General features: G+C 40.2%; 1 protein-coding gene across 1 annotated transcript; it reads right to left on the reverse strand.

The window, feature by feature from the left end:
- Positions 1–2,107: 2,107 nt before the first annotated feature.
- On the reverse strand, positions 2,108–51,866 carry tmem178a (transmembrane protein 178A). Its single transcript, XM_002933866.5, has 4 exons — positions 51,101–51,866; positions 8,732–8,845; positions 4,725–4,862; positions 2,108–3,197 (listed from the first exon to the last, which is right to left on the reverse strand). Exons 1-4 carry the CDS (start codon positions 51,519–51,521, stop codon positions 2,956–2,958), a joined length of 915 nt encoding a protein of 304 aa, XP_002933912.1. The 5' UTR covers positions 51,522–51,866; the 3' UTR covers positions 2,108–2,955.
- Between the last annotated feature and the right edge of the window lie 20,223 nt (positions 51,867–72,089).

Here is a 72,089-nt window from a genome sequence, read left to right on the forward strand (position 1 = left end):
TAGCTCATCACTGTAAGTGTCTTCTAAAGGAGCTTCACCAAAGCATCTCTGATATATTTATTTAGAACTAGGTTTCACTCCTAATTATCCATAGCCCATTTAAAAAAAAAAAAAAAACATACCAAAAATAAAAGCATATCCTTTATTCACAGGTAAATCTAGGAGAACTTTAGCTTTTAGACATAGTTGGACAGTGGTGGACTGTGGGATCTGGGGCTCACCGGAGCTGCCATGTTTGGGGCCCACTCAGTGTTTTGTCCCCCGCCCCAGTTGTGACGTCCTGCACACAGATAACGATGTTGCAATCGCCAACCCCCCCCCCCCGGACCTTTTACTTTCCACTAGCAGCCTCGATTGGAGCTCACATACTTTTAGGTGGGAGTGGGTCTTGGTTGGTGGTCTGGATTTTTTCCCAGTACCAAGCCAGCACAGTCCGACCCTGTGGTTGGACTACAACAAATAACACAGCTCCTTTCAACCTTAAAACTCATGTAGGGTTTGGATTAACACTATTTTACCACTATTATGCTCAATCTTTCAGGGCACTGTGTCAACGTAAGCAAGCAGAATGGTGGCACAATGATGCCACACCCCAAATACACACAGGCAGTAATACTGGACACTGGTAGAATTTGCCATAGTGTGTGCAAATGTAATAATGCCTACACAATTTTATAATTCAGGGTAATTAGCCCTGAACTTAGGACACTTAAAAGGCTCACTAGACCTAAGGACTCATTTTAAACACAGGTGTAAAACACAATATTGTACACATTTACAAAATTATCTGCAAAAGTACTTGTGTTTATTCATGGCACAAGTACAGGGTGCAGGGACCCAAGGGAGCCCTGGAATTATTACTTGCCTTCACCAAGTGTTATGTATTCCTACACATGCATCTTATTTGATCCTGATTAATCAAATAACGTCTCTGGCACAGCAATGGATGATACCATTCAAACGCACATTGACTAATAGATAATTTACCAACACTGATGCTAATTGGCATATTCATCAGTAAAACGCTTATAACCTGTGGCATTGCTGGTATTCTAGGGAAACCTACTGCTTGGTTCTAAATGAACCCTATACTTTCTTACACTGACTTAAATGAATCCATAAGTATATATATATATATATATAAATATATACACATATTCAAGCAGCATGGCACTGTAGGGATTAGCATTGCTGCCTGCCAGCACTAGAGTCCTAGGTTCCGTTCCAGTTGGGACATATGTGCAAGGAGTTTCCCATGGGTTTCCTGCCGCCCTTGACAAACATACTGGAAGATTAATTAGCTACAGTGTGTTAATATAATAGGAATTCCTCCGGAGAGAATCCGCCCTCAGTCTCTTCAGAAATAAACTCAAAGACTTCTTCTTGGAGCACTCACATAGCACCGACCCAGTTGTGGCACATATATCGCGGTGTCAACCACTGTAACCTGCAGCCCGTAATATCCTCCTATTTGTATCTGTTCAGTTACCCTCCCAGATTGTAAGCTTTATGGGGAAATGATCTCCTTCCTCTTGTCTCTATGACACTCACATTACTGTCTTATCTTTATTATTGTAATTACCCTCTGTTCTATTAATTTATTGTTGTGCTATATAAATAATATTACGTTCTTTTAATGAAAATTTAAAACTCAAAAGTTTTCTTACTTCAGTTTTATTTTACTCCACTGTTGTGAAATCCCCCCCAAGGGAGGCACAACGTGGCCTCAGCTCCACTGTATATTATTGAAACCAACCAATGCTTAGGCATTTTTACCACATGTAGATAATGTGGCCAGCAACTATGATATCAGATTAAATCTACTCCTCTAATATGTTACCACTCTGTATTCACTCCATACACTCATGCCCATATTATGCCCACATTCATACTCATGATGGCATACTTCAGTATTAATACATGGCTTGCAAAATGGTGGGGACTGATTTGTGCCACATGCAAAGCTGATTTGGCTAAAGCGCAGCATTGTGGCCAAACAGCACAGAGAAGCACCATTATTTGCTCAGTGCCCAAAATCTTTAGCCAGTCTTTTTGTTCTTTTGGCTTTTTTTAATATTTAATAAGAGGGTAATATTGAATGTAGCCATTTATGGGGCAGAAAACCAGTTTATTTTTAATGCAAAGTTGTACTCTGAGCAAGTAAAAATGGTATAAATCAGCAATGACTTGGTTAAAACAATCACTTTGCTATATGCTGAATAACGGAAACCAGTTAATATGCACAGAAACCTCAGTTTTTTTAGCTGAACTATAATGATGATGATTGTAATGGCACAACAGGGATAACAGGATTGGCAGGGAAAGGCAAAAAAGCTGTTATAATGGAACAAGAAGTCAAGTGATTTCAAAAGGGTTTGCAAAGTCTGATGAATCAGGTTTCGGATTAACAACATATTGATTTTATTTCCACCAGCTTCATCTCACAAATGAGGAATACGTCTATTTTTTTTTTTGTCTGTTGCAAGGTGACAACAAGCAAAGGTATCGAAAAATGAAGAGAGGGTTGGAAACGAACACTGTTCCTTTACAGGCATTTTTCTTCCTCTTACACTGAGACATAAACATGTTGCATAAATAATGATTGGTTAAAGCACTTGAACTTGCACAGTATTTCCATGCTTGGAGGAGTTTATCCCCGTGAAAGTAGAGTCACTTTTTCTTGTGCGAGATCCCAGGGTCTTGTTTGCTGAGGAACGCACGTGGGCTAGAAGAGCACAGAAAAGGTCCTACGGTGGTACAATGCAAGGCCACCGCATGATACACAGTTATCTTTACATATCAGGATGCTATGTTACCATTCCAGTAATGATTTGTTAGAGTTTAATATTTGTGCTTAAGAAATGGATTTATAGAATCTATTTATCCACACAGCAACTGTAGTGCGCAAAAACAGCTTGTCGTTGGCAACAAAGTCCTGAACCCTGCAGTCCTTAATCATACACAGGAATCTCTGGCAAACTTTAGATGCAAAATCTTGGTCCTGCTGATAAAGGGGTAGGCCGTACACAGGCACCCCGCTGCCACGATCAAGCCCAGACTGCACCAGGCACAAAACAAAGACCAGCTGTATCCATGTTCGACATCACTGGGAAGCCCATAAATAAATTTTGGCAGACGATTCAGATCATAAGCGACGCTCGCCGCATAAGTACACAAGGAAATTGTACAAAAAATTCCTGAAAATAAACCAGAGAGAGTGGAAGGTATTAATGTGAGTGAATAAAAAGAACTAATATTGTTTTTTTAACAGCCAGTTACTTTATTTCCAGATAATTGGTCCCACCAGGCAACAGATGGTTGGAAAAAATAAAAATAACTGTCAGAAATCCCTGCTGTTGCTATGTAATGATCTGTCTGAATGAGAAAGGCATCGTTTCTGTTATTCATGTATAAAGGACACACCACATTCTTTGGAACAATTTTATTTGAGGTTAATATTTTAAATGTAAATGTTCATATTTTGTCTGGTCTTTCAATAGTGGCACTTGAAAGGGTGACCTAGTGGCAGGGCTTCTATGAAGTGGGGGGTACAGGGGATTTGGGCTTGTATAGGTTAAACCAGGGCTTTTCACCATTACAAAGAGATAAATAATGGATTATGGGGCATATTTATAATAGTTTGTAAGCCTACATCACATAATGTTGATCATTGCAACTTGGGATGCACCAAATCCACTTTTTTGGATTTGGCCGAACCCCCAAATCCTTTGTAAATGATTCGGCCGAATACCGAACCGAATCTGAATCCTATTTAGCATATGCTAATTAGGTTTTGGAAGGGATAAATGTCGGAAAATTTTGGAAAAATTTTCAACTTCCATGTTTATGTGACAAAAAGTCATGTGATTTTTTGGATTCGGATTCGAAAAACCCCGAATCTTGGTCGTATCCTGAACCGAATCCTGGATTCGGTGCATCCCTAACTTGTAAGTGACTGTTCAAATGTAATTGATTGGTTGATATAGGCAACATCACCGATTATGTTGGCTTACACGCTATAATAAATATGACACAGTTGTTAGAGTGATTAAATGAGTAGGAAAGGTAAAAACTAAGTAAGCTTTATCAGAAAGGTCTATGTAAATACAGCCATAAGCACTCACAGAAACACTGCACTGACTTCTCTGTCAAAAGAAACAGGATTTGTTGTCTCTTTGTTATCTTGTGCCAGAGACACACAGCTCTTTCCTTCTCCCCCCTCCCTCAAGAATGCTAAGAACTCCCTCCCCCCTTAGGAATGTGTGATCTGAGCCAATCAGCAGGAAACATCCTCATAGTCTTACAAACTGAGCATGTACACTGGTCTTGGTGCAGGAGTGAGGCATTATGGGAACTTTCTTTACAGAGCTCAGTATTTTTTTTTCCTATGAGACTTCTGAACTGGAGAAGTATGGGGAGACTTAAGGGCACTATTGAGAGAACTAAAGGTATGCCTGCAGCTTGAGATTAACTCTTTATTAGCCTTTCCTTCTCCTTTAAAATGGTGAAAAGCCCTATCAGAAAGGGGGATTTAATACGTCCAGTTTATGGAAGGCTTTTTGGATTTTTACACTCCTTTTTTGCACCTGTATACCAGGGGGAAGCTACATCATATTTGCTTTGTACAGATGTCAAATTTGTTACCTATTTCGGTCCCTACAAATAGGGTCCATTTGTTTATTTACGGCAAGTGTCCAGAGCATATAAATACTCTTTCATGCTACCTGTCATGAGAAAGAGAAGTCCAGCCACATGCTGCGTAAGGCTCTCTTCCCAGAAAAAACTGATTGCTGCCACAATGCATCCACACAGGAGAACAGCTGCCGCCATGCCCAGGAATCCTGCAGTAATTCTTCTTAGATCTGTGTAGGAAGAGAGATGAATTAAAAATAATAAATAAATATAAATGCTTTTACTGAAAGTAACACCATACTTGCCAACAATTTCAAAGAGAAATTCAGGGCATTCTTGGCCATGGTCTTCTCTGCCCAGCCCTGTACTGATGATATACAGTATCTGACAGCGGAAAGTTTAAAGCAACTGGTATTCTTCAAAACATTTATGTATGTGAGTGTACAGATTGGTAAGTATAGGTTGTGTGTGCTGGGTTTACTTGGAAGGGTTGAACTTGATGGACTCTGGTCTTTTTTCAACCCTATGTAACTATGTAACATTTGTGCATCACCATTCTAGGCTATAAGCCTTGAATGGAACAATATGCCATTAGTACAGGCTAGGGTTGCCACCTCTGTCGGCTTTCTCAGCCGGGCAGGGGGAGGGGAGGACACGGTCTATGCCAGGCAGTGGGTGGGGAGGAGGCGGGTTTGTATTGCCACAGGGACGGGGCTATGACATAGCGATTGGCCGACCACCACATCAGTGTTACTGAGTCCTGTCCAGTTTTACTTATTTGGGAAACTGGGCAAAAAGTTTTGACCCGGGCAGCCCTTCCAAAAACCAGGCTGTCCAGGTCAACACCGGGCAGGTGGCAACCCTAGTACAGACCATCTGAGGTGGATTTTGTCCTGAAAACCCTGACATGCATGCTTGTTAGACTGGTGGCAGTAGGAGCTGTTACAGGCATATCTCTGCAAACATTTTTTGTCGTACATTGAATTTTCCCGCAGCTAATTTTTGCTCCCCATTTTGCAAAAAAATCCTCCAATGGCGACACTCGGAAATTTGCTATGAATCCATGCCTGCCAAAAAATCATGAAATGGCTGCATGTTTTTAATTGATGTATATTGCAAAGTTGCTTGTTGTTTGGGTGGAGTTCCCCTTTAATGAGCACTTATTTGGCCCCTGGACCAACAAAAGAATCACAAGGGGAGGGCCACACAACTTTAGAAATTTGCAATTTACTTTACACTGCTTTTTAAACCATTTTTCTGTCATAAATAATTTTTCCACCACATGATACAATAGGCCCCTAAATGTGGCACAAATCTCTTCCCATGAAGGGGCTGTAAGCATTGTGATTGTAAAAAGGAAATAATGGAAACTATGTAGTAAATCCTCCTTATAAAAAGGATACATTGAACTGAAAGTTTAAATTCTAAGATATCCCCTTTATTTACCCATTCGCCCATTATGGTACGGGAGCAGTATTTTGTTTGGAAAATGTAAGGCAAATAAAGTCACCGAATTTTGATATTGGCCACAGCAATAAAGTCAGCTGGTTGATGGCCAAAGTGGATGCTGGTGTTCCTTTTAGAGTTATTCTGATAGCTATCTAACCCCTTTACTGAGGATCAATATTATCAATCTGCCTGCACAACACTGTTTCATGCAGCTGAGCCCAGACTGGCACTATGTTCTGTGCGGCAGCAATACAATGTATGCACCCCCGGCACCTTCACTTCGACTTGCCTGTAGATCATGCTTCGATAAAGAGCTTTACTGATGAGAAAGTCTGAAAGCAAAGGATCATTTACCCTATCGACATTAAGCTGTAGTTTGATTGGCTCTTTATTCCAAAACACTCCTTTGTTGTGGGCAGTGCATCAAATCTGATATAGGAAGCTTGTTTATCTCGACAGTTATCTAATTGAAAAACCTGATTTATTTGAAATAGTCTTTCTTTTACAATGGAAACATAAATTGTCTACTACAAAATAAATGTGCCAGAGGATTGCCAGTGTAACAATTACTAAAGAATTCTGAGTAGGTGCCTATAAAATCATTACATTTCAGTATTGTTCTTCAAGCACTTTCATTAGATAATTAGATATGCTTTATTATATTAGACCCAATCCTCTGTTTCCTACAAAGGGCTTAGGCCATGGCTGAATAAATGGGTTAATCACCTCAAATGGATTCTGATTATGACTGTGAATTTTAATAACAAAAAAAATGGAAAAAATGTCTCCATTGTGCAGAGCCATAACTGTACATGATATTTAAGGAACAGTTCAGTGGAAAAAATAAACTGGGTAAAACAGATAGAATAAAAAAATAAATAAATAAATGTTTTCAATATAGTTAGGCAAAAATGTAATCTATAAGGGCTGGAGTGGGCAGATGTCTAACATAATAGTCAGAACACTACTTCCTCCTTTACGGCTCTCTAAGCTCTTAGCAGTCAGTAACTTGAGGGGGGGGGCATATGGGACATAACTGTTCAGTTAGTTTGCATTTGAATCTGACCTATGTGCTTACAAACTAACTGAACGATTATGAAATATTTTTTATTTTGCTCACATTATCTGTTTTTCCCAGTTTTATTTTTACACTGAACTGTTCCTTTAAAGGAAATGTAAAGCCTCAAATTGCTCATAGTGCTCTTCTGAGCAATGATGTTTTCTAGTTTTTAAACTGATAATAAATTTGAAACAAGAGCACCACCCACTGTTTTTCCGGCTGAAAATTAATTTAGTGAGAAAGCGTCTTATGATGTTCTTCAACTTAGAAAATGAGCTCTAATCATAGAAACACCAGGAGGAATTAGAAAGCAAAATAATTACTGTCAAAAGTGCTCTGAACAATTTCAAAGGATTACATTTTATTTAAGGGTTTTATTTAAGGGTTCAGATTGGGCTTTGATACTGCCAAGGCTTGCTGCTGATATGCAACATTTAAAAGATTAAAAACACAGCAAAATGAATGGAATGCTCATTCTGCCATATTTTTCTTCAGCCATTGTGACAAATTCCTTACACAGAACATCATCAAACAGCATCATTTCCTTCTGTCATCCTTCAAATCAAAAGAAATGTATTACCAAAGGACAATGTTCTCAGATCTTTCAGGCACATTTATGACATCACAGGTTGGCAGTTACAAGCACAGGTATTTAGAACAATGCATAAGAAGAGATCCTTGAAGGAATGGATCAAAGAGATGAGAATGGGGAGAGAATGTTTGATCTATTGCAGCATTTCCCAGGTTTGTGTTACATTTTCATAGTTATTAGGATTCCCACCAAGGCCAGGGCCGGTATTACAAATTTACCGGCAATGTAGTTGCTGGTAAATTTATACACTTTTTACACTTGAGGTTGAGCCTTTGCTTAATACAGAATAGTATAAGCTAGAATAGTATAAACCAGAATGGGTGACTCCACAGCAATGCAAGTGCTACAGTTCGATTATTGGACTCAAAGATTGTAAATTAATAACAAGGGCAACTAACTCTACTCACTCGCTGGAGCTGTTGGCTGCTTATTAAATAATACTTTTTCTCTTAAGCCAAACATATACACTTCCATGCATTTGCCTAAAGCAACAAGCCACAACCCAAACTGGGCTGCCATGAATTTTCCACCCATGGATCTATAATTGGATTATGCAGTGTGCTTGTGTCGTACAGAGCAGTCAAATAGCTTGATATAGGGGACAGCTGACCATATTTTCTGCCCATCTTTTCATGGAAGAGGCAATTATTTCATTTACCCCTAGAGTCAAACTGTTGCTATTTCCCTCAAGAAAGACTGTATCAGCATCAAATATCTCCTCCTGTATAGAAACCATCATGATAAAAATTCAACCATCACGGAAACTAATTTTTCTACTACAGCTCTATGATGCTGCAGTTTATTAAATATAACTAAATGTCTCTTTTCTGCGCCAGGCTGGACATGGATACAAATATTGTATTTTCCAGTGGCATCTAGTGATACTAGACTAGTTGTTTCATGTTACCTACCCTAGCAAGTTGGTAATTTCCCCACTTCCCAAACCATGTTTTGCCCTTCCATCGGCTCTATCATGTCATTTGATGCCTACTACTTACGTAAAAGGTGCCACTCATCTTGCTGAATTGCCCTGGTCAAGTTGAATGGGATATTCCGCAGGCGAATAGGTTGAGAGAAATGATATTTGATGGCTGTGCATTTCTGAGCAATTCCTTCAATAAAACAAAAGAGAAAGCAAGAGTCAGGCCTATATTTGCTCACAGTTAGACATGCAGCTTTGAGATCTCACAGAACTGATTGGCACTGATTAATTAATACTTCACATAAAACGAGCAAAGCAAATGGCTGTAATAACAGGATGTCAAATGCTTTTTATAGACTGGGTTCCTTAATAATCATGGCAAGATGTACAGCCCAGCAGCCAACTGTGCATTGTGCTAATGATAGAAAAGCCTCCGCTGTTATTACTGTCTGCTCAAAAATATATCTTGCATCCTAGCAATGGGATTGCACTGAAAGCACTCAGCTTATCTTGAGCATGGTTTCTAATTAATGAAAATCCAGGGTCTTTAAACATGTACATATTCTACATGGCATATTTTTAATTTTTCAAGTTGAAAGGCAACAGGCCTATGTGTTATATGTCTCCCCTTGCTTAGATAATGAGAGAAGGTAGTGTAGAATATTACTTGCATAGTTGCATCACAATGTATTTCTCAGTATTTTTGCTTGCCTCTGCCAATATGTTTTAAATATAATGATCAGTACCATCAATAAAAACAAATAAATTGTACTGTTCTGTTGGATGGAAAAGGACTATACACCTTCCATCAAAGTAGATCCAAATAGTGCTAAAGTGGAGAATTCCATATTCATCTATTTCCAACTAGTCATGCAACTTTTCTAGCCCAACTAGCCCAAGCTTGATAAAGGGCATTCTTGGGCTCAAAACGTTGCTGTAATGCCCTAGAGTGTGCAATAAAGGCATTTTAATATATGAAGAAATGCAGTGCTGTTCAAAATTGATTCTCTATTGAGTTCCAGTGGCAAGTGGCCTGTGGGGAATGTGCACTCCTGAGAAGTCATCCAGATTGTTGTGCTGACTACTCTATTTTCTAATAGCTGCTAAGGTACTCTGAAAAAAAAAACTGAAAATAGGTAAAAAGAACAAAAGCAAATTAAAAGAGAAGGAAAGCCAAGTATAAAAGGCAGTTTCCCTGGAGAGGCCTGAATAAAAAGATAAATATAGTGTTGAACTGAGATGTCAGGGGCCCACCAGAAAATCTTGAACCATAGGCCCACCTTCTAAGCTATGATTCCTCCTCTCCTCCCTCAAAGTTTTTATTATCCAAGTATCTTTTCTCTATTCGTCCATCTCTTTTTCCCATACAGAAATAACCATGCAATCAGCCAAATAATTAGAAGCAGGAGGGCCCACTGATACCTGGGCCCTCCTGGAGATTTCCTGGTACCCTGGTGGGCCAGTCTGACTCTGGATAAGTAATAAAAAGTATCAATAACAGTAAACTGTAGCAGCACAGAGCATAATTTTAAGCTGCTGGAGTCAGTGACCACCATTTAAAAGACAGAAATGGGCAAAGGAGGAAAGCAAATTCAAATACTAGATAAAAAATGGAAGACCAAATTAAAAGTTGCTAAGAACAGGACATTCTTCTATAGTGTAGTAAAAGTTAATTCTGTTTAGAACTAGGGAATAGAGTTATGTTATCGTTGTACAAGCTACAGGTATGTGTATATCCTTAATTATATTTCACTAAGCACTTCATCTATACATAATGCTGTACATTTTTTTGATACCTTAATAGTACCAATAGGAGGGCAAACACTGTAATAAATATCATATGCACACATAAGATTAACACATAGGAGTGTTGACATAAGACATAGGTGGGTTTGCAACTTATGGACACAAATAGGAAGTTAATAAACTGTACTATTGCCAGTAAAAGCAAACTTTAAGGTTACATCATACAATGATACTTTTGACTATTCCATGCTTCCTACATTGTAAAATAGCTTGGGGAAGGCCATTTCCCGTTTCCACACAATAAAGCCCCCATGCACAAAGCCACATCCATATAGAAAGGGTTTGCTGAGATAAAACAACTTAACTGAGCAAAATCTTAATCTGAACCCAAACGAACAGCCATGGAAATCCACCTATATAGTATAACTGCTAAGGTAAAGTAACCCATATCCCATGGATATTGCTAGCATCTCAGAAGTCTTGGCACATGCCTGCAGAAAGGGTTATGCATTAATAAAACAAGACCAATATGTATTTCTGTAAACAGGGCAGCTATTAGGAGTGTAAATAATGTAAAACTGTAGGACATGCCTAAATACCACTATTTAGTATTCTTCAAAAAGGGTAAAAGTAAAAACTGTACTTTTGGCTTTTATCACCATATAAAGCCGAGGTTTTTAAAACCCTGAACACAACTTTAAATATACCCTGTGCAGGAGTCTGTGGGCAGAAGCCCCATACGAGTTATTTATATGGGGCCCCCCATGAACACAAGGATGGCACTGGGTAGTGAGTGTGGCAGTGAGTGGCATAAACAAAGAGAGAGGGAATGGCACAGACTGGCACACCAAAGTGAGGGAAGGGAGAAAAAAAACCTGATGGTGCTGTAAATGACACTGAGGGGATCAGGGGTATACAGGAGGGATTGGCACATTAGAATTAACAGTATGGAATAGAGAATGGTAGATGGGGAGGGCAACTGGGAGAAAGGCAGTGCTGCACTTATGTGGATTAGCCGCCCCCCCTGCTGTCAGTGAGCTGCAGACTTGGGAAGGGAGGCGGAAGCTCTGGGGCTGCATGTTCTTTCCCCTACACAGCCTTCATTACTGCTCCTTTGTCACTAAAATTGTAGTCCAAGTTATTGAGAAAAATATGTATTGTATATACTCAGGGCCGCCATCAGGGGGGCATAGGGCCTGGACGATGGTTGCTTTAAAGGGGGCCCAGCCGTGATACAGTTTTTTAGCTCGGGCCCTGTCATTGGTTCATTGGTGGCCAGCGGGAAATTTGATTGGTTGCGCCCCGTGCATTCGTACACATGGGGCGCAACATTATAAAATGTCTAGATGCAGCGGGGAGCCGGCAAATAACAAGAGGACGCGGATGAAGGAAGTTGCCGGTGGGGGAGCTGGAGTATGTCGGAGGAAGTAGTTGGGGTGGAGGGGTGGAAGCCGCAGGGGAGCCAGAGGAAGTAGCTGGGGTGGAGGGGGGGAAGTCGCAGGGGAGCCGGAGGAAGTAGCTGGGGTGAAGGGGGGGAGCCGGAGGAAGTCACTGGGGGTGGAGCTGGAGGATACTGGGGGAGCAGCAGGAGGACGCTGGGGGGGTGCTGTGCAGATGCAGCGGGGAGCCGGATGATTCTGGTGGGAGCTGGGGGGAAGCCGGAGTACTCTTGGGGGGGGTCCTGGAGGATGCTGGGAAGGACTCTGGGGGGAGTCGGAGGATGCTTGGGTGGGGTGGGAGCTGAAGGATGCTGGGAAGGACTCTAGGGGGGAATGTATGTGTGTCCTTTGTACTGATGGGAGGGGCCATTGGGGGGCAGGGCGTGGGAGGAGGGGGGCCGAGAGAATTTTGTTGTGAGGGGCCCCCATGATTTCTGATGGCGGCCCTGTATATACTATATATATAATGATGTAATGTATATAATATACTGTATATAATGAATTTTGTAGATAGATGAGAGAATGTGTTAGTAGAAAGAAAGAGAATTGATCTTGCTCTCTCTTTAGCACTGAGCTCTGAGCAGAGCAATGTCACAACAGTTCTGTTCCTTTCTTCTGCCCAGTAGGTGGCAGCAAGTACCCAATCGTCTCATTTTTAAAACAAGATATTTCTTGTGTTTGAGTTTTACAGTCAAAATGTTTTTTTGTTTTTAATCTTAATGTCAATAACTGTCTAAATTAATGAAAATGTATATTTGGCACATTTGGGACAACACAAAAAGTGGGGCTGTGCCTATGTTGAAATTGCTCAATGTAAATAGTATAGTTAGTATAGGTTGTGTGCTGGGTTTACTCGGATGGGTTGAACTTGATGGACAATGGTCTTTTTTCAACCCTATGTAACTATGTAACTATCCACATATCCTTTTAAATATTAAAGAATCATTGCTTATTGCAGGACAATATGACAGTTGGAACTTACTCTGATATCTGGTTGATAGGGAATCTAGATATTTGTCTAATACTGTCAGCCTATCGCTGTCTAAAAGACACTTATAGGGTCAATTAAGATCTATCCACCTGCGGCAGCCAATCAAATGTTTGGTTTTAAACATGATTATATAGGATTATATACACACTGGACAGCCCTTGTGAAAACTAAGGGACAGAATGACAAGTAGTTACAAAGTCACCAGCATATACATTGCCGGTAAATGTTACAATATCAGCCCGGGCCTTGGTTGGTATTTTACTGTCATCTAAACACCAACCAGGTGGCAACCCTAGAAAGCAGACACATGCAATATATAAGATGTTCTGAATAAGGGCAAATTGAGACTCCCCAGTGGTTAATATTAAGGGACAGGGATATTCAAAGATAACATGATGTATAGAAAAAGGGTCTCAGACCAGATAGCACATCTGCCCGCCTTCCCAATTGCCACCATTACACATCCTGCTGGACACTCCCATTTCGCTGGTTACCCCCCTGCCCTGCTTGTTAAAGTCAAACCTGATTGCTCCCTTCATTTGGCCTGATATGCTCAGATTTGACAATAAGGATTTCTGGTGACCTGAGGCTTTATTTAATAGTACATATTAATGCTTATTCCACATTCAGATTCACATGCTAACACCAGACTAGTATTTACACAACTTTATTAATGTGAGAACGCTGGCAGGTAATCAGTACACAAATGTGATCTTGTGGAAACCAAAACAGTCTGTGAATTCAGCCTTAAAAGCCAAGTAAAGCCCTAGCAAAACATGCGCTTAAAAGTCTTATTTAATTCTTTGTACACTGCCAATATAATATATTTGGGCTTTATGATGAAAATTAAAATATTAAAGTGCACTGGAGCGGTGGAGTTGTTTCTGTAGACTTGTTACATAAAGACGTGAACTTTTATGGTGCTTGTGTTGCTCCCCAAGTCTTTTTACATTTGACTGTGGCTCACGAGTAAGAAAGGTTGGGGACCCCTGATATAAACTATCTGTTGGTTAACTATTCATTCTGGGGGAAGGCTAGTTTTCCTTGAAGACATATGCAGGCATAGCATGCAAACGTCTGTAGCGTACCCTGCTCCTGCAGATAAATGATCAGACCTTAACCACAACTTCACTTTTAACTTATAGCCCATAATGGTTTTTGATGAAGCAGAAACATTAAACAGAGCACAGAGGACCAAAAAGCAAATATGGATCCTTTCTAGGATCCTGCATTAACAGACATACATGGTTTAGTAAACCTTGCCATTAATCTGATAATTCATGAAAGAGCTTCTCAGACACAATAAAAATGAAGCTGACGTGATGAGATTGTTATAAATCAGGCCTCAGCCAACATTCATTACTTAATCATGATGGTGAATGAAATTAATGTTCTTGTTGCTTAAAGTTAAGTAACCGTGTTATTACCTACATCATTATCAAAGTCAGGTATTTTATTTGGAGGACAATTATTCCACATATTTACACATACATAAAGAGGTTGTTCCTCCACCAGCATATTTCAGCTGGCCAGGAAACGTCCCACACTGAGCCTCCATGATTTAAATATGAACCACCAGACATTGCAACTATCTTGGTTCTATCTTGTATTAATAAGTCAGATCAACTGGGCATGCTGTGTTTTTTTGTTTTCAAGAAAAAAACAGCATGTCTAGTTGATTTGGCTTAGTTCTACAAGATATACTATGACCTGGATGACTGAGAACCTTCACGGACATAGTTGGTTCTCAGCCTGAAAGCATTCTAGTACAGATATACTGGCTTAGAAATACCAAAATTGGAGCTCTCTGGAGTTATCTTTCATTCCCAAGGATGAAGTAGAACTATGGGATCCCTTATCCAGAAAACCCTAGGCCCTAAGCATTCCAGACAATAGATCCTATACCTGTACTAAATCAAGTGTTTGCACACAAAAAATTGTGTTTATACATTAATGTATACATTAATTTGCCACCTGTTATGGGTTTTGGGGGTATTATAAATGAAATTGCCAGTTTGTCATCCTGTTATGGGTTCTGGGGGTATTATTAATGAAATTGCCAGTTTGTCATCCTGTTATGGTTTCTGGGGGTATTATTAATTAAATTGCCAGTTTGTCATCCTGTTATGGTTTCTGGGGGTATTATTAATGAAATTGCCACTGTGTCATTCTGCTAAGAGTTCTGTGGTATTATACATGAAACTGCCACTGGGTCAATCCTGATATGGGTACTAGGTGCATTATACATGGAACTGCCATTGTGTCAAAACTCCTATAAGTTCTGGGGTTTCATACGTAAAGTCAATGTGTCAATCCTACAATGAGTATTGGGGGTATTATATATGGAATTGCCACTGTGTAAATTCTGCTGTTAGTTCTGGGGGTATTTCCACTGTGTGGATTTATATATTTATTGAATGTGTATCTGTAAAATGGTAAGTGGTTTATTGGGGGTGTGTCTTACAAAATGGATCTGGCCTAAGGTGTTTGCTGCGGTGTGCTTTGTGTGCTGCCATTCTTTCCCCTGCCCACAGGGTTTCACTCTAAAAATCTGGTCACCTTTATATAGACAAGTACCACAGGAGATCAGGGAGACCATAGGGTGGGTCACAAAGGCTCTGAGCTCCAGATTACACCCATAAATAGCACTGATTTAAACAATAACGCTCTGTAATATTTTCTTGATAAAGGAGTAAATGTGCTATAGTCTCAGTTCTGCTACAAATGACCCAAATGTGCATTTAGCAGAGATTTATCCAGCACACACTGCTTTCCTAAATGACTGTAGAAGGTAGATGTCAGCTCACAGCTGGTTTATTGCTAAGCAATAGCAGCCACTTGAACTGATATGAGCTGTGGGAGCTGAGAGGTAGATATATATCAAGTCCCACGGGAAGCTTGGCTCTGTTATTAGTCTGCTGAAGAAAACTTCTCTCTCCTGCCTCCCTGCTATTAATGTTATACTTCTCCTAAAGATAGAGATGGACAAGTAGGAATGAAGGCCCTGAGCACGGCAATAAAACAACACAGTATATGACAGTTAAACAGATAGAGGACAGGAGGTGTCACACTGGGAAACACTTCTGAAGGAGCCATAATAAGATGTCAAAAGAATTTTTATTAAGGTATATTCATTGTATAGTTAAAGGACAAGAAAAAGTTAATGCAGTTGGGAGTGGCAATACATTTGACAAACCCTATTATATCATTCAATTTTCCCTTGGCCAGTGTCCTTTGCAGGCCAGTGACATATTTGCTCAATGGAACTCTGGCCTGGTGAAAATACCATGGGAATTACGAAACATACTGCCACCTCTTCTCTAGTATAATAACCTTGCTTTGTAATTATAGGAACACCAAAAAATTAGTGTTATAAAGTAAATAAAATATAATGTGCTGTTGCCCTTCATTGGTAAACGTTTACATAAATAAGCTGGTGTGTAAGCTCAGGAGCAGCCATTCGTACTGGAAAAAAAGAAGAAAGGGCTCAGGTTTCATAGCAGATAACAGATAAGCCCTATAGAATACAATGGGGTTTTACAGAGCTTATCCGTTATCTGCTATGGAACCTGTGCCACTTAGCCCTATTTCAGTTTGAATAGTTAACCCCATGGCTGCACAAGGCTGTTCCTTGAAATAATTGCATTAAAAAGCATTGTGTCATTATTGCAAATTATTATTTGAATAGAGATTTAAAAGATAAAAGAGAGATTCATATTCACACATTTTAGTTAGTTTTAATTTTAAAAAAAGGGACAAACCACATGCACTTTATGTCACCAAACCCAAAAATACAACAAAATAAGAAGTTCATTAAATCTCTCATGCCAGGTTCCATGAATACAAAGACACCCACAAACATCTCTTGGGACCTTCCCATAGTAGAGATCAAATTTGATATAATGTAACATGTCTTCTTAACTTATCAACCAAGATGATACTAGTAGGAGGTTTTGGACCTTTAGGCCTCCACTTTCTTTCTCATTCAGACAAAAGCCAGCTAAAGGTGATGGAATATGGAGAGGTTAGTCACCCACAATAAATCTGTGTTACCACAAGCGACTCCCCAAAATGCTTTCTTACTGGTGATAATCTAAATTCCTGGTGGGAAAACATAGACCGCTAATTCAGCCAAAATTTCCTTGCAAGGAAACTTTGGGCAACTTCAGAAAAGCTAAGCAACACATATATTTTCCCTCTGGCGATTTATATTATTGCTTATGGGAAAGCATTTTCAGGAGAAATCTCCCGGTGTATCATAGCCCTAAATGCCAGTCCCAAAAGTGCCCAAATTATTATCTCCTCATGTTTAATATGTGAACCCTCACAATTCTAAAATATTATTGTGAAGGTTTGGGTGAATGGGGTGACTATAAATGGAGCAGAAACTAATATGACAACTCGTAATACTGAAGTTGTGAAGAGAATTACTGGGTCTTTGGATGAATGTATTGCTTAGGTTTTAGTAGGTTAAGGGGGTTTGGTTTTAGTGTGACAGGTTTTGGGGAAAAATGATGGCAGAACCATAATCATGCTTCTTTTCATCCTTGCCTTCCTTTTAATGATAGGATATTTAATGGAGCATCAAACTGCAAAATAAAACACAATAAAAAAACTTTCCTGTTCTTGGTACTGACTGTGCTTATACAGTTCTGTGGGATAGCGATGAATAGAAGACCAGCACAAAAAACGTGATGCAGAATGTAGAATTATGATAAAATTGGCATATGACAAAAACATGGATAATATCACTTTGCAGTGGCTATTTAAAGAGGCGAGCCAGATGTTGCTTGATCTTTAGTTCCCAGCATGCACTGGATTAGTCATTTACTAAGTGGCAGCCCCCAGTGGGGGATCAATTGGGGCTCATTTATAAACACTGAGAAAATTTCCAGCTTGACTTTAACCCTTGGTAACCAATCAAATATTTACTTTCATTACCGAAACCTGCAGCTGCCTAGAAAAAGCCAGTCATTGATTGGTTGCTAGGGGTTACTGCCCATATGCAAATTTGCCCATATAATATATTTGCCTATATAAATAAGCCCCATTTCAATGCACCCCATTTATATTTTAAGCCCTGGAACCTGTTAGGCCAAGGTAATTTTTTAAAGTAATCCCCTTCTTTACTTATTTCAATGAATAAATACAATGTGGGACTAGCTCATTTCTTTTGTGAAGGCATTCTCTTTACACTACTATCAAACAATACAATGATTTATAACCACTGTCAGCTCTGTACTATGGCAGTCTGTGGAGTATGCTTCAGAAACAGCCAATAGTGAAGCAATTTTAGTGTTTTTCACAGGTACCCAAAGCTAACTAAAGCACTGATACTGATATACATTTCCTCTTCCTCCAAAATCTTCATGCAGCCCTTACTGGTTTCTGGTTTTGTTACACTAAGTGGCACTACACGTAGGGGTAGACATGTATACACTCTGGGAACTCTTGCTCGCTTTGTGCCACACTGAGTAAGAGCTTCATTGGCATAAAATGTGGGAGCAGAATCACAAACTGAATGCCTGAAGGAGTAAGTATGGACTTACACATGCACAAACATACTATATGCAGTTAGTAGATTCACAATCAGGGTCCAGGGGTCACACCGGGAAAAAACCCACAGCCCTTATAGGCCTCACTGGCACAGGTTCACTCTGTGCCAGCACCACCGAGCAAAGTACAAGGTACAGATGAGCAGCTGGACATTGGGTGGGCAGGCTAAATGTTGAACATGCGGAGGGAAGTTTACAATGGGTATATTAGAAGTGGGTTCTTAACATTTGGGCCTAATGGACCCTGGACCCCCAGTCCAACCCTGTTCACAATATACTGCTCATTTGCTAACATTTTACAAAGTGCAAATTCAGCATAATTGTGGGCACTGCAACACTTGCACCTTCCTCTGCTTAAACCTGATGTTTCATTGCTAGGGCTAAAATTTCACCTATTTCTTAAAAGAAATGTAGGTTGTACTTGGGTCAATGTGAATGTTCCAAAGCATGCAGGGGCAAATACTAAGTATCTGAATGTGATTTGACTGGCACAACACACAAAGGAAGCACTGTACTTACCACCTGTATAGCATAGGTGTAAAGTACAGGCTCTGTTGTACCTGAACGCATTGCACCATGTGCAAACAGCCATATACCTCAAACCGGCGTAACCAGCAATCTGAGCTCAGTAGCATAGAGCAGTTTGTATAAGTACTAGAACATTTGTCAGTGATGTTTCATTAGCTGCAATTCTGTGTCCCATTTTGTACCTGTCAGTCATTAATGAGCCCTGAAGTGCATTGTACAACTGTGGGTGAGTAGTGCAGGGCTTATTTTGCCAAATGCACACTAGTCAGCTTTGAAGCACTAAAAACTTAGATCCTCATATTTATTTCAGAGAAAATATATAGAAAATTAATGTGTTTACTGCAGTGCAGATGATCTTGCCATGTAATTACATTTGCAGGATAAATGTATGAATTCCTCTCCTTACTGATTGTAAGAAAAGGTCATGAATACTGTATGGCAGTTGTAAAATTCACAAAGGAAATGCCTTTTTAAATTATTAACTTAAGACTGACATGAAAAGAAAAAGTTGCTATATTGCCTTAGATATTTTAGTTTACATATTTGAGTGTTCAGTTTATGAATATGTTTAGTTATTCAATGATTTAATAATAATGATAGACAGCCATTTAGGATGCTAAATTATTAATATGTGCCCAGCTCTATGTAACATGGGAGCCTGGGCAAAATGAATGTGGCAAATACCTCATATATGCCAGTTCTCATTATACCCTAGTCTCTTTCCTATGTAAGCGTTTATCACTATAATTTCTTGGCTGTGTTCTTGTGATTATGTCTTTCTTCTTGCTGCATTTCTTCCTTCCTGTTCTTCTCTCGTACATTTGTTTGTACTCTACCAAATCCTCTTTGTGGCCAGTCTCCTGGCCATTAGCCTGCTCTCTGACCTTGCTTCTTCCTTACAGCCTATACCTAGCATACATTTCTGCCTTCCAACTCTCAGCTATGCTCCCAATGTGAGTTAACCCTGCCTGATTTCTTAGTACAACTGCTTATTAGCTCCAGGCTGAGTATCTGCCCTTGCTGGTGCTGGATTCTTGAAATCCAATGCTGCTATCATTTTGCAGTAACCATATATGTGCCTGGGGGCTCCTCCTGACGCTAGTTTGAAAACAATTTTACTATACAGCAATAACTGGATCTGAGCATTTCCCCTAACAATGATGGGATGATTTAGGCCACGCCCAGTCATGCCCAGCCATGCCCCATCCAATTTGCAGCAAGCTCCACTTTTTGGGGACCCACAATTCAAGACTTCCCCAACTAAATGTGGATGGTGCCATGTACAGTATTTTGTTCTTCTGTTATTATGCCTTAGAATGTAAATGATCAATCATTTTTCTATATATAAATTTATAAAAAATGTAATATATAAAAGTAATAGAATGTGTTTTTCCAATCCAACCTCCATTTGAAAGAAATAGGATTTCCCATCTTGACAGCCCCTTACAAGAAAAGTTGATTATATACCTTGTTTTGCATTCCATCACTTTCCAGGATGATGAATGGCTGAGATTTACCTGTGTATGTTACCTGTCATGTTTAAAACAAAATATGCACCATTTATCATATACTACAGAGGAAGGTGACTTTCAGAAGTAAAAGCCATACTTTCACCTAATCTCTGATGAAAAACTTTTTACCACTAGCTCAGTAATATAAAGCACCCTGCTCTCACAGAGATCAATGCTTGTATATAACACCACACACTCCCTAATTACCTTCCTTTCCCAAATTATATCAGTTGTATATTTATATAAGATAATTTGACTAATTCATTTTAACAATACAAACAAAACTGACGGCTCTGTCAAATAACTGCTTAAGATCAGCACATCTCTTATCTGGAAACCCTCAGATTTCAAGCATTAAAAAGGATTACAACAAAAATGAATGCTTATGGCAAGTAATAAGCAGTGTGTGTCTAGTTACACGTAAAGACAACAGCTGCTTATTTAAGGCTAAAACTGTAAGTTAAGCCAGTAATACATTGGTAGAAGCTTGGGGATGGTAATTTTAAATGTTGACTTTAACCCTCTGTCTATTCCTGTATTCTTTTTGGCTTGGATGAAATAGCAAATAGTCTGAGTGTAATGCAGTGTTGAAAAAATTCACCAAAAGTAGTCCCCTAGAAGCCTGGCATCTTTGCATTATCAATTAAAATGATTGCTGGTGTAAATCCCTGGGGGTGCATTATATTTCCTAGTAACTGCGACATTGGATGATTAGATGGAGATATCCTCCAAGCAGAGGTCGCTTACAGGAAATATGAATGAATGCATATTGGTGAATCACAGACCTTCAAATTCTGCCAAAAATGTCTGTACTATAAGGGTTGCCTTTCTAATGATGGTAAAAGGAAGTGAATTGAATATATATATACAGGTCCTTTTCAAAAAATTAGCATATTGTGATAAAGTTCATTATTTTCTGTAATGTACTGATAAACATTAGACTTTCATATATTTTAGATTCATTACACACAACTGAAGTAGTTCAAGCCTTTTCTTGTTTTAATATTGATGATTGTGGCATACAGCTCATGAAAACCCAAAATTCCTATCTCAAAAAATTAGCATATTTCATCCGCCCAATAAAAGAAATGTGTTTTTAATACAAAAAAAGTCAACCTTCAAATAATTATGTTCAGTTATGCACTCAGTACTTGGTCGGGAATCCTTTTGCAGAAATGACTGCTTCAATGTGGCGTGGCATGGAGGCAATCAGCCTGTGGCACTGCTCAGGTGTTATGGAGGCCCAGGATGCTTCAATAGCGGCCTTAAGCTCATCCAGAGTGTTGGGTCTTGTGTCTCTCAACTTTCTCTTCACAATATCCCACAGATTCTCTATGGGGTTCAGGTCAGGAGAGTTGGCAGGCCAATTGAGCACAGTAATACCATGGTCAGTAAACCATTTACCAGTGGTTTTGGCACTGTGAGCAGGTGCCAGGTCGTGCTGAAAAATGAAATCTTCATCTCCATAAAGCTTTTCAGCAGATGGAAGCATGAAGTGCTCCAAAATCTCCTGATAGCTAGCTGCATTGACCCTGCCCTTGATAAAACACAGTGGCCCAACACCAGCAGCTGACATGGCACCCCAGACCATCACTGACTGTGGGTACTTGACACTGGACTTCAGGCATTTTGGCATTTCCCTCTCCCCAGTCTTCCTCCAGACTCTGGCACCTTGATTTCCGAATGACATACTTTGGACCACTGAGCAACAGTCCAGTGCTGCTTCTCTGTAGCCCAGGTCAGGCGCTTCTGCCGCTGTTTCTGGTTCAAAAGTGGCTTGACCTGGGGAATGCAGCACCTGTAGCCCATTTCCTGCACGCGCCTGTACACGGTGGCTCTGGATGTTTCTACTCCAGACTCAGTCCACTGCTTCCGCAGGTCCCCCAAGGTCAGGAATCGGTCCTTCTCCACAATCTTCCTCAGGGCCCAGTCACCTCTTCTCGTTGTGCAGCGTTTTCTGCCACACTTTTTCCTTCCCACAGACTTCCCACTGAGGTGCCTTGATACAGCACTCTGGGAACAGCCTATTCGTTCAGAAATTTCTTTCTGTGTCTTACCCTCTTGCTTGAGGGTGTCAATGATGGCCTTCTGGGCAGCAGTCAGGTCGGCAGTCTTACCCATGATTGCGGTTTTGAGTAATGAACCAGGCTGGGAGTTTTTAAAAGCCTCAGGAATCTTTTGCAGGTTTTTAGAGTTAATTTGTTGATTCAGATGATTAGGTTAATAGCTCGTTTAGAGAACCTTTTCATGATATGCTAATTTTTTGAGATAGGAATTTTGGGTTTTCATGAGCTGTATGCCACAATCATCAATATTAAAACAAGAAAAGGCTTGAACTACTTCAGTTGTGTGTAATGAATCTAAAATATATGAAAGTCTAATGTTTATCAGTACATTACAGAAAATAATGAACTTTATCACAATATGCTAATTTTTTGAAAAGGACCTGTATATATAATATTTGATCTTATTTACAGTTTACACAATGGTTTCTGTGTAGTAAGGCTGTATCCAAGAAAGTACAGGTGTACCTGAAAGTACAAGTGATGTTGACTGAATTCCATTACTTTTCTGTGATCATTTTCTGGAATTCTAAGAACAGCAAATCAAACAATCACTTTGGGCTTGGGCACTGGGCTGCCTCCTGCTCCTTCAATTTTCATTTAGTAAAGGCTGGAACTTTCCAGTGAATCCGGGGCCCCCATAATATCTACATCCTTGCATCTGCCCAGCTGTCCAGCTTGCACCAAAGCATAGGGCTGACACCAACCTGCAGATTTTTTCTTCATTTTATAATGTCCCAGTCTTACATCCTGAGGTAGATAATTGCTTGGCAATGGCGAGCCTCTAACAAGAGTTAGCTGAGGTTTCATTACAAGTGATACTGATAGCCCTGGATATGTCAGAGTTACATACATAACTAAGAAGAACTATAGGGCATACTAATAGGCTGACCCAGTCAGTGTTTCAGATGTGTTACATTAGCCATGACTGCATATGTTAAAATTTTGATTCCCTTCTGTATTTATTATTGAAAATATATGTCCTAAAACCATATTTATTTAATCTTAAATTGTGGTAGGCAAATACATTAAATATGCTCCTTTATTTAAGTCCCCTGAGTGCCTCTGAATCCCTCAGAAAGAGCTCAATGATTGATTGAATCTTGCAATTAGATCTAACGGTATTCATAACCTTTACCCAGATATTCAGAATCCAACACAGGAAGTGGGGCCCATACTCATTGGAATAGCTTGGTTGCTTGCACTTTGTACACAGATTATTCTGGCAAAATCTCAATCACTGGGGAAAATGTCACTTATCAGGGATGAAATGTGCTTTCACAAAAAGAGCTGGCAGCTCTCCCTGCACTCATTTTAAATAATTTAATGGTTTTCTGCAGCCAATTCAACATATTTCTCCTAATCGAAGCCTGTGGTTCAAGAAGTTCAATGCTGGTCATTGTGTCGTTCAGAGCAACTGCCTAAAAAGAGAATGTGACTGCAAGGTTGAAAGAGATACGAGAGTGAAGCAGGATGCCAAGTGAATAGATTAGACTCAAGTGCTCTTTAGGCCACAGCACAAGACTTTGTACAGTCATTGTTTGACATCATTAGCACATACACAAAGTATTGCTTGCCCTTCAGCAGAGCAATGCCTAAAATGAGTTTTTATTCAGAATATTAAAATAAGCTCCGCAATTGCATTAACCCAATTTAACTGCTTGATGGTATGAGATGTTGCCAATGCATTTTGCTCATTAGGGAGTTTTGTGGTAGAAGAGTTATGAAAGCAAACTGTATGTACCATTTGTCATATTTCCTGACACAGCTATGATCTCAAGTTTGCCACAAGGATGAATTTGTCATTTAAAAGGCATTTTTCAGAAATTGTTGTTGTTTTATTCAACTCCATCTCCAAATAATAAGTGAACATTACATACTTTTTTAGAAAAATATTTATCCTTTTTACTATGATCCCTGTGGGTGCTCCCCAGCTGTGCTCCCTCCCCCTATCTTGCCTAGAATAAGTATAACGTCCCTGCGCTCAGGGGGTAGTTTGGATGCTGCGGCAGGGGGCCCATGTGGGGGTGAGGGGGCCCCTGGGGTGGCAGCCATGGTGGCCCCGTACCCCCAGTCTGACCCAGCAATACAGGAAACCTCTTATAGAAAGGACTACAAGGGGGCATATATATATGTTAATGGTGGCAAACCAACACCATGATTGTGACTGCTTCGATTCATAAACAGGGACAATTACCTAACTTTAAACTTTACTGCTAATAAACCATCATGACAATTAATTATACCCACAGAGCTGATATATACATAGGTAATTAACTTCTCGGTACAGTGAACAAAACATGCAATATTAAGACCAATAAACCAATATATTGAACTATACACACAATTATACTAGCAGGCCAATCCAAATAATGATTATAATTCTAAAACAAGATGGATATGATACAAGGTTGATAGTAATTCATTCATATTCACATTAAATAGCAGCTGAGAATCCATTGTATTCTGCATAAGAATGTAATAATCAGCCCTGTAGCATCAGATTCTAGGACTGGCAAACGTTATCATCTGGTTGAAGATATGTAGCAAACCCTAAGCTAAACCACCCAGAGCACATCATAACAAAATCCAAGATGGTAAGCACCTGTCTGAAGGCCTGGATCATAACTGTTAGTGATATGTTGAACCTTTAAGCTGGTACTTTAAGTTCAATATATAAAATTCTGCATTTTTTACCCACAATTGTTTTTAAGCTTAAAGATCTGTTCTGTTTCTGTTTGCTTTTCTGACACAATAATAATGCGAACTATTAAATAACCTAACATACACATTTAGTAGAATGGAAAATATACATAAATATATTATGGATGTACATTAACATTAATGATCATTTGCTATGACTTGGTAGAGTGGCTGGCTGACAGAATGACACCAAATATATTTTGGTACTAACATCTCAGCTAGTGATATGCAATAAGGCAAAAGGCTCTGATTTCAGACCAAACCAGCACAAGCCGGAAAGAAGAAACAGGATATGCTGCCAATTTCCACAAAGTGCCAAGTCTACATTATGCAGCACAGATTCCTTTAGTTTGTATTTAAGGTGGAGAGGAGTTTATTAGGAAATTCATTAAGAAAACAACCAAATAAATTACTTCAAAGTAATAATATTTTTTATAAATACAGGGCAGATTCTCGGCCTGCGGATAATCAACCCAGACATGCCATTAAGATAACTGCAGAAATGAGCAATGAGCACTTCATTAGCCCCAAACATGCCAGTAAGATCAGTGCAGAAATGGCTAATAAACACTTCAATAACCCCAAAGATGCCAGTAAGATCACTTCAGAAATGGACAGATTTAAAGCATTACCTGCACTTGCACAACATGAATAACACAAACTTGTTCTTGTTTTCCAGTGTTCCCATGCTGCTTGTCTCTCACCGTCTCCCTCTAAAACTAAAAGATGACCATGTGTTCCACAGTGGAACACCCGGACCATTTTTCATTCCCTCCCCCCCATCCCCCCTGATTGGTGAGGTGGTGGGGCATTTATCTGTGAACTGTGGGTTTTGTGGTAATAAAACAGGTCCTGTACAAAGTGGTCCATTTGGGAGGTATGGGTATAAATGTCTTACTTTGTTTTCTGAATGACATCAGAAGATGAATTCATGGAAGCAGAGCCACTATTTGTACTGTCTGCCTGTCCAAACAAGAGGAAAGCAGTAATGTTTTTTTACTTTAACATAACTGCAGTGAATGGTTTTATTACCGAGAAAAAAGAAATGGCCTTCTTGTAATCTTTTTCCTGTCTTATAAAAGCAGCTGATACTACCGGTATGCAGTGATTTCATGCATGCTGGTGTCATTATAAATATGATCCCACACTTGAGGAAATATTGTGCGTATTGATATTTTTATTTTCTGTAATGCAACATTGATTGTTTCTGCACAGCATTGTCCTAGCACTGAGCTGAGAGGTACATTTTAGCCAGTAGAACATGACTTTACCAGCTGTAGGTCAGGCATCGCTGGCTGACAGGAATAAGCGGAGTGGGGGAAATGCAACATATTCACATTACATTTTGGTCAAAATATTATTGTAAAGGTTTAATTTTATTCACACCTATAAAAATGGAGAAAATACAAAAAAAGTGTAACCATGCTTTCTTTCTTTAATATATCATGAGTATTTGTCATACAGTAGTTAAGGTTAAAAAAAAAATGATAAAAAAAAGCTTCAACTTTTTCACAAGTAAATTGCTAACTTCTAGACTCTAGAAGGATCCAATCTAGAGGATTCAAAGGAAGGCAAGAAACAAACAATCTGAACTGTCCATAATATTCCTGAGAAGGAAAAAAAATTATTTTAAATATATACTCCAGAGCTGCATTTGGATCGGCCCCTGGATCTAGACTGTACTAAAAGCATTAAGATCAGCAGCCTTTTTCCTCACTTGGTAAAACGTCACATGATTCATCCATAAAACTGTCCATCATATCTGCCAGTACAACTATTTCTGGGAACGAATTCCATAATTGCTCAACAAGCAATTTTGCGTTAATTGCAGGCCGGGGTGCAATGTTCTAAAAATGGACATAACCCAGTATGTTTCTTTTCGCTATGCCCCCTGCCCTGCATAGAGATTAAGTGCTGCATACAGAACTGTATTCATGATGGGCAGGCAGGAGTGAGACTCGTAGGGTCCCTGCTTCCCACCCTACCCATTATTCAGATGCACAAATGGCCCTATACTCATTGCCTTGCCTTATGGCTATGCTTTAAGCCAGTGCTGCTCTCTGTGCCTCACATTGTATTTTGTATCCAGTGTAAGGTGGAAAGTGCAGCCAAACCCCAAACTATTTTAATGAGCATTAAGGTAGATACTTCTTATTATTTGCATGCCACCCACTAAAGCCAAATGGTATGTGGCACAACAATCATTTGGGAACTCTTCCTGGCCTCTTCTTCAGCAGTAAGTAATGAAAAACTTAAGGCAGTTCCAGCTGGGTGGTCCCAAATTCAGTCCTCCCTCAAGCAATCATGGCTGTACCCAGGGTTGCCAACTTTTAACAACAATAATACTGGCTGGGATCGTAAGGGGGCGTGGCTGTGATGTGGGGGTGGGGTTATGACACATATAGGGCAGAGTTATTGTGTTACCAACCAGACTTTCATGAAAATGGCTGGCGTCTGAGGGATGGAAAGGGAGCTGGGAGAGGGGATTGGGGGTGGATCGGAGATGTGACCAGGGAGTAGGACTAGTTATTACAAATTTACCTGCAACTACATTGCTGGTATATTTATAATACCGGCCCAAGCCATGTTTTTCATTAAGTCAGAAATTCAAATATGAACACCTACTTTGAAGCCACTGGGAACATCAGCCAAGCAGTTGATCAGCCATATGTTGCTTGTGAGCCACTGGTTGGAGACCCCTGGTTTATACTGTTCAAATCTTTAGAAGACTTTTTGTCAGAAACAAAATGGAAAAAGTGGGGAAAAGCTTTGATAGTGAGCCAAATATTATTGACTTTGCCCCAAAATAAAAATCCTGAAACATTTTTAACAATAGAAAAAAAAATTTAAGCTGACCAAAAAAATCATTTTAATGAAAAAAAATAACTGAAACTTTAAAAAAGCATATGCCCCAAATTTAAGTACAATGCAGTACAGTCACAGCGTTATCTTCATTATCATGTCTATCGTTCGCTTCTGGCTAAAAATCAATGGAACTTGCAACTACCGTCCCGTCTCTCTCTTGCCCCTAGCCTCTAAACTCCTGGAACGTCTTGTCTTTTCTCGTGTCACTAACTTCCTCTGCACCCATAATCTACTGGACCCTATGCAGTCTGGTTTTCGGCCTGCGCACTCCACTGAGACGGCCTTATGTAGAGTGGCAAATGATCTCCAGACTGCCAAGGCCAAAGGACGCTACTCGGTCCTCATTCTCCTAGACCTTTCCTCTGCTTTTGATACTGTCGACCATTCTATTCTTATGCAAATTCTCCATTCTCTGGGTATCCGGGATCAGGCTGCATCCTGGTTCTCTTCCTATCTCTCTAACCGCTCCTTCTCTGTCGCTCTTACTAACAAATCCTCTACCCCGGTTCCGCTTAGTGTGGGGGTGCCTCAGGGCTCTGTGCTTGGTCCCCTGCTGTTCTCCCTGTACACTCTCTCTCTAGGAGACCTTATTTCGTCTTTTGGTCTTAAATACCACCTATATGCAGATGACATCCAGATATATTTAGACCCCCCTGCACTAACTGCTGATGTCCAAACCCAGATTGGTAACTGCCTCCTGGCTATCTCCTCCTGGATGAACCGATGCCAGCTCAAACTTAACCTAGCTAAAACAGAGCTCATGGTCTTCCCACCCAAACCTGGCCCTCCTCCTCCTTTCACCATTACTATTGATGGCATGACCATCAACCCTGTAAATTCTGTACGCTGCCTTGGGGTTATCTTTGACCAGTCCCTCTCCTTCGCTAACCATATTAATAACACTGCCAAAACCTGCCGCTTTTTCCTCTGCAATATTGCCAAGATACGCCCCTTTCTTTCACAAGCAACAGCTAAAACACTAATCCATGCCCTTATCCTTTCCCGCTTAGATTACTGCAATCTCCTACTAACCGGCCTCCCAGACTCCCACCTCTCTCCCCTGCAATCAATCTTAAACTCTGCTGCCAGGATCCTCCTGCTCTCTCCTAAGAGGGATCCAGCTCACCCTCATTTAAGCTCACTAGCATGGCTGCCTGTCAAGCAAAGGATAGCTTACAAAATCCTTCTGCTGACATTCAAAGCCCTTCACTCCTCTGCTCCTCACTACATTTCTTCACTGGTCTCCCTACATGTTCCTGGTCGTCTCCTCTGCTCCTCTCAGAGCCTCCGTCTCTTTACACCATCCACACCCACTGCGCTCTCTCGTCTTAAACCTTTCTATCTCGCTGCTCCTTACCTCTGGAACTCTATCCCTGAATCCCTCCGTCGGGAAAACTCACCCACTCTCTTTAAGAAAAAACTCAGCTGTTACCTTCTGGAGCACTAAGACATTATTTTGCCCAGTCCTGCGCTTAAGGGCAAATGCCCATACCTGATGCACTCTTACCTTCCAGTTTGTGCCTGTATGTTACCCAACCACTCAGATTGTAAGCTCTACGGGGCAGGGACCTCCTTCCTACTGTGTCTCATACCACATGGCACTTATATATATATATATATATATATGTTTACATATATGTATTTATTGTATTTATTTATTATATCACTTGTCCTCCCTGTGTGTAATTTTGTATTCTGTAAGACTGTACAGCGCTGCGTACCCTTGTGGCGCTTTATAAATAAAGTTATACATACATACAATGGGACCTTGGGTATATGCCCAAAGTGGCCAAAGCTAGCCATGCCCACAGCGTGGGGCTAAGTAATTTCTAGTAACAACCCAGCAAGAGTCATGGGAGTCATGGAAAGAAAAGTATTAACTCATTAAAAAAAAATCAGAAGCCATTTTCCTCTATGGGGATTCAGCAAGAATGTTTTCAAATAAGATGTAATCCCAGGCAGTGCTGTTAGGCTTTGATCATAATCCTCTCAGCTACTACTTTTCATACTGACTGCCCGAATATCTCTGCTATCTAAATCCAATTTCTGCTCACAAATAATGTTTTTATTGCCTTAGACTGCATTTAGGAAAGGAATATTGGCCAGATCTAATCACTAGAGAGTAGGAGCAGTTTAGGAAATGTATTAATAGATGAGGCAAAAGAGCTCTCTTCTGCAACAAGAAATGCAAAGTTACTTTGGCAAATATACCAGTTGAAATAAACAAATACTTTTCTTCTCTCAGTTCTTAAAGGAAAACTATACCCCCAATACCTAACCATCAGAGTTTATATTATGTTAAGTGACCTATAAATGAATCTCGCCAAAATATATATATCAGTAAATATTGCCAATTTACATCCTTTCCCTTGATCCACCATTTAGTGATGGGCTGGGTGCTTCCTTGGAGATCACGTGATCAGAAATAATGCTGCTCTAATTTTAACAGGAAGTAGTGTGGGAGCAAAAGGCAGAACTCTGTCCATTAATTGGCTGATGTGGCCTAGCATGTTTGTGTGCCCTTATTTGTGAGCACCATGAATCCTATGATCCCAGGGGGTGGTCCTTAATTTTTAAAAGGTAATTTTTTATTTAGGATTACCCAATAGCACATACTACTAAAAAAGTATCGTTTTATAAAAATGGTTTATTTGGATGAAGAAGGGTTTTACATATGAGCTGTTTTATGCATTATATTTCTATATAAATCTATGCTGTCTGTGGTATAGTTTTCCTTTAAGAATGACATGGCACTATCAGTTAAATTGGCACAATGAAGTTTAGGTCTAGCTGGGCGCTAAGTTTATGCACCTACAGCTGAGTGGATAGCTAAGTCTCCATGTTGTCAGCAATAACATTGCGTAAAGGCTGAACTCAAAATTGTTTGAGTAGAGATTGTGTCACTTTTGGCATTCAGTGTTAAAATGGCATTTGCCACCAATAGACACAGTCCATAGTGGGAACTAATGCTTGGAAAAAATATGTGGCGGTGCAAGAAGCATGTTTGGATGAATGAATGGGCCAATATGTGCAACAATTATGTCTATTAAAAGCGTGCCTGACCATTAGCATAGGTCTCATATGATACATATCTTTAACAGTTACTTTTTGGCACTGTGTGCTATTGCCAACCCTTAACTTTATACATAAATTAGTTATTCTAAGAATCTCATCTGAGACGCTTGTTCTCTAATAAGGTTTTTGTTGATAAAATAGCCAACATTGCTTTAAAGGCCTGTGAAACAAAATAAAAATTAGACATTTGAAATATTTAGCAAAATAACAACAACACAGGATTTTTGAAAGTTATAGGAGAAATTTGGCTCACATATTTTTTGAATGTTGTGAAATTAAGACTCATCCTTATTGAAAGAAGTGCGTACAGTCAGTACTCTGATACCTGAAGCCTATTCAGGCATTGCAGCCATTAGTAATATTAGAAACAGGAAAACCAACACTCAGGGTAATATCCAGACACTAACAAGCTTGAGGCATCCAACACTGCAACAAGCAAGATAAGGTGCCTATGTGGGAGGCGAGTAGCTAGAGAAGCAGATTTGTTTTTATAGATCTTCATATCACCTTGGCAGTGAGATAGCAAGAGAGGTACATTAAATTTTATATTTACATTTATACAGTAAATACATTTTCATAAACTGGCTGCTTTAAAATATACATTCATAGCAATATTGTACAACTCACTGTGCAATGATATGTTGAAACATATGAAGTAGTGATGTGCGGGGCCAGCCTGAAACCGATGGGACCCGCAGGGCCGTCCATCTCACAGTTCTTTTTGGTCTGGGGCGGGTTCCCAGTCCCTTCCACCCTTTCGTGACCTTACTGTCTGGCTTCAATCGACAGCCTGTATTTATAGTTGCACACCTGCCTGCCTCATCCCCTTCTTTAAATACAGGTGCCTTGCCAAGTTGGGTGCGGGTTAGGGTTGGGTATGGGTCGACAAAATGCCATCCTGCACATTACTAATATGAATCCCCACATTAGGCAAATTTCACTGATCTGCTTTGGCCTTTAGATTGTAAGCTCTTGTGAGTAGGGCCCTCTAATGCCATTTTTGTTCTGTAACCCTTGTTTAAGACCCATGTTTGTTATATACTAATGTAAATTTGCTGGTGCTATATAAATATATCATGATGATCTTACTGATATAAACAGTAGGCTGTAACTGATGCAACTGCTTTGATGTGCCTACAGGCTTAAGAGAGAGAGTTGAAAGTTCAAACAAGTTTTAAAATAATGAAGAAATAAATCTTAATAGGTATCATCAGTAAAACTGCAACCATCTATAACCAATTTTTATTAAATAAAAACCTGTAGAAAAGAAGCCACTGAATTCCTTCTCTATGCATTACTTATTGATGTATAATAAATAAATATAATATATATGCATAATGTATTATGGAAAAATGCTCTGTACATAACAAATCAATTCTAACAAAAGCAAATCCCATGCGAGAGTTGCGTTATACCGTCTACATTGTTCCGATTCGTCACTTACTAATTGCAGTGGGGGGTATTAAACAGATTGGCATGAGCGCCATGTGAATTTAGGGCAATCAATATGGAAAGTGTTGGCCAGATACAGTTAGCTCAATGTCTAACACTGCGATCACGTGTTATACTTAAAGAAGGGATGTTTCAATCCATGTACCACAAGGTCACTTTTTATAGGTTTATGCCAAGTCAAACATCTAATTTTAGATGCAATGGTCTATATCTGTGACTTCTGAAAATAAAATTAGAGGAACATAAAGAACAAACCAATACCCTGCTATTTCTTCTCAACAACAACACAGAACCCTCAAACAGAAACCTTTATTTCCCAATAAAAGCATCCCAAAAAAAAATTCATATTTTGCTTAAAGGCCCCCTAGGGCCACAATAATGCTGATTATACTGACCTACACACTGCTTTTGCCATTGGGCTCATCACTGTAGTACAGGCTTTGTGGTCAACAAGGTGAAACATCACCATTTTGATTGAATGCTTACCCCTAAGGCTTAATACAATTTAATTTCCCATTCAGATAAGAAGCCTAAGCAATGCTTCCACAATATTTGTCATTTTAGTCAACTAACTAAAAGATATAGAAATAAAAAAGGGGGCAAATAGCATTGCTGCAACACCGGTTCCTTGATAAAGCCTTGACTTTTTGGGGCTTAAGGAGAGTTGCCAAATTTCCTTGTCTGTCTTTTATTCTTTAATTTTATTGTAAAGGGGGCTGCTTCATAAATGTATGATTTTGCTGTAGGACCCAAACAGTAGTTTTTTTTAAAAAGTAACATAAGTTTGCATAAGTTAAGTAAATTGCGTAAGTGTAGGGGCCCAATGATGTTGTTTTGGGGCCCAAAAACGAGTAATTCCCCTGCTGGAAAGTTAATGTAGGGGATGTTCATATAATTGGGGAGCATTGAAATTTACCTTAAGTGTTTTTGGTTAGTAATGGACCAATGGAGGGGGGATAGAGAAAGGCAGAAAAACGAACAGGGGAGGAAGATCAGGTAAGTATAGCTCACATCAGTTTACATTCAGAGTGTCTCTTTTTTAAAGGACTTGTGAGCTATTGGTGTCAGGGTTTAGAACCTTTCAGAGCCTTAATCATAAGCAACTTTCACTTTACATATGAAACCAGTGTTTTCCATTATACACTCAGGGGCTGATTTACTAACCCACGAATCCGACCCGAATTGGAAAAGTTCCGACTTGAAAACGAACATTTTGCGACTTTTTCGTATGTTTTGCGATTTTTTCGGATTCTGTACGAATTTTTCGTTACCAATACGATTTTTGCGTAAAAACGCGAGTTTTTCGTATCCATTATGAAAGTTGCGTAAAAAGTTGCGCATTTTGCGTAGCGTTAAAACTTACGCGAAAAATGCGCAACCTTTCGCGTAAGTTTTAACGCTACGCAAAATGCGCAACTTTTTACGCAACTTTCGTAATGGATAGGAAAACTCGCGTTTTTACGCAAAAATCGTATTGGATCCGAAAAATTCGTAAAGAATCCGAAAAAATCGCAAAACATACGAAAAAATCGCAAAGTACCGATCATTACGAAAAAAACGCAATCGGACTCCATTCGACCCGTTCGTGGGTAAGTAAATCAGCCCCTCAGTGTACCCATACTGTTTATTTACATCATGTGACACACTATGATCAAATAAAGGCAAACAAAGGGAAAAAATGGCATAAGTTTAGCAGTATAAATCTGTCTGGTCCTGCAGTTTATATTGCTAGCTTTAGCTTTATAAGCCACAGGCAAACAGAAGATGCGATACAGGCAATCCCATATCGGTTTCTCTTGCTACTCTTTTCACCCACAGCTGCCTTATACTTCTTAATTCTTGTCTCTAAGTGCTGGAATTTTGTCTCCCAAGCAGATTAAGTTATATCAGCTAGTTCACTGTCTGCAGCTTGGGGGCCAATGTGGCTCTAGTATGGTCATATTATTGATTTTGTTAAACATGAGGCTATGTCTTTCTTTTTAAGTGAGTTAATTATGCTCCATAATTAAATTGAGAGAAGAAAATAACATTTTATGTGGCAACTATTATGTGTTTCCCCTGCATTTTTCATTACAGCAGAAATTTCCAGTGCTACGTTATTAATTTTCCCTAAACTGTTTCAACTATCTAGTGATTGCATCTGTCCAGTGTTCCGTGAGTTAACTGCAGCCGGAGGCATTAAACACATTATTTGTGAGCAGAAATTGGATTTCCATAGCTGAGATATTAGGGCAGTCAATATGAAAAGTAGTAGCTGAGTGGATTATGATTAAAGTCTAACAGCACTGCTTGGGATTATCACACCGTAGATACAAACATTTCCATTGGGCTTCATTCACAAACTATATAAAATGAAGAGCAGGGCATTCTATAGCACACAAAGTTAACTTAAATGCGAAGTACCCCTATTCCCGATCCAAGACCATGTGATACAAACAAATAAATTCAAAATCACAGAAATTAAATTAAAGCAATCTTAGCATAAACTACCCATTAAAAACTATGGGTATATAATTTTAAAAATCATGCCATCCCTCTAGGACATCTTCTTAAAAAAGAAACTGAATGAATAATGATATTGTAAAAGCTGAGTATTTTGTATTTTTTTCCCCAAAAACTTCAGAATAAGTGGAATTACATATATAAATATAAAATGAATTACTAGTAGTTATTTAATCATTGGGTCACACTTCACTGTTACGCTTTCCAGGCACTGCACATAATAGCGAAACTGAGCACAGAGATTACAGGAAGGTTTCTCCTTTCAACATCAGTTTGTTCTGAGTTTCAGTTTCACAATGTGTTCATTGCACATATACAGTAAGTACCTGTGACTGGGACCAACAAGGCCTTTTCTGCACATTCTATCTATCTGCTTTCCTCACACATCATATAGTGTTCCTCTCTCCTGAAGTCTCCAGGACCCCTGTAATGTAGGGATGCACAGGCAGAGTTAGTCGTACATTGGGTCACTTCTCACTGTAAACCTCCCCCTCCTTTCTCTCACATACAGTGCCCTGGCTTTACTCGCATGTTCTCCTCTAACCTATGCCTGAATGCTTAAATTCCCTATCTGGCACACAACTGCCTCTGGGGCTCTACCCCAAAACATACCTCCCAACTGTCCTGATTTTTGCAGGACAGTCCCTCTTTTGACAGCTCAACTGCAGTCCAAGATTCTTATTGAAAAGTCCCTCATTCCCTTTGGTCTCCTGCACTGAACGCTAAAAAGATACAAATTATAATTAAAAATAGCTTTTGGCAGAGAGCCTAGACAGTTAAACAAGCTTCAGCTGCACTTAGGAACATTGTTTCTCACATTTAATTAAAAGTAGCTTTTGGCAGAGAGCCCAGAAATCTTAAGGAGCTTCACCTGCACTTAGAAACATTGTTTCTCACATTTAATTAAATAAGTGGGCTTTTGGCAGAGAGCCCAGAAAGGTAAAAAGCCCCCCCCTGCACTGAGATACAAGTGTAACTAATAAGCTAAACAGGTCTCTTGGGGGAACTGAGACTCGCAGCTTAAAGGGCAATTTCACCTTTTTCAGCAAAACTGTAATAGCACATAAACAGGACCCCAAAACTCCCAGAAATGTGTTAAAACTGTAAATAACCTGCCAAATTTAGTCAAATGGGAGTGGTATTTAGAGGGGTGTGGCGGCAAAATTGGCATGGTCAAAAAATTCACTGCGCTGCGCGTGGCATTTCTTTTTGTCCCTCTTTCCATTTTCAAAATGTTGGGAGGTATGCCCAAAATATTCACTCCTTCTTGGGACATCAGACTGTCCTTTCTCACTAGTCTACCTATCTTTCACTCCTAGTGTGAACTCCCACTTCCCACTGCCATCCATTTACTAGCCCTGAAGGAGTCTCCCAATTGGTCTGGTCATGTTGGTCCTGCCTCAAGGTGTTTCTAGGCCAAAAGAGGAATTGCACAGCTAATGCCCCTCCTTATACAGGCTTCAGCAAGGGGAATTCTCCTGCAGTCCAACCTGAGGTGTTGGCGCCACCTGTTGGCTGAACCTAGACATAGTCCAACTATTTACATACTATTTAAAATAAAATATTTCACCTCCTTACACACAAGCAAGGCTACTATCCCATGGTTTGTGCCTCTGTGACTGGGCCAGCTGCCACTATGAGCTGTTATTGACCACAGGTACAGTAACTAGTATTCTTCCTACACTATATATACTGTATATATAATACAAAGCAAACAGTAACAGTTTTTACAAGTCAGTCCACCCCTTTCTAGATCCCTACTGCAGGCCTCATACTGTGTGCCTTTTATGTATAATGTTTATATTTTGCCCATTTAAAATGCCTTATCATTTCTGTATTTATTTTGGTTTTAGCAAGTCCTACTGAACTACTGTTATTTTTAGCACATTAAGCATGAAAAGATCACTTTCAGTTGCATAACTACATGGTGTCGGCCCCCCTGCAAAAATAATCTTAGGAGGGGCTCAGTGCACGCAGCCAGACCACACACTCTTACCTGACCCACTTACCGACTCCCTGCCCTTCTGCCCACGTGTGTCCCCAGCACCCCGCCCATTATCAGGTGGGAGAGCGGCGAGAGAAAAGAGACCCTGCAGTCCTCCCACAACAGCGGGGTCTGCTACCTCTTTAGGTATGCAACTGCCCACTGGATACTAGTACATAAGGGGGATAAAGTGTGTACTCAAGTTAAATGGATACACTGATGGCTTCAAAGCAAGCAAATTGAAATCATTTTTATAATACCAGGTTTCAATGGGCAAAGCTGGAATGGAAAATTGTAATTTTTTAATACTGTCAATAGAAATGTGTTAAACCTTCAGTAGTAATACAAATAAGGGCAGTTTGATTAAATGGGAAATGTTTGTCAGACATAACGCAAGGCTACTGGCAGCAGTGAAAAGGTAAGCAAACAGGAATTCTAGAGAAATCCACTAAGCTAAATATGAACTGAAATGACTTACTGCTATAATTGCTTGTGACCATGAAAGAAGAATGAAGCGAGATATCATTAAATGCACTTTTTACTCCAGTGACGTTTTCCGTATTGTCTCTTTGTTGTTAAATGTTAAGTCTTGCACCACCGCAGCCACAAGAAAATGCCTGCAATTTATCAACAGTTTCAAAAGAGCCTCTGCCTAAATTGCGGCCAATTATTTAACTAAATGGGTTTTCTTAGCTGGGTGCTACCTAGCTGGTGAGATAGGTTATCTGATGTTAGAAAAAAAATCCACAGCCACAAACAAACCAATTATATTTTTTGAACTGATATGAAAAAAGAGGAATTATAGCTAAGGAACACACATTAAAACCTAAGAAAATACAAAACAATTACATTCCATAGAAGAAATATTGGTTTTAGGGCTGAAATAGTTCTTTCAATTTGTCATTTTTTCACAAAAGACTGAGCAATTTCCATTGCCAGCCACATTCTGCTATAAAGATTATTTGATCAGAGCCTAGACATTAATAAGCTTTGTGCATGCATGAACCCTAACGCCCAAGAGAATAAACACCTTGTGCCATATAAGTAAAAAGGCACCTAAAATTGTCTTTTTAAAAGATTTCAATGGTGAATGTTTTTTTCTTAACAGAAATCATTTTCTATGACATCCCTCATTCATGTTTGATTAGAAGCATAGGAAAACCCACTCACCAATAAAACAACTCATTTATCCTGATACACCAGCAGATTACAGAAGACGATGCCTCATTTAGTGTTGTTATTAAAGGAAGGTTTATCATTAAATGCAGCTGCCTGTGCTTTTGCTGGGAGATTTTACGCTAATAATTTACATACATTTATTATAGCTCCTCAGAAGAAAGAGGGGTAGTCAGGCAGCTGCTAATGTCTAGAAAAGGAGGAGTTCATATTGCTAGAACCTTGGCTTCTCTCCATGGTGCTGAAATATTAAAGATACCAGTGTTTGTCATTCATATTCTCTTCTACCAAGACCTCGGTGGGAATGAGGTGTGTTGTACTGTTCAATTAAACGGGGGAGCAAACTCTGAGACCTTCAGCTGAGTGAGTAGGCAAACTGCCTTCATGTCTTTTGTGAAATGCACTCACTATAGGTGTATAATGCACCATAGCAAGGGCTGGCTGTGAGCTGGATGTAAACGTGTGACAAGGTATCTGATGCTATATCTTTGAGTTAATGCACAGTAAAATAGTAGACACTTCCCATCTCTCATGTTCTCTTAGCAAGAGATTCTTTGTAGTACGGGTTGCATTTCTGATGTTTGAAGTTAGGTGCCCCCAAGAGGAGAGGAGTTCAGCAATCCATTTCCTTCCACAGTGACTATCATACAGGTGTTCCAATGTGATTAGCAAGGAGTTCAACAAGAACAACTCGGGACATCATCTGAGAGATCAGTCTGATTTCTATGATGCTGCTCTACAAAACACTGAGAAAGAATTCTCATAACCTTTCTTAGAACCCAGGCCCAGTATGCCAGGAAAGTAATTTCTTATGATCAGTGCCTCTCTCTCTGCCAGGTCCCTCCTCTTCATTCTTGCCCCTTTTCAAAACTTTCCCAAGGTAACCCTTTAGTACCCATTACTCTTACAGTTTGGCAGTGTTATTTTGCTGATATACCCAGTACACATACATTTGCATTAATGTCAAGCCTTTTATTTTTAAATTGTATATCTTTAAGGCTGTGGCTTCCATTCTCTTGTATCTCAGGATCCAAGGCAACTATGCTAGTTCGTATCCTACTGTTGTAATGCATATGTAACTGTACCCTTGCATATTTTATCAGCACTCACTGATTTTTTCACATCAGGTCTCAAAGCAAGGGTCACCTCATGAAACAATATACCTTGAATTATATGCATTTATGGAAGTGGCAACGGCTGGCCCCAATTTTATCTTCAGCAGCCCCAGTGGCTGTGTTATCTCTGGGAAGCTATTGTTATTTTCAGTAGATGGTAAATATCTGGGGAACATTGCAAGTGACAGTTGCACAAAGGGGAACAATTACAAAGTGAAAACACAAGGCCTCTGTAGAGAAATATATATTGACCTTTCCAATTGTTTGCAAGTCAGTTAAATCTATTACTTCAAATGGGTGCTAGGCTGCATGTAAAAGTCTGTTGTCCATTCAAATGGGGTAAAGTAATATAAACAGCCCAGGGAATGAGATAATATTCCCTATATTGTAATAATTTTGTGATGCTTCCTGAAGAAGCAAAGCCTTAACACCGCTGAACCCTGGTTAATATTAGGCTGCAATTGAAAAAGGGATGTAATTTGCCTGATTTATAGCATATATATCTAAATTACATTATATAGTATATATATCTACAAATAATACACTTTAATTTCTGATTGAAGTAGGAGTAGCATAAAGACTATCATTACATCTATGTAGGGCAGAGGTAACTAAAAAGCTAACTTTCTAAGTTGACGCACAAAGGATCCCCACATGTTCAGCTCCAGCCGGCGTGTGATTCATCAGAAGCAATGGTTTGGCTCTATTTGATCCAGCCAATGATTTTGTTTGAAATTGCTCTTTGTCTAACAACAGATAAAATGTGTTCTAATATTTTTTTAAAGAAAGCAGAACAATGGCCACTGATTGTGGTTACAAGACCACAGTAAATGCCCAATCATTTTCCTTAATCATCACTGTTACTGCAAATGGCACATAGTGTGACTAATGTACTAGTGAAGTTGCAATACAGTACTATTGCCAGTATACAGGAAAAAGAATATAAAAATGAGACTCTAGTGCAGGTTGGAAATCTGGCCAGAACTGAATGTATATTGATTCTCGTATAAGTATTTGATAGGCTCATGTATGCCAGTATTAACTGATCGCTCAGACTTAGCTTCCTGCTGTACAATGGTATCTGTGCCTTTATTAGCTTCCCATGTGTGCAGCCAAATTGGCTCTAGATCCTTTTATTCAGCAGTCAGGTCCGATGACCTAAGCCCAGGTGGTCATCTTAAACAGCAGGAACCCAGAAATACAGGTTGCTCAAAGCAAAGAGAAGTTATATTAATTTATATTGATGAAAAGGTGTTGTTAGTATAACAGAGCTGCAAGATATTAGGCTTGTGCTCCCCAGCACCTTTTCCTAAACTGAGCTGACCTTTGCTCAAATATTTTGAGATTTTTGTAAAGGAAACAAGATATCATTAAAACTGCAAGGACTATAGTACAACATATAGTAAGGTGATCTAACATAGCTCTATACAAACTTACCCAAGAAACAGAAATGTTTCAGGTGGCGTAAGTAGACTGCTTTAGCAGCAATGGCACATCCAGATTATGCTGTAAGAATGTGATCTACAATGTTTAGCATCTGACTGCTTCTAAAACAAAGGTACCCAGTGTAGTAAGGAATCACAACACTGTCCCACTCTGTGCTGTTTAGGGCAGGGGTCCCCAACCACCAGACTGCGGACCAGTGCCGGGCCATGGGCTGTGTTACACTGGGCCAAATCCTGATGGTTGTTTCATGCATAATGCGTCATACCCATACACAGTGTCATAAGCTTCATACTTGTCATATTAAGGCAACTACATACCGTAGTTAAAATGTTCTTGTCTTGCACTAGTCCGTGGTGCAAAAAAGGTTGAGGACTGCTGGTTTTGGGAATAATTACAACAGACTAACGACAGCCCCTTAAAGTGACAGTCCCTGGCAGATATAACAAAATAGTTTGTTTAGTTCAGAACTGTATGTTTTGATTTTAATATTGTAAACTCTGAACAAAAATGTCATAGCCCCTCCCCTACAAGAAAAGACACACCTCCACATATTACTGTCCCCAATTTTATCAATCCATCCCCTCGTCAAGTTTTTTCCAAGGCTAAAGATTGCAACTTTATGTACAATGTAACTGTAGTTTCTCTATACATTCTAGGGGCGGGAGGGGGTAGAAAAAGCAGTTGGTGAGGCACACAGAGGATGCAAAATGCAATAAAAGGGGCAACAGTTCACGCCAGATTATTTAGAACACAGGTGTTAAATTTGCACAAGTGCAGTTGCACATATTATTATATACAATTTTTCTACTGACGTTAAGAGTTAAATCGTCAGATATGCAGCTAAAAACAAAGGAATCCTTTACCCCTATCTCACAATTCATCTTTAACATTACAATGTTGGGGCACCTTAAAATGTTTAAGACCTGCCCAGTCGACGACTTTTATCCAAAGCTTTTACCGATATCGGCCGCCTCATCTCCCACCATACATGTACTGTGTATAATCTGGAAGATGTCATGATTCCTTTAAGGGTGCCATTGCCTTTAGAAAGTTGGGAAATAAGTTAGAGTACGGTAGAAATTGCAGTCAAGCGACATTTGAGTTGTTGTTTGCTATTTGACTTGCATAGAAGCAGTATCAATGTAACAAGGTTTTGAACACAATTATTAGCCCCCTCTCAGTATGTAAACACTAAAAATTGACTAGAAAGTGGTCCACTAAACCAGTTGAAAAAAAACTCAGAGTTCCATCTGTCTCCATCTGAGTAACAAAAACTAAAAACTTCATAACATGGCCTTTCACATAACAAGCACTTGCTCGTAAAAATACTGTTTGTGAATATAACTCGCTAAAGCAGAGCCAACTAAAGCAAAATAACCTGCACTGAAATGAGTTTACAATTTGAAGGAGTAGCTTCAAAGGCCTTAACATACTTTGAAAATCAAATGATCCCTAAAAGAGAAATTCAGTCAACTTGCATTCAGCAGTAAATTGATTCCACTACAGCCACAGAGAGATGATCACATCCATCATTTTCCATTGCTCTTGCACATACAAGAGCCAAGATACAGAATCTGCAACGGTGGACAAATTTCTTCCAATATGTATTGGGTTTTCCTAAGTATAATAAAATAAGAGGCGAACAAAGCGGACAAACAGCTTTTAATTAGTGGAGTACAAACCATAAATGTAAAACACAAAGAATAAAATACTCTGTATTGTTTTACAGAAATCACTGCTTGCTATTTGCATTACCAGTTTAGAGGTTTGAGAGAGATGAACACCTCAAATAAAAAGCATGCCCATGTTAGGATTCTGAATACTGCAGACTGCTCTTGCCTACCCACCATCTTGTGAATGCCTTTGTTCACATTTCCTTCTTCTTGAGTCCCGCTACATTGATAGGTTAAGCTTGATCTGTATCCTAACAAAGGCATGTCATAAAGCTTGATGCTAGAATTATCCTGGCAAGGAATAGGACAGGCTAGCTGGGTCTCTGCACAGAGATTTGACCTTTGGAGAGAGGAAACCCAAAGGGAACTATGTCTTAGTATATATGTAGCCTGAGTTTGCCTCTGTCTCAGTGTGTTAATTTCTCTGGAATATTCTGTCTTGTTCCACGAATCTGGGTCACTGTGTGTCTGTCTTAGTGTGTTAATGTGTCTGTGTGCAAGAATGCCCCTATGCCTCTGTGTGTTATGCTTGTCATTTGCAAATAGGAAAAACACCCACGCCTTCGTACTGCTAAGGCTCCGAAATCCTCTCAAGTGGGCAAGGCAGTGGGCGTAAATGACATTTCTCTTGCTGTCATAAGACTGGACTGCTGGAAGAGAAAATATAGACAAGGACTGATGATGGATAGGCACAGCAAGGAAAGAGAAAATAAAAGATGTATTTTGCTGTACCTCTTCATGTGGCTTAAAATGAAAACAATTTCTGCAAGTGAGACTTGGAAAATATGAGCACAATGTAACAAACGTTAAAACAGTTAGTCTATTTTTGGGTTGCAAAATATCTTGCAAATAATGTGCTACACACCATCACAAGGAACATTTAGAATGGTTCTGCCCAACAGACGTTTCATTCTATATTATGCACCTATTTGCTAATGGTGTCTATATGGTGACATATAGCGTGGCCTCACCACAATGAGACAATATAATAATAATCTCCAACGTATTAAGGACTATTTTTGAAGCAACAAAGAGTTGTTACATTTTTAATAGAAATGTCCACAAAGTGGTAAACCGTCATGGAAATCCCATTATATCAGATTTCAACGATTTAAACCAGAACTAGTACTAGCACTATAGATAACAGAATTTCTCCAGATCTAAGATGATGCACAAATGTATGTGACATTTTGGTAAAATTAGGTATTAAAGTGGCAATCACCACTGTCATACTGTGAACATTTAGCACAACCATGTAGTTGCCTATATGGTGTGCTATATATTTCTCCAATAAACCAGGTTCCTAACTTAATCTTTACTCACAGGTACTGATTGTTTTTTTGCCAAGCATAGATTTGCAGCGAATTTCTGCATTTCGCCATTGGCGAATTGTTTCTCGAAACTTCAGAGAAAATTCGGCACCAAAAAATTTGTCATGCATTAAAATTATGTGACAAAGCGCATTTGTCTGTGAAGCGAAACTGGACAGATTTGCTCATCACTACTCACAGGAACCATCTTTTTAATCTTTTTTTTCACTAAAGCCTCTCCTGCTTATCATAATCAAAAGGAAGGCATCACTATTGAAATTACATATAGGATGTAGGATCCATTATCTGGAATGCTTGGGATCAGGGGTTTCTGGATCTTTTTGTAATTTGGACTACCAAACCATAAATCTGCTAAGAAAACATTTCAACATTACACACAAAAGATCAAGTACAAGGTACTGTTTTATTATTACAGAGATATGGCAAATCAATTTTAAAAATTGGAATTATTTGCTCATAATGGACCCTACTGGAGATGGCCTTCCTGTAATTTGGAGCTACGGTTTCTGGATAATGGATCCTATACCTGTACTATTATTGCCAAATTACTATTAAGCATCACCATCACAAGTAACGACTCTTGTGTCTATGGGAAAGACCACAATTAAGTAACATTAGGGAAAAAAAGCCAAGCATGTTCACCAGGTGAAGACCCCTGAAGTAAATTCAGTCCACTTTTTGTCAAGTGACTTAACTACTTATATCTTATATCTTAACTACTTATTATTTTAAGATATGAGTTATATCTTAAAATAAGTTAACCCATTGGTATTCACACCTACCTCATCATGTAAATGGGCCCGGAGCCCCTGCTCAGCTCTAGAAAATGTCATGTTGCCTTTTCATAAAGCAAGACAAATATAGAACTTGGAGGCCACAGAGCAGAGGTGTAAAGACAGAGGAAGCAGACCCCTGACCCCAGACAGGGGGGGCCCGGAACCACAGGGTCTGCATCCTCTGTTCATGCATGGCCCCCTTCCTTCCACTGCTTTCTTGTGTCCCCCAACCTGCTCGAGTATAAAACCCCACCCACTCTTAGATAGGAGAGTGGGCAGGGAGCTATAGTGTCATTATTATATTTATGTATTTTATTATATTTTTTCCCTTTCCAACATTTAGGACACAACATTGTTTTAACTGGGTTTTATTCCGACCACTCACAATGTTTGTTGTACTTGAGGTTAAATAATTTCCGGACTGTCAGTTCTGACTTTGCAACAACCTTTAGAACTGCTGAATATGTCAATATGTGTGTGTGCTTATGTGAGGGGGACTTTCAATTACACTACAGCAGTTTACTGGGAATATTTTATAGACATTACAAGGAGTTGTTTATGCTCTTTTGAGGTTAACAGCAAACCAATTATATAGCTAAAGTCATACATAATGTAAGCATTACCCAATCTGTATGTTAATATTTGTAATAGAGATTGCTATGCCATAATGGTAATATAATTGGCTAAAGATTTTAGGACATGAAAGGACAGTGTTGTCAACTTGATTACCTACTGAGTCAACAACACCAGCAGAGATCCCATGTGACACATTCCATGCACTAAACACTATAAATACATCCAATAATGGGCAAGAATAGTATTCGCCCTTCTCCTGTCCGTTTTCTGTCTGTTTTGAGCTATTCTCCATTTGAGACAGCTGGTGGATGTAGCATTGACTCTAATTACTAAGCATAGCCCATTAATTCTGGTTCTGGTATGTAACTGCTATGCTAGTGTGAGTCTATGAATATTCAGTTGGATCAGTATTTTGAAACGTGTTAGCTCTAAATAAATTACAGATGGTTGTTAAGCAATTTGATTGCATATTATAACCTGACTCACAACAGGAAAATCCACAATGCATTTTGATTTCAGAACCTCAATGAACTGCAACATTATGTTAAAAGACAGCATTTGTCGTGGCCCTAAATATTTCTCTGTGATGATAATAAAGGGATACATTTTGAATAACACTTGAAAGGTTCTCTTTTGCTTTTATCTTCTGTCCATTGCCCTTCTACTTTTTCATCTTTCCCATTATATGCTCCCTATCCATCTCCCCTGCTCTCTGTTCCTTCCCACAAGCTCTTCCCTTGTCTCAACGACAATTTCCTCTCCTCCTGTCACTGAAGGACAACTTACTAATAGCTGTTCATCTATTAAGGATATTATTATTATTGATATACAGCTGGGTTCTTTGGAATGCACTAGCTTAACATATATGGTGCAGAAGCTTTTAATTTACTCTTAATGGCAGGCTGCAACTACTACAACTCCTTTATGCTTCAAGAAGGTAATGGCACAAAATGAATACTAAAAAATGAGGACACATTGCTTTCACTGCCCTGACACTTGGGCACTTGGGATGCCAGTGGCCATGAATAACGTATTTACTGAGTGGTCTGCGTTGTTACTGAGCCATCAGAATGCAAAGTAAGTAACATGATCACGGTGCTCTGTACTGTCAGTTCGACTGGCAGGCACTAATTGTCTGTCTGACCTCACATTCCCCTGGGTTGTGTCAGTTCTGTCTGCCTGCCTCTTTTCATTTTTATTTGGGGGGGTGTGCCCCACAGTTTGGGAACAACTGTCCTATGACACCTGGTATCCCAAAGGCTGTCCCTTCCCTAAGGCTATTATCTCCCCTACTACAAGTTACTACCCTTACACTACACCTGCTATTCTTCAGCCACAATCCCTTCTCAGAGATAACTATACCTACTGCTACTATAGGAACCATCTCTCCCTACTATACCTGCTATCCCACAGCCCCAGTCCCTTCCCAGAGGCTATTATTCCCCCACTGCTACTATAGGCACCATCTCTCCCTACTATACCTGCTATCCCACAGCCACAGTCCCTTCCCAGAGGCTATTATCCCCCCACTGCTACTATAGGCACCATCTCTCCCTACTGTACCTGCTTTCCCACAGCCCCAGTCCCTTCCCCGAGGCTATTATCCCACTGCTACTATAGGCACCATCTCTCCCTACTATACCTGCTATCCCACAGCCCCAGTCCCTTCCCAGAGGCTATTATCCCACTGCTACTATAGGCACCATCTCTCCCTACTATACCTGCTATCCCACAGCCACAGTCCTTTCCCATTGGCTATTATCCCACTGCTACTATAGGCACCATCTCTCCCTACTATACCTGCTATCCCACAGGCCCAGTCCCTTCCTAGAGGCTATTATCCCCCCACTGCTACTATAGGCACCATCTCTCCCTACTATACCTGCTATCCCACAGCCCCAGTCCCTTCCCAGAGGCTATTATCCCACTGCTACTATAGGCACCATCTCTCCCTACTATACCTGCTATCCCACAGCCACAGTCCTTTCCCATTGGCTATTATCCCACTGCTACTATAGGCACCATCTCTCCCTACTATACCTGCTATCCCACAGCCATAGTCCCTTCCCAGAGGCTATTATCCCCCCACTGCTACTATAGGCACCATCTCTCCCTACTATACCTGCTATCCCACAGCCACAGTCCCTTTTCAGAGGCTATTATCCCACTGCTACTATAGGCACCATCTCTCCCTACTATACCTGCTATCCCACAGCCACAGTCCCTTCCCAGAGGCTATTATCCCACTGCTACTATAGGCACCATCTCTCCCTACTATACCTGCTATCCCACAGCCACAATCCCTTCCCAGAGGCTATTATCCCACTGCTACTATAGGCACCATCTCTCCCTACTATACCTGCTATGCCCACAGCCACAGTCCCTTCCCAGAGGCTATTACCCCCCACTGATACTATAGGCACCATCTCTCCCTACTATACCTGCTATCCCACAGCCACAGTCCCTTCCCAGAGGCTATTATCCCCCCACTGCTACTATAGGCACCATCTCTCCCTACTATACCTGCTATCCCACAGCCACAGTCCCTTCCCAGAGGCTATTATCCCCACTGCTACTATAGGCACCATCTCTCCCTACTATACCTGCTATCCCACAGCCCCAGTCCCTTCCCAGAGGCTATTATCCCCCCACTGCTACTATAGGTACCATCTCTCCCTACTATACCTGCTATCCCACAGCCACAGTCCCTTCCCAGAGGCTATTATCCCCCCACTGCTACTATAGGCACCATCTCTCCCTACTATACCTGCTATCCCACAGCCACAGTCCCTTCCCAGAGGCTATTATCCCCCCACTGCTACTATAGGTACCATCTCTCCCTACTATACCTGCTATCCCACAGCCACAGTCCCTTCCCAGAGGCTATTATCCCCCCACTGCTACTATAGGCACCATCTCTCCCTACTATACCTGCTATCCCACAGCCACAGTCCCTTCCCAGAGGCTATTATCCCCACTGCTACTATAGGCACCATCTCTCCCTACCATACCTGCTATGCCCACTGCTACTATAAGAAATATCTCCCCTTACCTTGTGCTGCCTACCTGCTCACAGTCACTCTAAAATCAGCTCCCCTATATAATGCTTTCTGTTTATACAGTATGAAGTAACAGTCAGGTTCCAGTATGGCATAGTTATAAAACAGAAGGAACAAGCTCTATGTTCTAAAATTAATACACTGACAACAGTGCAACATGTTCCTGTGCAACCCAGAAAGCTAAAAAACATATACTGCATTTATCAGTTAAGGGGAAAGTAACATCGACAACACCCTTCTAGAGGTATGTAGCTATGCACGGAACTCCTGTTTTATCACATCCTCAGTACAGAGACAATTGCATCAGAGATTCTAAAGCAAACTCACACTTGCAGAAGTGCAGTTCATTATATTTAAAATGTACCCAAAGCCCTTCCTTTCTTTGGAGCCACTGGACCTATAAATTCTTTAGGAAAGGTGTATTTGCCAAATGTTACAAAACTACATTTTCTTTAACCCCTAAGCTCCATATGACAAGTCACAGTGACCATATTTCTGCAGTTATACCCAGTCAGTGAGTGTTTAGCTCATCATTCATTGACTCCCTAGTGAGGAGGGGTTAAAGTGGGTCTGATGGTACATGCTGCTATATAGATTTGTGTTGCAGCGTGAGATAAAATAATATGGTCCCTTGGGCTACTGCACACAGCACATGAATATACAAGATGTTATATACATTCTGCTCTTTTTATTTTATCTGTGGTGAACATATACCATGCTATTCTTGCAATTTTCAGTTGCTCCTTACATCCTGCAAAATAATGAACCCTATCCAGCAATGGAACATAGATATTGCTTTTCCCAAACAGCCTCTGTCTATCTATCTCTCTGTTTGTCTGTATATCTATTTCTATTTGTACTGTATATCTATTTGTCTTTATTTCTTCACATGATTTTGTGCCCATCATGAATTCCTGCTGTCGGCAGCTATGCTGGGGGGAAATCCTTCTACAACAGCAAAACACAGAACAATAGTTTTCTGTTTGTGACCCAAAACATAAAGTCATTTCACATATCCTATGACTGACAGGTATCCCTTTAGTTGGTAGCAGACCTATATTACAAAATCAGTGTAATTTTGCTGTATTCTGTGATGACAAAGATTTGGTACAGGGGCACAGTTGGGATGGTGGAATAAGATGTAAACCGATATTAATGGGGATGTAAACTTAAAAATCAAATGTTGATTAATTCTGTAAATCTACAGATATCTGTAAAAATAACTGCCATTAGAAAGCATCATCCATCTGTCCCTTTCTATTCTCTGCTCTGATGGTTCTGACTTTTGAAACAATGTAGCTGAAGCCAGCTAATTAACAGACCTGTGAAGATGCATGCAAGGATGACTTCTGCTGAAAAGGTGTCTGAGACTGGTTCAGTTCCATTCAGTTATGTTTACAAACAGCATTAGAATTAACACTGTATGTATACTGAATGTATACTACTTAAATGCTTTTTTTCATTAGGCAAAATTGTATTTTTTGGGTTTACATCCCCTTTAAATAATGCAAAGTAAGTGAGGTAAGCAGAGTTGCCAAGTGAATGTGTGCCAGGTGGAAATGACACTATATGCACTTAGTGAAATTATTTACAAACACTATTAGTTGTGTAACTGGGATTACAGGGCAGAGATGGCATCTGGCACAACAGCAGTCAGTGTTACAGTACCATGCAGCTAGCCATAAGGGCTGTGAGGAAGCCAAGCATCATTTCCTAAGTCTCCTCCATCTGCCAGGTCCTGCTAAAACCCAATGCTATTATATTAACTTCATGCTCAGCAGCTCTCCCTGTACACGCTTCATAGGCTAGAGACTCTTTATATACAGTACATGGCAATAACATGCATCAAGTATCAGGCAGAGGTGGAGGGTACAAATCTGTACTACATAACAATCCCTAGTTTTCCATTTACAGTATATTTTTTTTTATAGTTACTGCTTGCCATAATATCTTCCTTATAATGGAAATTCAAAGTGAATTTTATAATCTAATATATTATATTCATGTCTCAATTAATTTACTATTACACTTACTGAATATAAGAGGGGTACACATGTATATGCAAATAATCATTCCCCATTGCCTGTGTGTGTAGGAGTGTGCACTATGTGTATCTGTATCTATATATATATATGAACCTGTACAACAGCTCTCCCTCTGGATTAATATAGCCCAGGCGGTCCCCCAAACAGTACTAAGGCATTAGAGGAACAGGACACAATCTATGTAGAACAGATAAAGCAGCATGGTTCTGGTTAAGTAGAATGAAAGCCATTCCCCTAATTATTAAAGCAGTTGATGTTCCAATTAATTTGGGGGACATATTTTACCCCAAGTGGCATGTTTTGACCCAGATATAATAGGGTATTATATCATGATCTACTTCCAATCAGTTGTACCCCGGCAAGAGGGCAGCTGGTGCTGTAGGGAAAGGAGACACAATTCCCTCTACCCCCCCTCCCAAGATGGTGTTAAAAGTTGTATTATTAGCCGCTTAAGCAGCAAAATTCCACTAGTCCCCAAAGCAGTAAAGTAGCAGGATGTGCCCCCAGGCAGTGTGTAAGGAGTGTGTGTGCCCCCGGGCAGTGTGTAAGGAGTGTGTGTGCCCCCGGGCAGTGTGTAAGGAGTGTGTGTGCCCCCGGGCAGTGTGTGTGCCCCCGGGCAGTGTGTAAGGAGTGTGTGTGCCCCCGGGCAGTGTGTAAGGAGTGTGTGTGCCCCCGGGCAGTGTGTAAGGAGTGTGTGTGCCCCCGGGCAGTGTGTAAGGAGTGTGTGTGCCCCCGGGCAGTGTATCAGAGGTGTGTGTGCCCCCGGGCAGTGTATAAGGAGTGTGTGTTGCCCCCTGACTTGCCCCAGAGACTTGGCTGGGTGCCAGTGCCCACCTTTCATGATGAGGTTGTCAATGTCCTTGTCGATGCCCATAATGTAGCATTTTCTCCACAGCCCGGAGTACGTAGAAAAGAGGGGGCGTCCGCAGTCCGACTCCAACACCCCCAGTCCCAACAGGGACCTCCAGTTCTCTAGCAGATCCTCCGGCTCCCGGACCCCCCCAGCCGGGGCAGGAGAGAGCAGCCCCAGCCTGCGAGTCTTGGAGGGGTCCCCCCGGAAGGGCAGCTGGTAGAGCGGCATCAGCCTGTTCTTCTGGTCGGTGGGGTCGGAGTTGCCCTGACTGTCGCACATCTCCTTGTGTTTGCGGGTGTCCGTGTGGTACCAGTGGTCAGTGAATATGGCAGTGACCAGGAGCAGCAGCGAGCAGATACTCAGAGTCAGGCTGATAGCAGTGACCAAGCCGCGGCTCTCCATGGCTCCTCATTCAGCATCACAGCGAGGCGGCGGCAGCTGGCAGCGATCTGCTACTGGTATAGAGCACTCCCCAGTCCTCAGCCTTTGCACCCATGGAGACACCCCTTCTTCTTCTGCTAGTGGTGGGGCTGCTATCACCCAGACACACAGGCTGCCCCTTCCCTGTATCCTGAAGGCATCCTGTCACCTGCTCCCAGCCAGCCAGCAAGCAAGTGGGCAGCCAAGATGCTGGGGGTTGTGCGATAGCTGGCACAGCTCAGGCTATTGTATTCCTCTGGAGCTCAGAGAGGAGACTGCAGGCGGCAGCTTTCTATAGGCAGCGGCTTCTTTCCCCTCACCTCCCTCCTTCCCTGTATCTGTTTCCCTCTCCTGCATGCTCCACCTTCCCCTGCTCCCTGGCTTCCCCACTCTCTCCATCCTATCTCTCATACAGATGGAGCAGAGCAGCTACTAGCACACACTGTGAGCCTGGAGCATCTTTTTATTATCACTAGGTATCTATAACATTTGGGGAGTTTGGTTCTTTCCCTTCCTTCCTTATCAGCACTGGCTTTCCATTTGACATCTCTCTTTCTCCAGTCTGTCTAACATTCATTTATTTTACTCATTCACATGCTTGCATTGTGCAAAGAATGGGGTCAGTGTACCCTGTCTGTTATCCAGGAACCAGTACTTTCCCAGCTGTTGCTGTACTAAAACTCCCATACTAGGAGACATAGTGGGACATGTAGTTCAACAATAGCTGGAGGCAGAGAGCTTGGTATCTCTGATGTAATCTGTTTTCTACAAAGAGAATCAAGAGGTGGAGGGATATTTATACCTGCTAAGTGAATGAATAATGCAGTCAGATCAATCTCAGTAATGATCTACTCCCCACAGCCCATGTCCTTTCCAGCCCCTGAGCTGTCTGATACAAGGTCACCAAAGAAATGAGAGCATGCTCTACAAAGGCGCTTTTTAATTTAGTGCTAAGATCAACTGCTTGGTCACTTCTCACAGCCATCTTATCTACAGCCGCTTGTGTTATGATCCATTATTTATGTGGCATCGGTAGAACATATTCTAATGTACCATGTACATAAATATACGCAGCTTCTTCATGAATGCATGTTAATTGCACACCCAGGATCATTTCAGTTGCTTCAAAACCAGTCAGAGCAAAGGTTAGAGGCGCAATGTGTCTCCAAAGCTGGAAAGGGTAAAGCTATGGTATGTGCCACTCATACATGTATACAGGTCAGGACTGGGATTCAGAATGGGCCCTGGCATTTCAAGTACACAGAGACCCAAACAGCCCCCACCAGCCCAATAAACAGTAACTGTCTATGGCATCTTACAGCAGTCCCTCTGGCATTTGCCAGAACCCACAGATTGCCAGTCCAGGCCTACACGAATAACAGAAAAATTAACCAAAAATGGAAAAAAATATTCTCTGTTAAAGGTTTGGACAGAAGATGATTCCCAGAGGGGCACTTAACCAATTACATTTAGATTGTGCCTATATAATATGTGCAAACCTGTCAGGCACATCCCTGGGAACCCTAGTTAAAAATCCCTTGGTACCTACTGCATTTCTTCTGCTGCTGAATTACTACATCCCTGCTTTATGTTCAGATGTACCAAAGGGTTAGTCATGTGAGCTTGTACTGCATATAAACCTACTGTGTATTTGTACTATAAGACTCATTTACAAAGGCCATGTGCAAAATTCCAATGTTTTTGGCAACAACAAGAGATTTTCCCAGATAAGCTTCCCAGATCAAGTTCTACTGCTCATGGGGCCAAGCACTAAAATGGGCACAAATTAGCATCTATTTAGGTAAATCATGGTCAAACTGCCTGGGTTTTTTCCCACATTTGGGTTTGCATTGTGAGGTGGTTTTATAATGGAATTAACGCCTGATTCACTTGATGCAAGTTACTGAGGGAACCTGGGGAGGCCCAGGAGGATAGTAATTCCAAGGTAACCTTGCATGAAGGCATGGAATTCCCCCGAGCAGCAGAAAGCTGGCACCCTCCTCAAGCTGCCAAGGAGCATGTATGGGCACAAGTCCCTTTCTGAATTGCATCAGTGCATGTTCTATTTTGCATCCATGCCTGCACTTACTCATAAATGAACCTTTATATGTGAAGGTTTGTGCTAATACATTCTAATTAATTCTACTATTGTAAAGAGATGAACTAAACTCTATTGCCTGACCATCTTATGGTGTATTTCCCCCAGTCAGTCAAAAGTGAGGAGAAACCACAACCCTGCACTTCCACTTTATTTTACTTTCTGATTTTTCAAACATTTGGCTCAAAAAGCAGAACAGTGGAAAAGTGGATGTTGTGTATGGCCCCTTATTTGTTCATTCAGCCCCCTCTTTGGATGGTTGACCACCTCATTTCTTAGTCAAAGTAGGTTTGTCAGCACTGAATTATATATATATATATATATATATATGTTTGCACCTAGGAACAGTGCCGGGTCAGTGCAGAAGGGTGCCCAAGACAAGTCTCGGGTGTGGCCCGCCCTCTCCTAATCCAACCCCCCTGGGGGTCTTGCCCAACTCAGCTGCTCAACTCTGCTTCCCTCAGCCTCTTCCTCCACTCACACAACCACCCATTGGGTTCTCTTCCTTCTTCTGTCACAACTCTTGCTCCGCCACTTCCCACTATGAAACAAGGAACAGCGCCGTAGTTAGAGGCGGCAGAGATATGTGCCTAGGTAGTACTCCCAAACGTGGTATCCTTGGCCTGTGCCTCTTCTGCCAACCCTTACTTCTAGCCCTGCTTAGGAATGTCTAGGCCTAGGCCTTCACCTCCATTTTTATAATGTATTCATACACTACAGGAAGGCTAGAGTTTGACAAGATGTTTGGACTGGGGGTCCTATTCTTTAAAGGAGTGTTATCATCAGATTCTGAAATGTATTTTTTTATATATTAGGGCTCATTTATGAATGCAGCCACAGTGTACAAAGTGCTATTTTGGATGCAATGTGCCATGTTTTTTTTTACCCATAAAGAGGGATGCACCGAATCACGGATTCGAGTTTGGGATTCTGGCCGCATCCAACCTTTTTTTGAAGGATTTCGTTTTGGCCGAATCCACGATCCCGGCCGAACCGAATCCAAATCCTAATTAGCATAAATTAGCATATACTAATTAACAGTAGGGGGAAAATGTGTCGCTGCACGCAATTTTTAACAATTCAGATTCGGTTCAGGATTCACCAGAATCCATCGGGGTGGGTTTAGGGGTTCGGCCGAACCCCAAATAGTGGGTTTCGTGCATCCCTACCCATAATGCAGTTTTCTTTTTTCAACAATTTCAGTGTAATTGTGGCTGGGTGTCGATTTGCTTTTTTTCTCATGTGTTAAAATGCACAAAATTGTACCTACACATTTTTACAAATCAGCGTGTGATGCACCCCTGCAATAACAGGCACACGTGCGCACTATTCATTAGACAGATCAGCCTGATGCAATGTGCATGTTACCTTTAATGAATGGCGTCAGTATGTACAATATATTATGCAGAAATCACAGCGCACTCCAAAGATACATGTCTGGTGCTCAGCTGTAGTTACAAATAATGTTCTACGTGAAAGATCATTTAAACTATAAACAACAGATAATAAACAATAAACAGTAAATCTGTTCCTTCAAAAAGAATGAATAAATACCATTTTTAGATGCTGAAAACCAGCTGTTCAACAGTTCTTCTCTTTTTGCATCATTGGAAATCCTGGCATGGAAGGAGGGACAAAAACATTGATGTTATAGGTTGTAACACATTCTCCACTGCTTACAAACAGCATGCAGGAACGACAAAGCCCACAATGCATTGCACTGTGATCAGCGCCAGATTTCAAATCTGGGCGCCCCTAGGCCAGCCCCTATTAGTGCCCCCCCGCGCATGCGCAAACAAACCCACTTCCCCCGCATCGCGCCGATGCAAGTGCACATGCGCGGGCATTTAAACTCCCATACGGAGCAGTGGGGAGAAGTCCCCATTGCTCCGTACGGGAACAAAATGTCAAAATTTTGTTGCGGCGGGGCAGCATGCCGCCCCTAAATTTTTGCCGCCCTAGGCCCGGGCCTTTGTGGCCTCGCCACAAATCCAGGCCTGACTGTGATGTTCCTTTTTCTTATTGACATCATGCGTGCAGGGAATTGTGGGATTTGGAGGATGCAGGATAAAGGCAGACTAAGGGCAGTTGACTACTGTTACAGTGTTTTTGAGTCTCTAAGTAGTCAGCCAGATCAGCAGGAGACCACGGGGCCAGGCTTAGGTAATTGTTCCCGACCATATTATAACATTAAAAATTAGGAAAAGGCTGCATATTTTTAATTGATATATATTGCAAAGTTGCTTGAAATTATGTTTACTCTTCAAAAAGCTTAAGATGTGTTTGGGCAGAGATCCCTTTAATGGACATATGTCCTTTTTAAACCCTAAATATGGCTAATTTGTCAGAGTACTATTTGTATATGAGCCCAGTAAAATAGAGCTGATATTACAATTGTTCTACCTGTGAACAGATTAAACAGAGCCTACAAAGTCCAACCTGGTATTTACACTTTTTGAGTTTTTAGTGTCACGGTTGGAGGATTAAGATCATTTAGTCTCATTCTCCAGCCCAGTTTATTATAATTAACTTTTGCTTATTTATTTTGTCTGAAAGCAAATGAAAAGCATTGAATTGAAGGAATTGAATTGAAGCATGAATTGAAGGATGTCCTTAAACAGACACAGAGGGGAAAAGGGTTTATTTATTTCTTCTGCTCTCACAGTGACAATACAGAATCCAGGAGGTAAGAGGATGAATGAAAAGAAACCATGTTTCTGCTGTACTACATACAACCATATTAACTGAGCTCATTATTAACACATTGTAGGTGTATGTTGTCTCTTTAATAGACAGATTAGCACAGTATTACATGTAGAGATCTGCCACAAACTAGAGGACATAAGCAGGTTTAACTAAAAAAATCAATGAACCTAATTGCCATCCATCTCCAAATGATGCCAGGACCTACACAATGAGCTCACTGCCTTCCCTACTGAATAAAGGGTGGCCTGGATATTCAGTGGGATTAATATAAACTGAGGGTTGGAGGGGTTTGTCTTTATGTAAAACAACAGGAAGGGTATAGAATCTTTTTGGGTAGAGATTTCAGCAGGGCTGAAGGTTACAAAGAAAATTATCATAGTGTATGCTACAAACAACGGATACGTGAGGAAATGAGGCCCAGCTACTACTGCAAATAGAGGAGGCTTCACAACTAAGTCTATGGGGGACTATTATTATCCCAAGTCAGAAAAAGCTAGTAGGTTTGTAAATGTGCTAAATGACAACTTTTTGTTTTAAGCAGTTCAATAACCTACCAGGAATGATTCTCTTTTGGACCTGGTGATATCTAATAATATTGAACTCATTGCTAATATTTGTGGGGTGAGCATTTAGGGAACAGTGACCATAACCTGGTTTCCTTTGAGATAAAGTTGCAGAGACAGCTCTATAAGGGAGTAACTAAAACGCTACATTTTACGCGCAGACTTTGCCAGTATAAGGGCATCTCTGCAATGTGTCAACTGAAAATGAAGGAAAATTGAATATTAAAATGTTACTTTACAAGTATACAGGTCAGTATATTCCCCTTGTAAGGAAAGGCATCGCAAAGCAAAACCGTTATGATTAAATAAGAGTGTTAGTGTCGAGGTTGGTAAGAAAAAACGTGCTTTTAAAGCATTCAAGTTAGCTGGGACAGCAGAAACTTTCATCAGGTACAAGGAGCAAATAAAGCATGCAAAAAAGCTATCAAGCAAGCTAAAATAGAAATGGAAAGGGATATTGCAGCTAGGAGTAAAAAGAATCCAAAATTATTTTTTAATTATGCAAATAGTAAGAAAATGAAACAAGAAGAGGTGGGACCCTTATTATCACAGGGGGAATTAGAACAGGGAAAAGGCAGAAATTCTGTCTATACAGCTGAGGAGCCAGCTAATGAAGGCTTCCCTTTTAATAGACCCAATTCGAATAATAACTACTGATGCATGGGTCACTCAGGAAGAAATTAAAAAAAGACTTAATTGCGGTCTGGCACGGTGCCGAGAGACTGGCCAATTGTTAATGTGGTTCTATTATTCAAAGGGGATCCTGTTCTCAGTCTGAAAACTATAGGCCTGTTAGTCTGACATCAGCAGTAGGAAAGCTTTTGGAAGGGGTAATAAGGGATAGGGTACTATAAGTTTGTGCCAGCATGGTTTTATGCATGACAGATCTTGCCACTAATTTAATTGCCTTTTATAGGAGGTGAGCAGGAACCTTGATGCTGGAATGGCAGTGGATGGCAGTACCTCACAGAAAGTTAAAGATAAAATGAGGATTATTGGCCTAGAACATAATATTTGAGCTTCGATAGAGAACTGGCTGAAGGATAGAGTACAAAGAGTGGTAAATGGAACATTTTCTAATTGGGCCAGTGTGGCTAGTGGAGTACCGCAGGGGTCAGTCCTTGGTCCTTTGTTTTTTAACTTGTTCATTAATGACCTGGAGGTGGCCATAGAAAGTATTATAAACTATTTCTATTTTTGCTAACGATACTAAATTGTGCAAAACTATAAGTTTTTGGCAAAATTTGAAAGCAGGGCAGCAAAATGGAAAATAAGGTTCAATTTTGAAAAGTGCAAAGTTATGCACTCTAGTAGAAAAATTAAAATGTGAGTTACAGGCCCGGATTTGTGGAGAGGCCACAAAGGCCCGGGCCTAGGGCGGCAGAAGTTTAGGAGCGGCATGCCGCCCCGCCGCAAAAAAAAAATTAAATTTGGCTCCCATACGGAGCAGTCGGGACCTCTCCCCACTGCTCCGTATGGGAGTTTAAAAGAGCGCATGCGCACTGGTGGGGCCGCTTTCGCGCATGCGCACAGGAGGGCGCGCTTTCGCGCATGCGCACTGGGGGCCGCACTTTCGCGCATGCGCACTGGGGGCGCTTTCGTGCATGCACATGGGTGGGGAGGGGGCGACCGACAGGGGCGGCCTCGGGGCGCCCAAAACAGAAATCCGGCCCTGGTGAGTTATACACTAAATGGTAGTGTGTTGGGGGGATCCTTAGTTGATAAGGATCTGGGGATTTTTGTAGATAACAAGTTGTCTAATGCCAGGCAGTGTCATTCTGTAGCTACTAAAGCAAATAAAGTGCTGTCTTGCATAAAAGTACATTGACTCAAGGGATGAAAACATAATTTTGCCCCTTTATAGGTCCCTGGTAAGGCCTCACCTTGAGTATGCAGTGCAGTTTTGGGCTCCAGTCCTTAAGAAGGATATTAATGAGCTGGAGAGAGTGCAGAGACTGCAACTAAACTGGTATAATGCCCACCCCTATAGATTAGAGGAACAGAGCTTCCATTTGAAGCAGCGTAGGTGGTTTTTTTACAGTGAGGGCAGTGAGGTTGGGGAATGCCCTTTGGATTGTTGTAATGGCAGATTCTGTTAATGCCTATAAGAGGGGCTTCAAAGATTTCTTGAACAAACATAATATCCAAGGCTATTTTAACCCCACTTTACTATGTAACTTTATGATTTTTTAACTCTTTCATTCAAAATAAGTGATATATTTTTTCCAAGGTGAGAGGGTTTTACTCTTTACTAAATTTAGCTTTTAATATCGTTTGCTCTCTTGCCATTTCAGTTCAGAAGTTACAAGTGTTTAATGGCATTCTATACATGTCATTTTACAGGCTGCACATCCTTCATCAGCCACTTCTGTTCAGCAATAGGCTTGATATGGCTCCAACCATTATCTGAGGAATTTAAGGACTCAAGTTAAAATAGATATAGATGCTGGGTAGATATTGCGTGCACCTATGGAGTTCTTGTGTTTGGGTTGATTCCCATATTTCCCCCAACAACCATATTTCTCTAATAAAAGGGAAATATACACAAATACTCAATATAAGCAAAGTAAAAAGGTCTGTTATTGAAAATGTTATTTGGTTTTTCAAACCATTCCAAATTGTTCCATTTCAGTTGTGTAAATAACAAATGTAGTAAATAACAGGCCAATATCTTCAATATTTTTTTTTCTTTTAGATCGTAATGCTTCCCATTGATATGAACCCTTTTCATGTAATGTTCACCCACCAGCCTTAGCATCGACAAGTAGGAGGATAGTGTAAGAATGTGAAATCAGGAAAATGTGTTTCAGGGATTCTTTTACAGAATTTTTTTTTTACAAAATGCATCAGCAAATTGCGCTTCTCCATCAGAATCCTGCATAAAATCAGATTTTTTATTTTTATTTTTAATTTTGAAATCTGATGTGGGGCTAGACATATTCTTTGTTTTCCAAGTGCCCACAGCCATGTGACTTGTGTTCTGATAAACCTCAGTCACTCTCTACAGCTGCATAGCAAGTTGCAGTGATATCACCCCCAAAACTACCCCCCCAGCAGACAAGCAATGGGAAGACAACAGCAGCTTTATGACACCTGCATTGCTAAAATGCTCACATGCCCTAGTGGGCAAAATAGCACTCAGCAGTAAAAGCCAAGTCTAGCCATAACTCCTCAAGTTACATTGGGGTTGATTCACTAAAGGTCGATAAGCATTATCGCATGGTTTTTTTGCGTTCAAATTGATGCGATAAATAACGACTGATTCGACAAAGTAATTTTGCATGCGTTAAATCGCGCGCTACTGCTATGTGTTAATTTTAACGCATGCGTTAATTCGCATGTAGAAATAATACTAACGCATGATTACCAAACACATATGAAGCGTTAAACGCGCTAAATATCGCATTAGTCTGTGCGAGGATTAACACCTACTTGGGGTAGGCGGTGCTTAAAGAAAATTGTGGTTCGTGAGCTTTTGGCAACACAATATGGACTTTGCAGTGGGATTTTTTCAAGCATGTGTTGGCCCTAGAGTGATGCAGCCTCCAGTTTGCAGGGAAATGGTAATTTTCAGAACGTAATGGTTACGTGCGTTAAATTGTGCGGTAATATAGCAAGCAAAATATATCGCGCGCAGCGGGAATTAACGCACGCGCGGAAAATTATGCAAGAAAAACGCTCATCGCGACTTAAATAACGCAAGCAGCATCGCGTCTAAATTAACGCAAGCATGCTATAAATAGCGCTCGTTTTAACGAACTTTAGTGAATGAACCCCATTGAGTAGGAGAACGATAGGTTACTTGAAAGCAGTTCTATTGTGTAGCGCTGGCTGCTACTGAAAGCTCAGACTCAGGCACAATGCACTGAGATTGCGGCCTACACACCAATATTACAACTAAAGAAATATTTTTTTGTAGTTGTATTTAAATAAAATGTTAATATGGTAAAAGGGATTATTTGCAATGTACACAGTGTAATTTAGTTCTAAAAACACTATAACAATCATGACAGAATCCCTTTAGGGACATTTAAATCTTAAATATTCCAAGGTCATAAGCACAGCAATTATTTTTCTTTGAAACACATTACTTTACTCCGCTATGGTACAGGCTTCATCCCTGAGCACACACTTGATCATAGTGACACTGCCCTACACATAAATCATCACAATGACCCCCCACAAGACAGGACAGTGAAACCCCCTTAACACATACACACTCCATTACATGCGAATGTGTGCATTTCTCCAGCACAGTTGTGATCCTGCAGACTCTTCCCACTGTTGAACCTCAAGCAGCAGAGCAGAATACATTTGGTTATAGCCCCTTATGAGCCCTGGTCTCTTTAATCTCCATGTCTGGCATCAGTCACAGGTTTCAAAGGCAAAGTATAAGGACACTCCCCACCATGTACATACTACCATATACAGTGTCAGCACTGCATAGCCAACAGTCATGGGTAAAGATAAAGGGGTACATTATTGTTCTGTGATTATGGAAGGCACCAGTACAAATAAGCCACCATCTGGTATACTGTATACCTACAGCAGTCTTTATTGAAGGAGAAGGAAAGGCTAATAAAGAGTTAATCTCAAGCTGCAGGCATACCTTCAGTTCTCTCAATAGTGCCCTTAAGTCTCCCCATATTTCTCCCATTCAGATGATCAGAAGCCTCATAGGAAAAAAAACCCCTAAGCTCTGTAAAGAAAGTTCCCATAATGCCTCGCTCCTGCACCAAGACCCCTGTACATGAGCAGTTTGTAAGACTATGAGGAAGCTTCCCTAAGGGGGGGAGGGAGTTCTTAGCATTTTTGAGGGAGGGGGGAGCAGGAGCGAGGATAGAGCTGCATGTCTCTGGCACAGGAAGAGAAAGAGACAATAAATATTTCTTTTGATAGAGGATTTTTTTGATAGAGTGCAGTGTCACTGTGAGTGCTTATAGCTGTATTTACATAGACCTTTCTAATAAAGCTTACTTAGATTGTACCTTTCCTTCTCCTTTAAAGCATTATTTATCATTTACAGAGATTAAAAAGGCATTTAAGAAGGTGAAATAGTGGCATAAAAAAACAGCCCTCAAAAATATACTACACTTGGTGGGACAAAAAAAAAGCCTAAAATTCATTAAAACATTTAATACAGGAAGGCAAATTCAGGGTTTGACTTTGTAGCGTTCTTCTGGAAGCATTTTACTTCTCACATATTGTCTCGTACATTACCTATCATCCTCGTGACTATTCTATTTATCTTCAGTGAAGAAACTGAATAAAACAGGGATTTAATTGCACCTGGAAGAAATCTCATTCCAAGAATTACTGAAATGAACAATGTGCTGCGTCATCAATATCTGCTTGCTGCTTTCACTTGTGTGTATTGGAAATTAGATCAGATGGTTCCAGCAATATCTTATGGACCCATTCAGTTTAAAACCCAAGATACTGCTATTATATACGGAGTTCATTTATCTGGAGAAATAAAAATGAAGAAAAAGAGGTGAAAGGAAATATGTGCCATATACATTTCTACCGGCCAACATACTGTACAGTCTGATGTATCTTAAAGCTGTAGCTCACATTTAAGTTAACTTTTAGTATGCTATAGAATGTCCTATTCCTTTGCAGTTAGTTTCTATTATTTTTTTTTTTTTTCATAGTTTTTTAATTATTTGCCTTCCATTTCTTCATCTTTCCATATTTCCAATGTGGGTCACTGACCTGGCAGTCATAAACAATTGCTCTGTAAGGCTCCAACTTTATTGTTATTGTTACTTTTTATAAACTATATTTCTATGCAGATCCTTTCCTATTCATATTATACTCTCTTGTTCGACCGACTGCCCTAGCAACTAGATAGCTGCTGAAATGCCAAACTGGAGAGCTGCTGAAAAATCATGAAAAATGAAGACCAAATGCAAATTGACTCAGAATATTGCTATCTACATTATACTAAAAGTGAAGTTATAGGTAAACTACCCCTTTAAGCAGTTAATATATTATTGCACAGTAAGAGATATGAGATATGCGTGGCATCAGACCAGAATATAAAGCAAATTTGCTTGATCAGGCCATTTCCACTCGAGGTGCATAATTTCACACAAATTTATGTTGGTATATTATGTTTTATGTAAATAGAATATCAGATTGTGATGATTGGATGAGCCAATGTTTTGCAGATGCTGAAATCTTTAACAAATATCTGAAATATTTCTGCACAGACAGCAACATGGAAAAAGTAGAAACAAAAAAAGACCTGTTTATTAAAAAAAAAAATTAAACCACAGGTTTAAAGCGGACCTGTCACCCTAAGAAATAAGTCCAAATTATTTTCTATATTGTTAGTTGAGCAAAATAAACTTTACTTATTATATAAATAATATAAATCTTGTTTCCTTCCATCTTGGAATTACTCAATCACAGCAAGCAGGCAGGTGCCATTTTGTGGACACTGTTATTAAGGCAAGCTTTGTATCACCCCAAAATCTTGTGTATGTGCCAGAATGGGGGACCTGATGCCCAAGCCCATGCACTGGCTACACAATTAGATGAGGAGGAGGGAGGGGAAAAGTGAGATGTGCAGTGACATCTAGGAAGTGCTGAATGGAAAGATAAAGGTATTGTCTGCCCCGCCTCTGTGCCTAAGGCATAGAGGCGGGGCAAGCAACATATGATTGATAGCTGTGATTTTTAAATGCCTTTATAATGGGTTTGGATGTGTTAATATAAAAATTGAATTTGGGTTTCATGTTTAATTTGAACAGGACTTTTATTATACAGATTTTCATGTTTGGGTGACAGGTCCACTTTAAAGGGGTTGTTCACCTTACTTTTAGTATGATATGCAGGCAAAATGCAATTGGTCTCTGTTTTTAATTATTTGCCGTTTTTTAATTATTTTGATTTTTTTGCAGCAGCACTCCAGTTTCATATTTCAGCAGCTATCAGGTTAGTAGGGTTCAATTTAACCTAGCAGCCAGGCAGTGGTTTGAAAGAGAGACAGGAATATGAATAGTGAAGGGCCTAAATAGAAAGATAAGAAATAAATGAATTGTAGCCTCACAAAGCAATAGTTTTCTGGCTGCTGGGGTCAGTGACCCCCATTTAAAAGCTGGAGAGAGTCAGAAGAGGAAGGCAAATAATTCAAAAACAATACAAAAATACAAAATGAAGACCAATTGAAAAGTTGCTAAGAATAAGCCATTGTATAACATACTAAAAGTTAACCAGAAGGTGAACTACCCCTTTATTAATATTAATTCATATTCATTTATAATATAATATATAGAAAATAATGTATCCCCTTTTGCAAACTATTAGAAGGCACCTTGGAGTCCCACGACTATTCAGTAAAGAGCCTTGAAAGCCAATGATGCATGCATTTCTCACAAGGCATTATGTGGCTGTGAAATGATTTGTAATTTAACTATAAACTCAAGAGCTTTAAGTTTGGCTTTTAACATGATTGCTCGATAGCTGACTCCGGAATAAATTCTCTTTTAGTTCTTTCTTTTTGTAATCTAAAAAAGTTTTTTAATTTCTGTGAAGAAAAGCCCTTAGGGGCTTGCGGGCTTACAGTTCCAAAAGCAAAGTTTAAATCCGCACGCTGCCATCACTGCAGATATGAGGTTCTCCTTCCTAAAGATTGACAGCTCCACGCTGGTAGTGAAAATTGGATGATGGCTTGCCACGTGTTCTAATTGCTTGGTATAATAACATAGCCTAATTATAAAGCTGTCAGGTGTACATTCTGCTGGGGGCAGTGCCAGTGCCATTCACTGTATTTTCCACTTCTCAGAGAATGTTTTCAAATATTGTAATATACTGAACTCCACTACACTACATGGCCAATAAAATGGATTTTTCTCTAAGCAGAAAATTAAATGCACACTGAGACTTTTTCGATTATGTTCCTTTTGTATTAATCTAATCAAAATGCTAATGGAGCCTGTAAATAATAAGGCTAGAAATGTTGCATCTTATGTATTGTACTTACTGCACCAGCCCACAGGTTCAGCAGCTCTATGATAGTAAAGATAAGAGTCTTCCCTATCTTAATGATCTTGTTAGTTTGGCTCACTGGGGTCTCTGGCACTGGACATGCTCACTGTGTTCCCAGCAGCTGCTGAAATGGTCATAACTCACTAGTAAAAAATGTATATTATACATATATCAAAGGCATATTAAATTCACAAGAAGTCTTTATTTCAACATTCTTAAATGGTAAGGGGACATCTAAGGGGTCATTTATGACCACAAGTGCAGTGACCAAAGTGCAATCGAGTGCAAACTTGAATGGCCCAATAGGACACCGTGGCAAAAACCCAGTGGGCCCTGCTGACCCAAACCTTCTGGAAACTTAGGTGGAGGAGGTGTGCCTGTGCATTGAGGAGTCTGCAACTGGGGTGGGGGCCCCAGAGGTGGCACTCCCGGTGGCCCTGGACACCCCAGTTCAACACTGAAATTCCATGTATACCTCAGTCTTTTTAAAACCAAACTAAAAGACTACCTTTTGGAGCACTCACCCAGCACCTGACCAGGGAACTGGCACTTATATTGTAATGTCACCCACTGTGACCTACAGCACTTATATTTGCCTATTTGTGTCTGTAACTTACCCTCCCATATAGATTGTAAGCTCTACGGGGCAGGGACCTCCATCCTCTTGTATCTTTGACTCTTAACTTATTGCAACTGTATTTATTTGTGCTTATTGTAATACCTTGTATTTATCTATTTTAATACCCCTGTTTATGTTAATGTATTCTACTGTACAGCGCTGCGTACATAATTAGCGCTTTATAAATAAAGATATACATACATGTATTTTCCCCATAATTAAGATTTTTTACCTGAGAATTCCATCATCAGGTCACCAGGGGGCGCCTGAAGCAACTGCAGGTTAAAATTAGTGCACTTGAGCTCGCACTTTGATGCTTACCAGACATAATTTTGTTGAAAAGTTTGTGTTATTTAGAGTGTAAGTGGGCTGTGCATCCTATTGTTTAGGTGCAACTGGACTGTGAAAAAAGGCTCAGGCCACTGTAGGAACCCTAGAGATACTGCCTAGTTCATTATGGGCAGTAGTTCCAGGGTCCTATTGCATCAATTGGTGCAACTGCTTAATCTAAAGGCAGGAAGGATGAAGCTGCACCAAATGGAAGTACAGGTACAGGATCTACAGTATTAACCAAAATTCTTGGGACCTGAAGATAAGGGGTCTTTCCATAAATTGGGTCACCATACCTTAAACCTACTAAAAATCAATCAAATCAATAATAACTAAACAGGACAGCTTTGACACCAATATGGATTTGTGCAACTTAGTTACCATCAAGTACAAGGTACTGATTCATTATTACAGAGAAAAAGGATCAGTATTCACATCAGATGCACACCGTTCTATTATGTGGGGTACAGAATAATTGCAATCAGCCATGCAACATCAGTACATGAGACAGGACTTATTGGTAATTAGCTCAAATATGCAATTCATGACTGTATAGAAATCAGTTACCTCAGTTCCATAACTGTACGCCTTTAGGTTCATAGGCTGCAGTTTAGTAATATATCAAATACTTACCCTTTATTTATATCCGTTAAGAGATACATTTGACAGATGATACCTTGCATTCTGCTCAGTATATTGTGCAATGATCCATAAGTTCTGATGACAGCATCCCTCAGCAGACTAATCACGTGCTACGCCTGAGTGGAGAAGAAAGATAGAAAACTACAGGAGTCATCTGTGTAGGCATTGCTCTTTACCCCTGTGGTGTTGCGGTGCCTTTGGGCTGGTAGACAAACCAAGGTACAGAATTTCTAATATTAGTTAAGATAATAATGTTATGATGATATTCCTGTTGCAGGCTTTCCATTGCCATTATAAATGTATTTCCAAAGCTACTATATACAGTGGGAAAATCAATAATGGAGAAGGAGCTTGTAGATAATAAATTTGGCTGTAGCAAGCAATGCCAGGCAGCAGCTGCAAGGGCAAACAAGGTTTTGAGCTGTATTAAAAGGGGTATGGATTCACGGGAGGAGGGGGTTATTCTTCCCCTTTACAGAGTGCTGGTAAGGCCCCATCTAGAATATGCTGTTCAGTTTTGGTCTCCATTGCTCAAACGGGACATTATTGAATTAGAGAGGGTCCAGAGAAGGGCAACTAAGCTTGTAAAGAGTATGGGAAGTCTCAGTTGTAGGGAAATACTGGCAAAGTTGTGGTTGTTGATGCTGGAAAAGAGGTGCTTATGGGGAGGATATAATAACTATAAATATATAAGGTGGTCATATAATAATCTCTCTAATGCTTTCTCCCCCCTCTCAGGCAAATTAGAGAGGCCTAGATCAACTAGCATGTGCACATGTGTGTTTTTTCAACCTAACTTATTATGTCAGTATGCTATCTGTGAGTTCTGCCATATAAATGATACATTATCCTTTTTTCCATTTATTCTGTTACTCTTTGTATTTATTCGGGATTTAAAAAAATACTATGAGTTGGATGTGATATCACATTTAATATCAGTTGGGGGTACAGTCTGGGCCAAAAGCATCAGTAATGCTCAATAAAAGAAATGAAGAGTGGCAGCAAACAGATAAGTCGCCTGAGGTGAAATCTTGGCTACCACGCACAAAGTTTCCTTAAAAGACAATGAAAGGTTAAAAAAATAACTCTTATTATAAAGGCATCCTTTGGTAGGACTTACAGCTCGTTATTGCAATTTACCTTGTAAAGCGAAGTAGCAGTTACTTTAGTAAGATACACAGAAGGGATTCTATGGTAGGATCAATTTGTATGCTAAATATACACTTTTTGTCAAGACTTGATTTATTTGCAATGGTCTATTGTATATGTCAATTTTTTTCTGTACCCCCCATTTAAGTGTTTGAAAATAAAGAATATTTTAAAAAAAAAGATACACAGAAGGGGTCTTGTGGGAGCACGCCAAGGCTAAATAGAGTATACAAATACAATGGAAATGCGACTGATCTGGCCAAATTAACTACAAGCATACAAGAGAAGGGGATTGATCAATGCACATTCCCTGGTCGCCTGTCTATGCTAGTGCATGTATTTACAAAAAACAGGTGTTTTTTAGTTACAAAATTATGGGGGTTTACCTTGGCCACCATACCACGCCAAGGTAAACCCCATATGGTGGTCCTATCTATTTACCTCTGGTCATATTTTTCAAAGGTTGGCACTCCCGTGCACTGTTGTTCTTGACCTGGGGGCTGGTTTGAGTCAGAGGGCTAAGTCACTCCCATGCCTTCAGCTTTTATAGAGAGAGATTGCCAGGACCACAGCTTGGTTCTACAGGCTTAATCCTCCCCCGCTTGTTACTTCTAAAGGAGAAGACTGCCCATTAACCAACACCCATTTTTTTAAAGGCATAAGAACACCATTAAAGGGATGGGTGTGGGGGTACTTTAGTAAGATGTCAGCAGCATTCAGAGACCCAGGTTACAAATTCAGAATGGTGAGTACTATTTAAAGAATCGATTAGGACCTTGAGTCTGCCAAAAAGATTTTGTCTTCAATAAAGATTTTTTCTCTTTAACTATATATTATCGGTGGCCTCTGTAGATCTTTGAGTGCTCATCAGCTTTCCATGCATCGGTTGAGGGTCTGGAGCTTATGAACCTGGACCAACCTTCACTTATTCATGAGTTTTAATATTGAGAACCTATGCCTACACCTACGTGATATTTTATAGAATTTATGTGCCATAAGCCTGACACCCTTGTCCTAGATCATCTTTACTGTGTTGATTGATTTGGTTTGACAGCACTTACAGGCTTCTGCAGCCAAAGGAACTACCATAATCACAAAAAGGGGCTACACTGATACAGCATTTAGTCCTCCTTCTCAGAATGAGGTTACAGACTTGTGTCCAAAATAATGAGAAGAAATGTACAAATCATACTTGCTCTCTCCTTCTATGGCTTTATAAGTCAGTTTAGAACACTGAAAAGTTTTATGTAATATCTCTTTCCAATGAGATATTCCACTGCTGGTAAATACAGCTTTATCTTGTATTTTGTCATTTTATAACATTTTGTTATCATTGTTTATGTATATGAATGTGCCCCAGATAAAATATATAACAAATAGATCCATATATATATATATATATATAATACACAACGGATGCCGGCACTCACGTGTAAAACAAAGTAATATGCCTGGGTGCAGTCCAAAAAAGATGTATACGAACTCCTGAAGAAAGGTACCGCTCACACAGGACTTAAGGTTCCATTTAGAAGCTTTATTGTAGAAACACGACGACTGACGTTTCACCTGTACCCCCAGCCTTTGTCAAAGTGCTGGGGGTACAGCCAAAACGTCAGTCGTCGTGTTTCTACAATAAAGCTTCTAAATGGAACCTTAAGTCCTGTGTGAGCGGTACCTTTCTTCAGGAGTTTATATATACAGTGGTGTGAAAAACTATTTGCCCCCTTCCTGATTTCTTATTCTTTTGCATGTTTGTCACACAAAATGTTTCTGATCATCAAACACATTTAACTATTAGTCAAAGATAACACAAGTAAACACAAAATGCAGTTTTTAAATGAGGGTTTTTATTATTTAGGGAGAAAAAAAATCCAAACCTACATGGCCCTGTGTGAAAAAGTAATTGCCCCCTGAACCTAATAACTGGTTGGGCCACCCTTAGCAGCAATAACTGCAATCAAGCATTTGCGATAACTTGCAACGAGTCTTTTACAGCGCTCTGGAGGAATTTTGGCCCACTCATCTTTGCAGTATTGTTGTAATTCAGCTTTATTTGAGGGTTTTCTAGCATGAACCGCCTTTTTAAGGTCATGCCACAACATCTCAATAGGATTCAGGTCAGGACTTTGACTAGGCCACTCCAAAGTCTTCATTTTGTTTTTCTTCAGCCATTCAGAGGTGGATTTGCTGGTGTGTTTTGGGTCATTGCCCTGCTGCAGCACCCAAGATCGCTTCAGCTTGAGTTGACGAACAGATGGCCGGACATTCTCCTTCAGGATTTTTTGGTAGACAGTAGAATTCATGGTTCCATCTATCACAGCAAGCCTTCCAGGTCCTGAAGCAGCAAAACAACCCCAGACCATCACACTACCACCACCATATTTTACTGTTGGTATGATGTTCTTTTTCTGAAATGCTGTGTTATTTTTACGCCAGATGTAACGGGACATGCACCTTCCAAAAAGTTCAACTTTTGTCTCGTCGGTCCACAAGGTATTTTCTCAAAAGTCTTGGCAATCATTGAGATGTTTTTTAGCAAAATTGAGACGAGCCATAATGTTCTTTTTGCTTAAAAGTGGTTTGCGCCTTTTTTGCCCAGTGTCTTTCTTATGGTGGAGTCGTGAACACTGACCTTAATTGAGGCAAGTGAGGCCTGCAGTTCTTTAGATGTTGTCCTGGGGTTTTTTGTGGCCTCTCGGATGAGTTGTCTTTGCGCTCTTGGGGGAATTTTGGTCGGCCGGCCACTCCTGGGAAGGTTCACCACTGTTCCATGTTTTTGCCATTTGTGGATAATGGCTCTCACTGTGGTTCGCTGGAGTCCCAAAGCTTTAGAAATGGCTTTATAACCTTTACCAGACTGATAGATCTCAATTACTTTTGTTCTCATTTGTTCCTGAATTTCTTTGGATCTTGGCATGATGTGTAGCTTTTGAGGTGCTTTTGGTCTACTTCTCTGTGTCAGGTAGCTCCTATTTAAGTGATTTCTTGATTGAAACAGGTGTGGCAGTAATCAGGCCTGGGGGTGACTACAGAAATTGATATTGAAATTGAAAATTGAAATTGATAAACCACAGTTAAGTTATTTTTTAACAAGGGGGGCAATCACTTTTTCACACAGGGCCATGTAGATTTGGAGTTTTTTTTTTCCCTTAATAACGTAAACCTTCATTTAAAAACTGCATTTTGTGTTCAATTATGTTATCTTTGACTAATAGTTAACGGTTTTTGATGAGCAGAAACATTTAAGTGTGACAAACATGCAAAAGAATAAGAAATCAGGAAGGGGGCAAATAGTTTTTCACACCACTGTATATATACATACATTTCAAGTGTGCTTAATTATATTTTTGCTTATTTTTTAGTTTACTTCTCTTTTTGGGTAAATTGGAAATAGTGATAGACGTGGAATAGGTGGGACTATTGACCCAATGGGGCCCCAATGACCCTCTTTGATTTGGCATGGGAGGGAGGCATGTGGAAGTTAGATTCCAAGTGAAGAGAGGCTGTTTAGCTTTGGGGGGTTTGTCTGGCTGGCTAAAAGTGATATAAGCCTTTCACCTGTGGCAGCTTGCAAAGCCTGGACAGTGCTGGGTCAAGAACTCCCCACCCTTCCTCCCTAATAAGAATTTTATTGTATGAATTGTATAGTTATGATAACAAAAAAACTGTTGCAGCTGTGATTGGCGGTTTGGTAAATGATAGTTATGGCTGTCAATCATGGCAGAACATGTAAGTACCATGGTGGGTGCACTAGAATTGAAGTACCTGGCTAAGATGGTTAAAGGGGAACTCTGACTTCCAACCAAAATTTGTTAAAAAGCCCCACACAACACAGAAACCCCAAATATACCTATCACTGTAATCTTTACCCTTAAAAAGTATGAGTGGAGTTCTACCTTGAATTAAATGCTTCAAATAAAGAAATGTTAATCTGAATATTGTTTTTTTCCTTATATTCAAGTTACAAATAAAACAGCTGGGCCTTTCTCCATGCATCTCATAACCTGGTGTCAGTGGTTTGTCTTTATTTACTTATTGCTTTATGGTAAAGTTAATACATGCCTACCACTCCCATGATAAAGGGACAAGGTTACCTTTTACTAAGATTATACAGTACTTCTGGCCAGGCCTGTGTGATCTTTGGATTATGACAGACTTTAGTGAGAATCTTGAGATTTCTCATTTTTTTTATCCCTGAAGTCACTGATGAATAATTCAGTTCTATGTGCAGCTGTATGGCATATGTTTAGCTGGCAATGATACACATATAATAAACTGCTTTGATGTTTTATTAAATATTCACTAAAGATAAATGCTTTACAATATATTTCATTTGCTGTCAGCATTAGGGTGATTGTACATCTGTAGGCCATTGCCTGTGCAGTGTTTGTTATATAATGCAAAGTGATGGAAGTGCATGCCTGTTGTTTCCAGCTAGCATTTCTGGC

The sequence above is a fragment of the Xenopus tropicalis genome, chromosome 5 (assembly GCF_000004195.4).
Source record: "Xenopus tropicalis strain Nigerian chromosome 5, UCB_Xtro_10.0, whole genome shotgun sequence".
NCBI lineage: Eukaryota > Metazoa > Chordata > Amphibia > Anura > Pipidae > Xenopus > Xenopus tropicalis.

Coding starts and splice junctions, on each gene's coding strand:
- tmem178a (XM_002933866.5), bottom strand. CDS start 51,521: ATGGAGAGCCGCGGCTTGGTCACTGCTATCAGCCTGACTCTGAGTATC. Junction 4,863..8,731: donor AGATGAGTGGCACCTTTTAC/GTAAGTAGTAGG, acceptor CTTCCTACACAG/ATCTAAGAAGAATTACTGCA. Junction 3,198..4,724: donor ACTTCTCTTTCTCATGACAG/GTAGCATGAAAG, acceptor GTTTATTTTCAG/GAATTTTTTGTACAATTTCC.